Source organism: Dermacentor albipictus, chromosome 1 (assembly GCF_038994185.2).
Source record: "Dermacentor albipictus isolate Rhodes 1998 colony chromosome 1, USDA_Dalb.pri_finalv2, whole genome shotgun sequence".
In the NCBI taxonomy this organism is placed as follows: Eukaryota; Metazoa; Arthropoda; class Arachnida; order Ixodida; family Ixodidae; genus Dermacentor; species Dermacentor albipictus.
In genome coordinates, this window is record NC_091821.1 from 444,605,904 (window position 1) to 444,677,992 (window position 72,089).

Consider the following 72,089-nt stretch of genomic DNA (forward strand, 5'->3'; position numbering starts at 1 on the left):
ACTTACAACATTGATCTTAAAAGCTTCGCATTGTACATCTACGCGTTCTCTTGTGTGAGTGCAAAGCAAAGGTCTGATATTACTCGTGACACTGGCATCTAACTGGCGTTACAGCTTAACAGCCTGCTAAGATATAGTCACGTGCTTGGGATGAAGCCTGCGACTGGGCCCAAACGTGGTGATTTCCTCGACATCCGCGACCCGTGGGCCTCATGGATTGCCCCTTTCTCGACAGCATGCGTATTTCACATATTGCGCGCGCATGTGCTGCGAGCTAATGCACAAAAATATGTGGCTAAAAGTTTACTTTAGTGTACAAGCAGGTTGGTATGTCCTCGTGTCTTTACGAGATAAAAATTCCTTGAGCACCTTTATTCACTGTGCCCTAAAATTTGGCCGAACTTCAGTTGTTCATTTTATTTCTACAGCTCCTGACACAGCTTTCTTTGTATGTGTTGTATTCTACGATGTCTACGGTAAGCAGAAAGATCCCATTCCTAAAAAGCGAACGTTGTTGATACCAGTGTTTGCCAAAAAATGGATTTGAAAAATGCGTGCAAATGCTGCATTACCAGCGCTGTCATCGGCACAGTCTGTTTGCCTTTCCAATATCAGCTCTACTCACTGCCGGCTGCTAATCGCAAGTGGGCTTGTCACACAGGGAAGGAACACTCCCTGGTAATTGCTAATGCTATTTAGCTATCAATGTCGATGAAATTAGCGATGACATTTATACGTATTATTTACCGCCTTCATACGTCATTCAGGCACTCGCCGCGTGCTATTACATTGATAATTAAGTGGCTTCTCTGCAGTGTATGGGTGACCTCGGTGCACATGAAAAACGCCTGCTCTAACGCACAACGATCAATACGCTGCGGTCAAAAAAACATGCAGGAGCCATGTAAGACCGTAGTCTTCGTAAGCGAATAAACAATGAAGAAATTAAATCGACCTAAAAGGAATATTTACAAAGTGAACCACTTATATCGATGCGAGCGTTTTATGATAGTCAGAATAATTACGTTCAAGATGTTTTGCTCGGCGATGCGATATAGTTACCATGAGGAACATCCACGATATCAACAACAACAATCTCGCGTGGCTCTTCGCATTCGTTATTTTATTGTATTACGCTCCAACGTGAAAATGTCGCTAGTTTGGTGCGCATCGCCGCAGAAATCTGCGTCGAATTTCGTAATAATATTTAAAATGCGAAGGAAATTTTGAACATGCGTATGAGAAGAGAGCTACCTTTTTGAGCGACAAAGAGGAGTAATATGACGCTGCAGCGTAACGTCATGAGGAGGGAGAAAATCACAAGCTTAGGATGGAAGAACGCGAAGCGCAATATTGCCTGTGCTGCAGATCGTTCGTTTGAAGAAGTTCTGAGTGCAGCCAAACCATTTGCTCTCACTGAAGCACCTCCTAGAGCGGCAGCCCGGAAAATGGCTAAGAGAGACGTTCAATAGATAGGCCGCATCAGCTGCGGCCAGCAGACCTTGAAATTGTCAAAATTGTGGCGTGCTATCGGGACGTCGCTGCTGCACATGGTATTTTTCTGCTTTTTTACTTCAGGTGCTATGGGGATTTGAAGCAACGTGCAGCCTTGGTGCGCTTTAATAACACGTCGCCGACAACTTCAACAAAATGGTGCCCCTTTGTGGGAATGTGACCTCGTTAGTATTGCCACTTTTTTCCCCACGGCGCTGATCGCTTCTTTACAGATTTGTCGCAACTTTCTGTCGTGTTTTTGAGATCAGAGAACGCAAGTGTGCTCTCTAACTTGGAGGTCGTTCGTTCACGTAGACACTGCCATTGATTCAGCGCTTGAATAAAACGACGTTCAAATTTCGGTCACGGTATGTTATCAGTCGTTCACGTGCCGTCAGTGAATGAACGCCTCACGAACCGCTACGGAGCCCCAGCTGTGTAGTTGAATGTCATTGTCATTGATACGAAGATACGAATGATACGAATGTCAATGTCATTGATACGAAGAAAAAGCCACACATTTTTACGGAGTTTTCAGCGGCAACAACTTTTTGTTTCTACTTTTGCTACTCTAGTCAAAGGCGCTCACATAAATAGGTATCAGCAAAGCGTAAGCTGGATCGTGAAATACGCTAACTTGGTGCTATTGTGTGATTGCATCTAAACTAGTTTGTTGGTAGTTTGTGATTGTAATACAGCACAATTGTCCTCCAACAGAAAGCACGCTGGACTAGCGACTGAATGTTTATTATTCATTTCCTACATTTTTTAAAGCACGAGACTGCGAATGCTTCATTTCTGCGTCATGCCAATTATCTGACTGATTAGGTTGAAATGTGGTCTTTAAATGTAATTTTAATGTGCGCTGGAGTCAACGTTTCGACAAGAGAACGAAATATTGGCACCAGCGATTCTCCTTGTTTTACTGCTTTTCATGATTTCACGTGTCCCTCTTCCTGTGTGTACTTGTCCTTTCAATGTTGTGTCAACGAAATTGCAATAACAGATAATTAGTAAATGTAGCTGACAAGAAATATGGCTTGTGGCTAGATAGCGACGGAGTAACTGCGCAACATTGAGACATGGAGAAAGAAAGCTTGCGTGTGTTGTCTCCCCCAGCTACGTCTCTTCTTTTCGTGATTACTCTGTCTCTATGTAAATGTATTACCCTTTATACAATAACAATAAAATGAATCAAGGCACGAATGAGGGCAGAAAAATTACAGCAAACAGCACCATACTGCTCACGAGATATGCCAACGTTTCTGTCACAATTTGTCTCACACGTAACATAACGTACTGGGTAAGATGGCTACTTCCTGTGACTGCTGCCGCTCTTTTATCACTGGAAAATAAAAACATTTCAAAATTACAAAAATATTCTGGACAACAGCAGTAGAAGTGTAGGTGACACAACAGTGTTTTGTGCAAGAAGGTGAACTCATCTCTCATACACGACAGACAATGTTTTTTACATTAGTAGAATTATAGATCACAATCAAGTATATTTCATGCAACGCTGTCAGAGTTTTTTGCAAAAGGGAAAGTGTGTTTCGGCATGGAATCCGTAGAACAACAAATAACCTTCTACTTTTACAACAGAATATCCTACAACAATTAAGCCAGCTAAAGCTGTATTCACTTAAAATTATTATGCGCACACTACAATAGCCAAAGCAGCTTTAACTTGGGCTCATATGCAACTCACTGTGGGGAACGACCTTGGAATGAACTCTTTTACGCTTGCAATATGTAAGTGCTTACATAAGCATACAAGTGAAAGGACCCTTTCGTTCCATAAAAAACAAGACACAAAATAGGAAATCCAGTAATAACAATATAAATTCACCTATGTTTTGTAAGCCTAGTCGGTTTTACTATATAAAGGGTGCAGCAAATTCATGCCTTTAAATGGTAACAAGAGTTAAAATAAATATTGTGCGAAAAATGATGCAAAATATACCAGCTTCGATTTGTTTGCCAATGTATTTCTGACTTGCAGCCGAATACATATTAAGTATATGATGCTTCATCGCTTAAAGCTTTATGCCTCTTAAGTTTGTGCATGCAGCCACTTTACCGCTGCGAAAATTTCAGTGGTGCCACATCGTCCGACACCCCAAATATTATTGCACTACTTAAAGTTATTCTAGTTAATATACCTAAAGCGCTAGTGACTCTTCAAAATAAACAAGTTGTCTTCAACATTTCCGACGACGTCTGATAAGCAGGAATGTCACACTAGTGCTGCTATTCTCTCTTCGCTTGAAAATAACTGAAGATTTTTCATTGCGACAGGCCGTTCGCCACTAGAATCGGTAGGAACGATGTTTCTCCTCACAGTACAGTTTTTTTTGGCCAAGCAGTATAGTAGCATGCATCCGCATGCCTACAAAATGTCTGTGAAGTGCCAAGAGATACGTCATAAAAAATGTGGCCAAAACCGAAAGTCCTGTACGCGCCGTTGGTAAACTCGAACAAAAGCTCATATGGTCACCTCAGACAAGAAAATATGGCACAAATATGGCATGGCTCTCTGCTGATAGGCTCTCGTATGCATCTGGCTGTCAAAGTACGTTACGATCTATCATACCGCAATGAAAGACGCAATGCAAACGGTGCAAACCGCAACACTTGGGGTGCTTGCCTCGGTCCAGCGAGCAGCACTTGCTCGATGTCGGCAAAGACGAAATCAGCGAAGCACTGCTGTTGGCGGTCCTTTTCATCCCAACAACATATCAGGGAACGATGTTCCCGCTGTAACTTGCCGTAACGTTTATCTGCAGTCTCCCTCAACGGAGCGCTTTTAGAACTATTGAAAACCGACAATGTTGCTGGCGCATGTTGCAACTCTAGATGCAATACAACTGCAAAATAGCGCGGCGCTTTTGATGGCTTCGGCTTTGCATCATATTTGACCTGCATTACGCGTGCCCTAGTTTCGGTTTTCTTTGCACGTGTTGAAAAAAAGTTGTTTTGCTAACTCATAATTTTACGTCAAGTACATAATGTTCCCGAATAAAGCAGCCATAAATTTAAACATGCGTCTTCAGGTGTTCGCTACGTTAACTTTGCAGAAGTAAAATTTGCTCGGCCTAGTCTGCTTACATCTGAAATATCTATCGTTGGGCTACGGAGTGTGCTCCAAGGGTGATAAAGACGCGGCGTATTTGCGCTTAATTTGCGTAATGCTAACGGTGCGCCTGCACTCGATGTGTATCGAGTAGTTTGCACTGATGTAAGGTTGAACTATAGAGGTGCCCATGGTATAGAGCAACCTGGTCCGCGCGAAGCTGCCAGAGCTTCTCCATTCCCTCCACAAGTCCTTTTGTCTGTGTATGCGGGCGTATAGTCATTTGGCAGATATTTAGCCACACATTCTCTAAGGTCACTCACCTCTGGCTCATGGGGTGAAGAACCAACGGGGCTGGTTCTGCATAAAATGTTCGCGTTCATTGCGGTATGAGTTATATGGACAGAACCAGCGAAATTTATCTGTCGACGTTGCCGTGAGCTTCGCGTATAACGTCCAAGTGCGATAAGATTCTATCGCGCGCCATTGGCTTCGCGCGTGAAAAGAACCGTTGAAGGGTGATCCGATATGTATGGTGGATTGATGGCCATCCCATGTATGTGTAGGAGGTCACGTGGTAGAACGCTCGCAAGCCGTAGGAGGGGAGGCGCTGCTTTAGCCCACTTCTCCTCCTCTAGCCTCTTCTCGAACTCGGTCTCGCGCCACCCTCCCCTGTTTTGGAGGTAATCTCCGGTGGATGCAAAGATCGGGTTTGGCGAGGTAGTGTGATTGCATGTTTCGGAGACACGTTGAAGAAAGAGGAAGCAGAGCGTTTGGCCCCTTCTGTATGCACTATTCATCCTGCCAACGTAGTGAGAGCGAGTGGTCGAGATCTGTTCGTGTTTGCACCTGCGCGCTTGACTCCGTCTTTGCTAAATTAATTAGTAATTGATTGTTTACTGCACTTCATGGAGCCGATGAAACTACGCAACTTGCTTTGTGCAGTTGTCTAATACAGTGCTATGGCTGTAATACAGTAAAAGCTCGTTAATTCGAACCGCAAGGGGAAGCCGCTTCAGTTCGAATTAACGAAAGTTCGAACTAACGAAAGTGAAGGAGAGCAACAGTGCACTGCGATTTGGAAGCAGTAGGGCATGTCAGAAATTTGGCGAGTCAGAAAGTGTTGCCGTGTGCCGCGGGCACACGCCATCTTCGAGTCGAAGCTCTGGGTCCGACTGTGCCACACCACCGATGTCCAATGAAACGAACGTTAGCCGGGGCTTAACACCATCACAATGAATCGCGACGGCCGATGCCTCCTAAGCTGAAAACAGAGGCGCACAACCGATGAAGACTGCCGAGACAAAGACGCTGAACATGTGAAGGTGGCGAAGGCCCTGATTAGTTGGTTCTTGATTGCAAGCGCAGCTGCGACGTACTTGATTCGCTGTGTTTTGGCGCTTGCCGTGCCATCTCCGCACAGCATTAGCAGCTGTACAAGATTTGCGAAGCCTCCGAGATTCGCAGCGGGCAAGAAGTCTCGGAGGTTACGTAGAACGGAGAGGCGGCAGCCGCCGCTGCCTTCTGGCTGATCCCGCGTCGGTTAGATTTTTTTTCTGATTTTGCCTTCTCTCGCCGTTCTCTCCGTTTCGGAGGCAATACAGCCTTGTTTGTAGGCAGTAGGCGCGTTTCTCTGGCCGTGGGCCAGGCGAGCGTAGTTCGAATTATCCATGAGGGAACCTTCTCGTGTTCGAATTAACGGACTTCTTTATACATAGACTTCTGTGGAGCTTGGTCGGACCAAATCGTACAGTTCGAATTATCCATAAATTCGAATTATTGAAGTTCGAATTAACGAGCTTTCACTGTACTTCACCTTTAGCGTGAAACTGCGACATTTTTTATGTGTGTCAGGTTGCCCAAAAGCACTGTTGCATTCGCTAACATTTCTTTCTGGTCGCGGAATGCGACGCACCGCGGTAGGCGAGGGGCCATGGCATTGCTTTACAGAGCTCAAGGTCACGGGTTGAATGACAAGCGCAGTGGCCGCTTTTCAGTTGGTGCAGAATAAAAAAAGAAATGCTCGAGTACCGGGCATTCCGTGCACATTAAACAACACAAGCTGGTAAAATTATTCTGCAGTTTCCCATTACCGTGTGCCTCATAACAAGATCTTGGTTTTGGCAAGTGAACGCTTAAAATTAAATTTTGGCTTCGCGCAACTACATTTACAATCGGCACTGTTGAGTGCCTTCACTGAACTTAGCTTGTTGTCTCTTTGCAGTGCTCTGTTTAATGGCCAATATTTTCTTGGATTTTCTTATGAGCAGAATTCAGTCCGACAAATCCTGGTCTTCCGTAGCACAGGAAATCAGCTAAGCCTTACATGATCAAGCAATATCAATATTTAGATGCGAAAGCCATTGCAGAGTATAACAATGACGAAAGCGTGAGACACTGCATTACAACCAGGACCCAAACCCAGAGGGTCTGGCTAAGCCAGAAGCAAGCATAAAGCCAGAATAAATAAGCTGGTTTTTCTTCTACATTTTAATCTTTCTATGGCCAAGACTCATCTCGCATCAGAAAGTAGTCGTCATCTTTCACGAATCTCCACAAGCCATTGCGAGGGAACCAACTCATGCAGAACGGTTGGCCATTATTTTGTGACTCTACTCGCAGAAAAAGTGGTCATAGCAAAGAAAAATAGGGTAATGTTGCTGTGACGCACTTTTGATCCATTTTTTATATAGTATAGTAGTACTGATGGCGTACTGATTCAAGATTGCCCGCTTCTCTCAAGTGCCATGGGTTCTGAAATTTCGCAGGTCAGCTTGTGTTTACATTTTCTTAAAACCTTGATGTGAAATCGGACAATGCAGTGGTGCTGGCAATTATGAAAAACCAAATGCAAAGTCGAGATTCCTTTTAATGACGATGCATACTATCTTGTCCTATCATTGACACACCTACCTCTTTGTCCTAGATATCGTCGGCCACATGATAAAAGCATATCACATATCAGCATTGTCTCGCAGGTAGTGTGCTTCTTCTTGAGGTTTAGTGCACCTTGCTCATTTTGCTGGCTAATATTGACTAGTGCACGCAATGAATACGCCTTGTTTCGTGTTGAGTATACAACCGTGATGCATTCCTTTCCGGCTGTCTTCTTGAGCTTGTGGTTTAGGCCGTGTACATGAGGCGCAAAGGCGGCCTTCTTCCTTTTCTGTAGAATGTCTTCTTGTTGCTGAACGTTACTGTTCAAGAGTCTCGCATTCTTTAACAACCCTTCGGCAACTGCTGTAAGCAGGCCTTTGGAATAGCCAGCGTTGTTAAGCCTGGTTACCTGATGCATGAAGCTCTCTTCCATTACGTGATGAGACGACTTCTTTAGCGCGGCCTGTAGCACCGTGTCCGCGATGGCTCGTTTCACACTTTAGAAATTGACGAAAACCTATGGCAGGAATCCGTTGATAGAGCGGGTTTCATACTGCTAGCATGTGGGCTACATTTTGAAGGTGATGACCAAATCCAGAAAGCTAATTATTCTCATTTTTTGGGATTTCAAAGGCGAAGTTTAAATCCGGACAAGCTTCCTGTGACGTTCTCAGGACACCTTGCCTGCATTTGTTAAAATCTAACTCATCCGCTGTGTTGCATACCACGAGAAAGTGATCCACATAGCGAAATATTGCTAGAATGTGGTTCTCCTTTAAGGCAGGCTCAATTCTTCTGCCCGCTAATTCGAGGCACAGGTCACACAACTACGGAGCACCTGGTGAACCGATGCACATTCCGCCTCTCTGAATGTAGTGGTGTTCTCCACCAAAAATGACAGTTGCATTGAGGTAGGAGGATAGAATTAGGTGTTCATGGAAACACCAGCGTTATTCTGGAATGGTGCAATGTATTTAGACTCTATTGATGCTCGTGCACCGCCAGCGTACCTGAATGGGGGACTAAGTAATACATGTCTTGAATGTGAACAGAACAAGCTTCCGATATCACCTAATCATGAGAATGAAGGTAGTGTATGACAGCTTCCGAATTTCCGAGTCTGTATGGGCCATGGACGTCGAGCCGTGACAATTGCATTGCCAGATACGTTGAAACTTGTGCCTGGCACATGTTTCTTTCAAACACGATGTCCCTGACAGGAATGTTTTCTTCGTGGGTCTCCACGGTAAAAAATGCAGAGGAAGTATTACATTTCGAGTCCTCGACTTGTGTGCGTAGGTGGCAGAGTTTCGCACGGCTTAGAATATCCATTACATTCTTTCTTGCTTCAGTTAGACGTTGAACTTTCACAGAGAGAAAGTCTTGCTTCAAGGCCTCGCTGCCTTTTATGCTGTAGATATCTTCGACTACAAAGCAGGCTCTTTCTTTATCAGCGAGGCACTGGTTTAGGCCTTTGTCTTTAAGTTCCCGCATGCTAGATATGAAGCTGATGCCCTGTTGTGCTGGGTTCCTTACCTTTTCAAGGCAGTCAGTTCCTTCCGCAACTATCCTTACAGCGTGCTCTTCATTGGCTTTGCTCTTGATCCCTCGAAGAAGTGCTACTCTGTCGGCGTCGCTCAGTTTTGGGTGCCCTGCATACTTAGAACGAAATTCCAATATCTGTGTCGTACGAAATGATACGTTGACGTTTCCGAGCATTTAGAGTGGTGCACTTATGGAATAGGTCTTTTCACGGCTGGAAAAGCGCAGTCTGAGGGTAGGAAGGATTATGGGACTCCATAGAAGTTCCGTCGCCAAACTAGTGAACTTCATTTGCTGAAGGAACGCACTAGCAGTGGGGCATCTGAAGTGCAGGAAATATTTTAGTGGACGAATTTGTCTCCGTAATTCCGACACCAAAATTTTCGCTATTCGCTTTGCATGTCATTCCCAAGGGGGAATGACATGCCTCCAAAGATTTGCATGTTTTCAAAGAATTCAAGGAAATGCCTCCAAAGAATTTCACGATTTCATCGGGGATTTGTTCCTCTTGATTCTTCGAGACAACCTTCTCCCTCTATTGTGAGCAGTAGCAATGGTGGGTCTCAAATTGTTGGCGTGAAATGCTTGTAGGAACGCAGAAGGGCTCAGAAAACTAGAAAGGAACTTCAAAATAGTGTTTTCCTCAGCTCGTTGGTTGCAAATAGCACAAGAGTTTCCAGCAGAACCTACTGACATTTATTTATTTATTTATTTTCAATACTGCTGCTCTTCTTCGAGAGCGCGGCAGTTGAGCAGTGCAATAATTCATCTATACAGTAAAAGTTAATCAAAGCATGGGTTATACAAACAGAACGTCATAAACAGTGCAAGGTATACGTCCCATACAAGTAAAGCATGTTGAGATCAAACAGAATAGTAAATAATAGCAAAAAAGAGAAAGAGAAAAAAGCAAGAGGGCTCTATAACAATGGCACAGGTATCACTAGGGGCAAGTATTATAACAGAAGTAACTAAACTGAAACTACGAGTGTTTGAGAATCAATATGGCAAACGAATAAGTTGTAAATGAGAAAGTTATTAAAATTTTCTAACGACTAAAGCAATCTGTGCAGGTTTCCCTGCATGCATAAGTATTGTTATTCTCACAAAGTTTTTTTTTTTTTGTAAGGTAAATTCGGATAATGATTCAATGTTGGTGATTACGAGCGGGAAGAAAGAATACTTAAACGTGTCATTTTTGCATGTGTATCCTGTCAATGTGTGCGCATGTTTGTTGCGTGTAGGTCGAGCCTCAGAGAATAAAATGTATTTGCAGGTAGCTATCCTGTAGTTATTTTATTGTAGTTACGTGTTTACGTGTTTACGTGTTTCGCTGTTGTGGATAGCGTTCGCAAACCGGACTGTGTTAAAAGATTTCTTGGCAAGTCTGTACATTTATATTTGTTATGAATGAACCTCGCAGCTTTCCTTTGTATTCATTCTAGTTTAGTTATGTTAGCCAGTGTATGTGGAAACCAGACTGTGTTAGCGCATTCGAGCACAGGCCTTACAAATGATGTGCAGGCTAGCAGCTTCGTTGTCTTGGTTGCGAGCGCCAAGCTTCTTTTTAAGAAAAATAGTTTAGGCACCGCTTTTGAGATTATATTACTGATATGTGTTTTCCCATTTGAGCTCCGAGGTTAATGTAACGCCTAGATATTTGCGCTCTTCAACTTTGTTAAGTGGAGTGCCGTTGATTGCGTATATAAAGATTGATGATACGGCTTCCTTGGTTACAAACATCATCGCGGACTTTTGCATGTTTATTTACATATGCATTTAGAGCACCAATTAGCTATGTGAGCTAGAGAATAAATTAATTTAATATGATCATTGTAATGAATAATTTCTTTGTATATGACGCAGTCGTCCGCGATTAGTTTTATATTGCCATTGACGTTAGCTGTGATATCGTTAATATAGAGTAAGAAAAGCAATGGCGACCATTGGGGGACTCCGGATATTACTTCGACTATGTTAGAAAGGGTTTTTTAGTAAACCACAAATTGCGAGCGGTTACTTAAGAAACTGCTTATCCAAGTAGAAAGTTCTCCTACACCAGAAACATTTTCAACTTTAGCTATTAATTTGCTGCGACTTACACAGTCGAAAGCCTTGGACAAATCGGGTAGAATCAAGACAGTTTGACCGGGGTTATTACCTGTAACAGTAAGCTCGTGGTCTAGTTCTGTTAATTGAGTTACTGTCGATAGACCACTGCGAAAACCGTGCTGGGTGGGAAAGAAAAAATTAATGCGCCCTAGGAATACTGCCATGTGCTTTAAGATTATGTGTTTGAGAAGTTTACATGATGTGCTAGTTAGTGAAATGGGTCTGAAATTTTAAGGTAATGTTGTGCCGCCTCCCTTGTGAATCTGGATTATATTTGCAATTTTCTAACCAAGAGGTAGTTGTGAAGTCGTAAGTGATTTCCGGAAAACTAGGCTGAGATATTTACTACACAACTCTGCATATCTTTTGAGAAAAGTATTAGGTACGTCGTCGGGGCCACTAGCTTTCTTTGTGTCAAGTTTAAGCAGTAGATCAAAAATACCGGCGTCCATAATGTCTACTTTAGCGATTTTCGCGTGATGTTGCGGTGCAAATGTGGGAATAATATTGTCATCTATAGTAAATACTCAATGAAAAAAATGGTTATATGCGTTAGCCTTAGCAGTTTTTTCTTCGGGAAGAGAATGTGATGTAGCATTTGTGTCACCACGAAAGTAATTCCAGAACCTCTGGGGGTTAATAAAAAGAAAACTAGGCCGTAGTTCATCAAGGTTGTACTGTTTAGCATGTTTCGCTTTAAGTTTGAGATCCGCGATAGCGTCCAGTTATTTCTGAATTCTGGATTCTCCCCCGCCTTTTGTTTTTATTGCCCTTCGTAACCTATTCAAACGCCGCTTTGCTTGAATTCCTTCTCGTGGGATCCATTAATTATATTTTGGAGGGCGCTTTGTTGTTGTGGGTACGTAGTGAGCAAGACAGTAAAGTACAACCAATTAGAAGTGAAACCAAAGGGAATTTACATCTACAGAAGCATCAGAGCCAATTCATGAGCGAGGTGCATTTGTACGCTATGGTCGTCAGCGTTTTCGAAGTCTGTTACTACAGATACAGACGAATGAGTGGTTATGCAGTCACCAAGAGGTACAATGCACACTGGTACGTCGTGGTCTGATATATCATGGATTACATCAGTTTGTATGCGGTTTATGTCGAAGTGATTACTGAAAAAGATTGGATCTAGCATGTTCTGAGTATTTCCCTGTGAGCGGATGGGGTGGGAAACAATCTGATGAAGATGGAAGGGTAACATGCGGTTAAACAATGCATCTGATGCTCATGAAAAATAGGCCATACTATTCCAGTTAATGTCTGACAGATTAAAGTCACCCATGAGGATAACGCGCGAACCAAACACGTGACGTTCTATATAGTCATCAATGACACTCATGAAAGCATCACCAGAGTTTGGGCTCCGATAAACACAACCTATGAATGTGCTCGTACCGTCACAAAGTAGGTTGCAAAAAATGATCTCTGCGCTTTGTACCTCTGGAAGGGCCACAAAGGAAAGGCCTTTTCTATCAATAACGTCACTCCACCACCACGTGTCGGGGGTCTTTCTGGACCACAGAATAGTTGGGCGGTGCGAGCTCGTTATAAAAAATGTCAGGCGTGAGCCATGTTTCCGTTATGGCTGCCAGGTTAGGTTCACAATCAATGAACATATTTGCAAGTGATTCAGGCTTGTTGATGACGCTTCCTGCATTCACCATGGGGAGTGTTAGTTTGCTGATTTTGCAGTGTAACGAGTAGTAGCTCCCTTTCTTGCTTGGTCGCTGGGTACGCGCACCACCTTTCGGCTCTTGCAGTAGCTACATCCACGCGTTTTTCATTAAGTAGGACCTTGTCCTCTTTCTCATTGCTCCAAACATATGCTCAGCTATTCATGTATGACTTATCAAAAACAAAAGAAACTTTCTCATTTCTTTGTCGGTTTGCTTTCGCACTGTTGCAAAGTTTCCTTCGGATATCGTGTATGCGTTTTCGAACAGTGCTCTCCAATGATTATTCCTGTATCTTTAAGCTTTTGTCCCCATTTTAGTATTGAAGATTTGTCTCGTGAGTTAAGTAGCTTAAGAATTACAAGCCTAACCTTGTTCGGCGCTCCTCTACCAATCCGGTGTATACGTTCGATTGCTACTGGTTTTAATTCTAGTGTATCTACAATTATGTTTTTGTTCACCGCACTTTCAAGTATCGAGAGTGTCTCTCCCTCTACCTCCGGTAAGCCATCTATTAACAGATTAGTGCGTCTGCTTCGATTCTCTGGATCATAGATTTTTTCTTGCATGTATTTGATGAGAATATTCATATTTGCTATTTGTTCTTGACCACAGTCGACTTTTTCTTAATTTGTTTTATATCCGCCGCTATTTCTTTTACTTGTTGGCTGAATGCAGGCCCTGCATTCATCTGAATGTCTCCGACAAGCAATAAAAGTTCATGTATATGCATCGCATGCTCAATCACAACAGCACATAGCCGTGGGCACGGCAGCACAAGTTATATGAGTTCATTCGAGCAGGTACACTTTTCATATCTTTTCTGCTAAACTTTTCATATCGCCTCATCACCTGCAGGATAAATATAGGCGGATTGTTAGCTGACCGCATTCCGTGAGTGCCGCAGTGCGCAATGACCCGGCCTTGCTTGAGGTAGTCGTTTATAGCTGGGTTGAGTGGTGGTGCTGGGCACAGGCCATGCGCCCAGCCCATGCCGCCAGCGTCCGCGCAGGTAGATGACGAGTGATGCAGCACGGAATCCCCATGAATTGAACGGCGCGGAATCTCATCATAGGCTGATACTGGTGGCATTGACCACGCATGTTGTTCCGGCTTGTCAAGGTGGCTCGAAACTCGGACCGGCATAGAGCAGCAGTCCCAGTGCAAGCTGTAGGATGAAGATAATAGGATTGTTAGCTGACCGCGTTCTATGAGTGCCGCAGTGCGCAATGGGCAAAAAGAGACGACGACACACACTATAATAGCAATTAAATGTGTATTATTGATTTCCTACACGTTTTACAGAGGAAGACAGCCAATGCTTCGGAAGTCAGCCACGCCTGAAAAGGAAGCCAATGAGCGCATGCCCTTCCTCGACGACCTCGTAGCGAGACCTTCAAGCAGCTTTAGGACTAATGCGTACAGAATGCCAGTGGACATGGGCTTCGGCTCGATGCACTCAACTGGGCAAAAGCCATCCGCCACAGCGGCACTCTTTTTCCACGTGTTCCGCGTCTGCTCCAGCCCCACTAAACGTAGGCAGGAGCTGGAAGTTGTGAAAAGGGGCCTGTTAAACGAAGGTTACGTTTCGCAACTGCTCAGAATGCAGGAGCACAAATAAGTGAAGCCCCGCCGTGAAACGGCGAAACAAAGAGTGAATCGCGCGGCGATACCATATACAATGGTAACAAGAGAATAACTTGCAAGAATTTTTAAGGGCTATGGTGTGCAAATCGTCCACGATAACTTGGCCATTAGCTGATTCCCGCATAAGACCCTTTGAAGTACACGGACTACCCGGGAGTGACTTAAAAGATATCATGCAAGGAGTGTGACGTGCCGTCCATCGGCGAGAGGGGAATTTTTTTTAACGGCGCTTCAAGCAGCAGATGAGTGACATCACCAAAAGCCACACAGCCGCGAGTGCCCTGGCGGAACATTATGAACAGGACACAGCACTGACTGGAACTCAGCACCCACCACCGTAACCGAGAAACACTTATCTTCCCGTTTGCATTTACAATCATACTACATTTTATCAACTAGATGCACGATGACGGGACACAGGGTAACCTTCCCGAGGTATACACCCGGTACGCTGCGCCACCTTACTCATAAATAGTGGTGCGCCCATGCTTACGTCTTTATTGTGAACAAAAGACCCACACAGGGTGCGAAACGTCATGTTCTTTGTTTTTCTTTTATTCTTGGCTAGTGCATGTTCCTTGCCATCGGTATGTTTCATCGCCAAAAGATTTTTCGTCGAAAACTTGACTATAAGCTGCAGGTATTGTTACCGCCATATCATTATCTTGAAAAAATAGTTTGGTTGTAGCGTTTAAGAAGCTTTACCTTCTATAGTACAGTTGGGGGACTTTAAACAAAGAAGTACGTATAGATATGGCAAAGACTTTCATAGTAACCTTCATCTTCACTATCTCAGTACCACCTATAGCACTATTCATTCTGTCTGTATAAACGTTTACTCTCACCCATGCAGGTAGCATTGCCTTTTAAAGCACAAAGCTTTCGTGGCTCTTTCGCTCGTCTTCGTCGTTGGCGGTCTGACTTTCACCGCTAATACAACCTTCACGTGTTGTCATGCGTTCGAGTGGCTGGGCGCGTTCGATGCCCCCAGTAAATATATCAAAATAAAACGTTGTTTTCGCGAAGTTATCACTTCTATATAAGACATTTTCAACGGTACAATAAGCATAGTTGTAAACTCTATTAAAATTCCATAGTGACTTAGCGGTAAATGCGAGAGGAATATATTAGTGTTACGTCGCACCTATTGCAGATCCCAGATCCATGAGTTGTGCATCCTCAAGGGGCCACGTGCAACTGATGGCTGTGCCGAGCAGGCCAAGGTCTTGCACACACTATATATATATATATATATATATATATATATATATATATATATATATATATATATATATATATATATATATATATATATATATATATATATATATATATATATATATATATATATATATATATATATATATATATATATATATATGTGTGTGTGTATACCACAATGAGCCAGCCAAGGCACCAGGTACTACATAGGGGACATTACTTGTATTTACTAATTGCACTAACCAAATGAAAAACTAATGGAAATGAAAGTGCATGAAGCAACGACTTACCGCAGGTGGCGAACGATCCCACGTCTTCGCATTACGCGTGCGATGCTCTAACCAATTGAGCTACCGAAGTGGCGTTCGCCCATCCACTTTCTTGGGTATTTATGGTTTACTACTACAACTAACCTTGAGAGTGTTCGCCAGTGCCACCACTCACAAAGCTTGGCGGCGGATGTGGAGTATCCTTTCTGCCACGGGCGTCAGGAGTACGTGATCTTTTTGGGTGAAAGTAACTGGTCAATAAACCTACATATACTACCTGAAGGCATCAATGTTGCCGGATTCGAGACTTTGGTTGTGTAATGAACGAGAAGAAAGGGGGTAACTGAGGGCTCGATTTTTATTAATCCTACTATGAAAAGCCAGCAAACCAAGACGCGCCGGCGCACTTTCCTCCGAGTTCGATCGTGAAACTTTTATCTCCTTGCAGCCACGCCAGGCTTTCAGAGAACTTGTGGTCACGTCTGCCCGTGATGACTACTTACAACAGACTGACGTGACCTACGAACTTGTCCCCACCAGTCCTTCCACGCGATCGTCAGTATCAAGGGAGGTTGGCCATGCAGCCGCGCATGAAGCATGAAGCCCTCGTTCAAGCACAAGTGTTAAATATGCACAGGGACTTCTACTGTTGAGGGTCGTAACCCGGAACGACAGCAGATGAAGGCGGCTTCAAACTGGGTGCTGCGAAGACAATGGACAAAACAGGCTTCTACAGATTTCTGTCGATCGGCATTTCGGCTGTTTTCGTACAAGCCTTGTCAATACACCTCGCAAAAATGTTTCGCTTGGGGTATCTTATGCCTAAATCAAAGAGCACTGTGTTCTCTTGCTACGAAACTAATTGATGAAAACTAACACTTTGCACGCTATATACAGTAGTGGTTTACTATTTGCAATAAATATGTATTATAATTTCTGTTATATGGAATTGTGATTAAAATAAAATATCTTGGGCCATGTAGCGTTATCACAATGACGAACCACATATAAAACGTGGTAAGTAAGTGTTGTTGCACCTGGCATTTCTACTACCCCAAGTTCATCTTCCTGATGCAATATTATATGCCGATATCTTGTTATCTTAATTTATCAGAACAAAACAAACAATTCAGTCTTCATTCATCAGAGGGACTTATCTTTATTTTATGGTTATTCTATCTTAACTCATGTAACAATAAGGTGGACTGCTTACGTAGAAAATACATCTGCATGTTTGCAACACAGTTGATCCAGTGTGCTAGCAAAATAATGAACAGCCATGGTCGCCTTCAATAATTCACATAGCTTGGTTCACTGCTTCCGTTATTGGCCAAACCACGCGCCCTATACAGCAGACTACCCGGGACGCAGCGAACTAAATAGTGAAATTTAGACTGCATGGTCTATTATATATAAGAAAGTTCCTTGTATTGAAGCCTTGGCTAGCCTTTCTAAGGCACCTTATCCCTGTTTATAACCCTGTGGTATTCCGTCTTTCGGTCCAAATGTTTTATTTTGGACTACATTTTGTAAGAATAAATGACAAAAATTACTTTACGGTTCCTTGGAAAAAATATGATTTGATTCTTCTGTACGACTCGTAACTTCCATTTGCACACATACTTTCTTTATTAAAGACATAATCAACATTCGCACTGCTTACCTAAGCGTACGTATTGCATTGTGATTTATAATGTATTCCATGCATAGTGCGCTATTTGCAGCTGCATTTCCCGCTGCTGGAGCTACACCAGACGTAAGCGCTGCAACTCGCAATGCAATATGTCATGCGCAAGAAAGCTTCTGATTACAAATAACGTACGATTCTAGTTGCATCCATGAATAACGTTTCTTGCTTTTTTACATTGCATACTCTAACTAGGGAGCAGCTTTTCTCTTCCTTTTAGTTTTTTTTATGTGTGCTGCTACTGCTAATTTAGCAGCTGGGTCCAACGAGCAAGATGCTAGACACTGTGGCAGCCTGGGCTTGTCAGCACATACTTGACACGCGAACAGCATGAACAGACCAAGGACAAGGATAACACATGCCAGCGCTAGTGTGTTACCAGTCTTTTCCTTCGTATTTCCCGTTGTTCCCCAGTCATGTATAACTCACTTATGCCATGAAACAAGGAATTAAAGCGATAAAATTTTGTTTCGGTGGCGTGAAAGCAGGACGGCCTTATGTATAAGCGATACGGTAATAAGGATAAAAAGAACTCGCACAAGCAAGTTACTGTAATGGTGGTCATATATAGAATGCCAAAGCGAGCTGTAATATTAGAGCTGTCGAAGTGGGTAGAGGAAAATGATATACTGAGGGTTCAGCAGAGATTCTTACACAATAATACATTGCTGCTAAATCAGTCCACATAAATTTCAATAGGTCAAGGAGGAAGAGGATGAGGAGGTGGAAAGAACTTTATTCATGTCCTGTACAAGGCTTTGCCACCTGCTTGGCTAGTGCTATGTTGGGACCGAGATGTCAAGCCCTCTGGCCCTATCACGGGCGTACTTGACAGCCAGGACTAGAGGGATATGATCGTGGGAAACAATCATTCTTGAAGCGGATTCCGGGGAATGCCAGGGCCGAGTGACCCACACTCCGAGAGCGTATGTTCAAGCGTTCATATCTCCTTGCCAATATAACTCACGGAGCAGCGACGAATCTAGGTATTAGGTTTAACACAGGGAAATAGAGAAATATCATACATAAGAGACGCGTAATGACATGGTATCAGTTCCGCAGGAGGTCGTACCCATTTTCAAGCAATATACATACCTGTGTGCATACATTAACGAAAGAACCACATTGGTGAATTGCGTTGCAGATATGCACAAGCACAGAAGAAATGACACGACATACGAGCGCTAAATTCCAGTATAATAGCGTTATTTTCGGTGACCAGTGTTTATACACATCACTCACCATACTGCACATGCACAATTCAAACACGTTTGTTGGTAGTCCACTCTCGTTTGTCATCTCGTTCCATCTGTCCTAGTGTATATTTGCGCTGTAATTGACCAATACCTTGTGCCAACAAGCTAATAGCGACATTACTGAAGGATACATTTATTCAAGTTACCACGCAGGTAATTTAAATGTGAAAGGGAAGCAGAATACAGCAGTTGTGAAAGACAGCTTACTTTGAGCCTACATTAAATGCGAGGTGCTGGGAGGTACTTGGAAAAGTGCAATGACACCAGTGCTAACGTTCACAAAAGCAATCATTTCTTATAAATCACAAATCGTGTCAGGAGTGGAGATTAACGAGGAGGCAATAGGCCGGCTGGCTTTTGGGTCCATGGTAAAAGTACAAATAAGCAGTACAAGGTGACATAGGTTGGGCTCCTTTTAAAATTTCAGAAGCAGAGAAAGATTGCGCTTAAAGAAATACTAAGAAACATGAATGAAAAGACAGGATCGGTTTAAGTGCACATATATTCTGAAAAGTGAACAAAAGCATACAGACGAAATAGAGGACAAGATCAAGAAAGTTGGTGACCAAGAACAGGGCTATTGAAGGTGTTCATAGACAACCAGGTGTCAAAAAAATAACATGACAGAAACAAAGACGTTAAATTCAATAAAAAGGATGGAAACGAAAAAGAGCTGGAACATTTACAAATCGGTAAGTAAGAAATAGGATAGAAAGTCAGTATGACACGTAAAGTGGAGTGCCTTGCTATTTGAGGCGCGAGCTGGCTGCCTGAGAACAAAAACATAACGGAGCAAATATGCGCCACCGGATCAGGCATGTCAGCGTAGCGGCGACATTTATAGTATGTAACACCGTATATTGAATATGGCACGCGGCTACATTTTTATCGCTATTGGACTTTATGCGGAACCTCACGGCGATGGCGACTGTGACACCGGTGACATATATGCGCCTGGAGTGTCCTTATAATTGCTATCATAATAAAATACGATGTGCGGCTCAGGCGCATCAGATTTTGTACGTGGTGAACTGAAGGCCCGGCGTAATCGCTGGTGTTCGCGGGCCTTCCAGAAGGCGCAAAACTATTCGCGTTGCGCATACAGTGTGATTACAGAAGGTACGGTGAGGATACAGGCCATAGATAGAATGAACAATAATTTTCGAGTAAGTTCCAGATCACGCAGCGGCCACTTGCACTGAGCGGTAACATTAAGCTGTTAGCGGGTGAAAAAAAGTATAAATGTGTAAAGTAGAAACAAGTACGCCTGTGAAATATTTACACAGTGAGACCTGAAGGTTTCGTCCGCCATCAAGAATCATTGGGATTCAAATAAGCTGGAACGATTAGCTGATAGGCAGTAGAGAAAACTAAGAGGCGATTAGATTATTGGTGGGAAAAGACCAAGGAAGAAATTGATAGAACCGAAGTCATTGCAAATGTAAAGTTTGCAAATAAAAGTTTTAAATAACAACTTTAAGATCTAGATCAGGTAGGGAAAAGATAGACAGCGATACACGTAGTGAAAGGCGATTAAATCAAGCAGGATAGGAGACTATTTCTCCCCAGACCTTCACGAATAAAAATGCCAATTAACGTCATCATCATCTTCACTGGCAGCATACAGAACTTCAAAACCATTCCTTGGTATATCCAAATCTCTATTCAGTCAGTATTCGCTAAACAGCCACGCCGTGTAGCTAGGACCACGAGCTTAGACTAGATGTTATCTTCACCAGACAATGCTTTCGTGGCACCAACTTGCGCAAACTCAGCCAACGGTGATGTGTCAAATGGACATGGGACAGTGGAACACCGACTTTCCGGTCACAAATATGAGCGTGAGCAACAGGCATTAACCCCTTCCTTAGTGCCAGTTAACAACAGGTTATTGAGCGAAAACGAGCTACTTGCCCTTGGCCGGGCATGCCAAGAAAACAGGCAATGAAAGCTGTCTTCAACTTTCTTATTAACAGACGCCCAGATTGTAGAACTGTGAACGGGACCTTCGGACGGAAACCTAATTGTATATAATCCCATTTTACTGTCTATGATCAATATCACTCCTCGTGCTGCTGTATTACTCCTCTTTCCCTTTATCTTGTGAAAACTGTCAGGATAGACGATACTTTTCTCTGGATAACCTCTAGTTTCTGATTTGGCTCAAACATATATGTTTCCTTATTTGTATGTTAGCGTGTAGTCAGGCCTTGAGCAAGGGTGTTTTACAGAATACAATACAGTTGATTACAATAAAATAGAGTATAAATTGCAAAGATACATAATAGTGCCCAGAGGTATACAAATTGTAGGATGCAATTAACCTTTCTCTCTTTCTTCCGAGTAAAATACGCAGCAATGAAAGTGTCTCATAAGGCTGTAGCCGCGTTTGCGATGCGACCACATTATGCTTAACGGCTTTTGTAGTTGTCGACCCTGGAATGACATTAGCACTTTTTTAATTGGGGGATGGTTAACAGCTATCCTCCTTTCCATCAACCCACACCCTTGCACTTAAGCAAAAGAAAACATACCAATGAATGCACAAAGAGACGAGACAATTGTTCATATTTTTTGATCGGGGTAGGAGGGGGGGGGGGGGCGTTAGCTACACAACAATGGTAAAAGTGCACAAGATCGCTTATAGCAAGGCAATAGTCACATGCACATAGGTTACGACCAATGTCCAAGGCGAAAATGCTAAATATGCGCCAAAATATTGATGTTGCTGGAGAATAAGAGGCATGTAAGATTGCAATATTTTTTTCATATTCATCGAGATCATTCGCGAAGGTTTGCCTCCAGCATATGGTTATGATGTCGAGCTTTCAGCCTGGTGGAATGATAATCGGCTTGAATGTAAATACCTTGGATATGCTCCTCTCTGGCCTCTACACAGCAAGCTTGCCCATTGCCTAGATAACAAAAGCAATGCACATTCGGAGACTCCATCATATATTGTGAGGCTTAATTCGATCAGAAATCTCGAATGGTTTGTAGGTTGGCCTGGTGAACAAAAGCAACGTGTATTTTAAGGTTAATCTAAGGTCACACATTAATTTAGCTGAAACTTATAAAATATCTCACAACCCTGCTTCCATTATTTTGCAGCAGGCGGTTGATTACTAGGATATACACCAACCATGATTCGGCTAGAATTTGATTAGTGATCGGGCATGGTCGCAAAGCTTGCCGAAAGTTTTGCGTTCCAATAAGTTAATCTTGTTTCGGTTGATTGATGGTCAATCTTTCCCAAGCAAATACAGCACTTTTTTCTATTCTGAAGAAAATGATGTAATGAATCCTGTTATTCCGGGACAACTACCATTGTTCTTTTTTTCAAAACAGAAAGCTCCCTATACAGTTTACTCTAATTCCACGCAGTTAGAGATGTCACTATATATTCTATGCTTTGTGCTCACTGATGTAACTTCATTATTCTCACTTAGAAGTGATAAAAAAATATCGAAGATTCTTTGGATTTATTTCGTTCCGGGGTTCGGGAGGGGAAGATCGTATTATTAGTAACGAAGATCCCTAGAACGTTACTTGAACCTTAATGGCTGCTTGAATGACTGTTTGAATATTAAACAAATATACTTGAACTACTAATACGAGCCTAATTCATTATTTGCAGAAACTACTGGGACGAATGATTTAACGTTTTACCCCTCTCTACATATAATTACCTCGTCACTCCCGCATGTTTTAAGGGAGCCTTGTGGTTTTAGGATGATAAAACCATGACCAGTGTGTGCCCTACATGAACGAACATTGCCATCGCGTTACTAACAAAGGGCATGAAATAATGGTTTAATGGCAGCCGGGACATTGTCGCATCGTTGGTAAGCACCTCGTTGCTGATGTTGCTCAGTTAGCCTACGCTGTAGCGTCTGCTCTTTGTACAGTAATCTTGAGCGTACACTACAACATCTTCGTGATTTGGCGCGTGTAATAACGTGGAGCCCTCCGCATAACATCAAACTTCGTTTATCAGACTTGTTCCTTCATTAGAGTTCCTGTTATGAACAAACATTTCAGTACAGGACGCAACGCTACTGCGTTGCCTGTGGGCTGATGTAAGCTTCATGAACTCACACAGCTACGGCATTGGATTGGCTAACTCACCTCGAGCTAAGTGCAGGTGTGAAAATACTATTGATCACGTCTTCTGGTAGTGTTCCTGGTTCCACAAACAGAGCCAAATTGTCCAGTGTGCCTTGAGTAGACTGGATAATAGGCATTTTACTAAACAAGGGTCCTGCGAATCATGCATAAGCGTTCATCAGTCCACAAAGCCACACGAACTCTTCTGCATTGCATCAAGGTGACACATGAGTGCCCGACCTGTAAGTACGCTGCAACCTGCATACTGTGCGTCAATGACCTGTACTAACATCTCCTCTTTCCTTCTCTCTTTCACTCCCCCATCGTCCTCCCCTCGTAGCAAATTGGACAAAGTCTAGTGAACCTCCCAGCCTTGCTTTCATTTCCTCTATCTCCCAAGTACTTGGGAGTTTTAATTTTTCATCCCCTTCTGTACGCGTTGCTGCCCAGGACGGTAATGGGTTCAAAATGACTCGTTTCCCCGGGGTTTCATTACGCGCCGTCGACCAAATTAGCCGGCGCAAAGCGTGTCGTGTTTACAACTTGCAGTACCGCCAACCTGGGAGCTCTTTTCTCTACTTTATTCTGTATTTTTTCACTCTCTTGGGAATAACAAATCTAACGTGGCACTTAATGATGCTTAAAACTACTTTGCTCGCAAACACAAGCCATTTTTCTTACTTGCTTCTTAGCCGTCGTATAAGTGCGCCTTTCGATAAGGTTATTTAATTACCTGATCTGTTGTCCTTTGTTTCATAATTCTTATATCGCTCGTTAAGCGCGCTAATTGTCCGTTTCCCAAGTTGTTCAGACAAAGTTAGTATCAGAAGTTCCCGGAAATCTCACGGCGGGATTAATTCGTTGCCGCTATAAATGCTTCCTTTCTTGAATGCGAGGGTTAATGCCTTAAGGCTAACAGGGGTATGGGTTGCGGGTGAGTAAGGACGAATAAATTAATTGAAAAAGATTTGCGGATCTAATAAAGTCCAGGAGAGATCAATAATGTTGTCTCTGCGTCCATATCCGACGTCCCCTGTAAGTTTGTGATCTGACTATCCCTTACCCAGTTGACGTACCCCGTGTTTTACTATGCCAGCAAACGTGTGTAGATGTAGCTCTATAATGTTACAAATGAATTAATAAATTATACACGCAGAGGTCAGCTGCATAAGCCTGCCTTTTACCAGATACTCAACACTGGGGCAAATTGAAAAGGTAGAGAGAGGAAAGTAGCGGTGAATGAGGAATGTTGATGAAAGAAACCAATAATCATAACAGATACTGTCGAATTCCGTACATAGGACATGTACTAGACAAGTGAACAAGTAGAAATCTGAACGCCCACACACTTTCAAAGTGTACAAAGCAGCAAACTGCCTACAGAATTTTTTGAGCGCGCAACAGACTCAATGAGTGTCTGAAACTCGCGACTCAAGGAACCCAGCGAACGACCTGACAACAGGGTATGCACAACGCTTAACCATAAAGAGACTATCAAAGCTTCTTTCTATTGGCGGACCATGTCGCGGACGCCAGGCGCAAAACCAAAGGAACGAAAAAAAAGAATAATCGCGGAATGTTTTTCCAGCATGTCACCTTTGCGAGCCATTAACTTAGTAAGGCGCGGACAAAGGAGTACTACAGAATGAACCAAAACAAATTTGTCAGGTATTATTAATGTTTTTGGTTGCATCCTTCTTATGTTATCAAGTCAATTACAGTTTCAATGAAATTTCCTCAACCTTCTTTTTTTCTAGAAAACAGAGACAAACACAAACGCGTTAATCAACTCTGAATTCTCTTTCTTTTACTTCTCCATCTTCCTTCTCAGGTCTACGATAACGAACAGTATAGTTAAGCGTCCTGCCTTTCGTTTCTTGCCACGTGTTATATAGTCATTTCTTTATTACATTAGGTAGAACTGCGCATTTTAGCAGCTTCTGTAGGTCGACATGCAGAAGCAATATTAGCCAGCTTGGCGGTCCTTGCATTCAGCGCACTTATAAACTTCATATATACATATATATATATATATATATATAGTCTATAATGAGAAGCCAACAAACACTGACACAAAGTACAACATAGGGGAAATTGCATGTGCTTAATAAATGAAATAAAGTAATGATAAATTAATGCAAATTGAAGTGGATGAAAAAACAACTTGCCGTGGGTTCGGTTCCCACCTGCGGCAAGTTGTATTTTCATCCACTTTAATTTCCATTAATTTATCATTACTTTATTTCATTTATTAAGCACATGCAATTTCCCCTATGTTGTACTTGGTGTCAGTGTTTGTTTGCTTCTCATTATAGACTAATAAATATCGGGTCCCTCGGTTAACCCCCTTTCTTCTCGTTTATATATATATATATATATATATATATATATATATATATATATATATATATATATATATATATATATATATATATATGTTATTTCTTTAATGAACCGCAAATAAGCCACTGCAGGATATTACATGAGGAGGTCGGCGAACAAGACTTACTGGAAGAAATGGGTGATGCTGTCCTTGAATTTGCTGGACGCAGTAGTGTGCTCAGCGTCGGTTGCCAGACCCTTCCAATCTCACGCTGGGCATCTTCGATTTGCGGAAGTCGTCGCAGCACGCTGGCAGCCAGACGGCAGCCAGCGAGTTCCGGTCCTGAAAGAAAGTCACGTGTTCTGGGATCCCGAGAAAATCTCAAGCAGTCCGAAGTTTGCAAAATGATACATCGGAATAGCTGGCCGTGGGTTAAGAGAAAGAGAGAGAGAGAGGAAAGGGGAAAGGCAGGGAGGTTAACCAGAGAAAAAAAATCCGGTTGGCTACCCTACGCTGGGGTGAGAGGGGAGGGGGAGGTAAAGTGGAAACAAAGTAGAGATAAGGAAAGGAAGGAGCATAGACACACAATCACAATCGGTCACTGTCACCGAACACTGTCATCGCACAGCACACTGACACTTGTAGCACTATCAACATCTGTTCAGGCTACAGTCGCCTGTCCAGTTCTGTCGCCCTCAAGAACCGCAACAGTGCCCTCGTCGCCCTCTGCTGCGATGGCTTATGATGGCGGTATCTGAAAATGAGTTCCTCTGTGAGAGGTCTTTGGTCAAAACGCGCTATCGCGGTTGCAAGTGATTGTCTCTGTAAATTATATCGAGGACAGTCACAAAGAAGGTGTTGAAAAGTCTCCTCGTTACCGCAGTCCTCACACGAGGCGTCGTCGGCCCATCCAATTCGGTAAGCGAAAGACTTGGTGAAAGCCACCCCTAGCCATAGGCGACAAAGCAGGGTAGCTTCGCGACGACAGAGCCCAGCTGGAATACAAAGGCGTAGGGAGGAGTCAAGATGGTGGAGTCGGTAGTTGTGAAAACTTCCAGCGTTCCACAAGGATAACGTGATGTGACGGCTGATCATGCGAAGTTTTCGAGCGGCATCGGTCCTTGATAACGGTATCGGCTCCTCTTCGTCCCCTTGAAGAGCCGACCGAGCAGCGTTATCAGCGTGTTCGTTCCCTATGACTCCGCAGTGACTTGGAAGCCACTGAAATGTCACGTGGTGTCCTTTCTCAGTTAATGTATGAATGAGTTCTCTAATCTCAAATACCAGTTGTTCGTGTGGTCCGCGCCGCAGGGCCGATAGCAAAGATTGCAGTGCAGCCTTGGAGTCGCTAAATATTGACCACCTTCGAGGTTGTTCTTGGTTGACGAGACGAAGTGCAGCGCGAAGGGCTGCAAGTTCCGCGGCCATCGGTGTCGTTGGCCGTGGGTTAACGTAAACATGCATCCAGTATGGCCGAGCGCGCGTGCTAACGCCGGCGCGTGCTCGGCGTAGTTTGCCCATTTATGCATTGCCAGCTTGAAGATGTGTAGTTGCATACGGGAATACGATAACTTTCGCAAGATTTCGCGCATTGGGCACCTCCTTTGCCCAGCGCAACAAACTGCCACCTACGCGTCCGATCTGAAGAAGCTAAATCGCGTGTAAGTGATCCTATCTGCGAAAGCGATCGCTCGAGGATGCCTACTCACAGATATCACGTAGCCCGCCGGATACGATGATGAAATGACCGTTTGTCATCACTTCACAAGACACTTAAACGCAGGATAAACGGTATGCCTTATACGCCAAAAATTAGTTTCTGCAAACCAGTTTAGGCTTTGATTTCAGAAATTTTCTATCGGCTGTGGTGCTTCTCTTCTAACCCTGTGCTGAAGGAGCTGGGCTGCGGCTGGCGCATGAAAAATGCACACCACGTTTGACCAGCGAAATGTATCACGCGAAAAGTAATGTTGGTTGATAATGAGCGCCGTAAGGTCATGCTCGTGTGGCCATTGCACAACAGGGGCATTCTTTCAACATCGAAGGCCTAGTTAAAACACAATGGCTTTGAGCCACCACCAAAACATGGACCTAGAGATGGAGCGAACATTACGAGGTCGTGGTATCGAATTCTGGCCGCGGTGGCTGCATTTGGATGGGGCGAAATGCGAAAACGCTCTTGTTCTGTACATTGGGGGCAAGTTAAAGATCCCTTGGTGATCAAAATTAATCCGGAATGCCCCACTACGGTGCACCTCATAATAAAATCGCTGTTTTTTGCCTCTTAGAAATCCCTTAATTTAGACGTAGCGAACACTTACTAGTTGCGATGACTTCGCTAACTACAGAAACGGATGTATCACCACATGTACGCGAGAAATGTGAAAGGGCACACTGCCAGAGAAAGAAGATCGGAAAGGTCCCGCACCTCAATATAAGTTTCGCGGCACACGATGCTGATACCATGCATGCGTGAGAGCGCATCGCACTTGCTTGCTCGCAAGCCTTTATTGAAAACAAAACGAGAGGTGGAGCTCTTAGGGGGTTCCGCAATGGGTGGAGTCCCTATTCCGGGACCCGATCGGTTCGAGCTGCTAGCTCAGCCCTCCGGGCCCAGGCCTTCTGGGCCTGCAGGTCCAAGCAGCCGAGCAGCGTCGCCTCTCACTCCTCTCGGGTTGCGCTTGGAGTTGGAGGAGAGAGCTGAAGTGAGCTGAAAAGCCCAAACCATGTGGTAAGTGTCAGTTACATCCCCATAGTATCGGCACTTGCCAGTGAAGGAACAATCGAAATATTTCAAGATTGCCGGGCACATTAAGGTGTTAGCCGGATCAAGATGCGTTCATTAGCCTTGCCAAGCCCCTTTCCTTGAGTTGGATATTGTTGATGACATCTTTGTAATTGATCATGATATATTTGAATGCAAGAAAATAGTTGACTTTGGGTTCCAGGTACTCATGGTCTAACTGGGACGCCAGGCGGATGAGTACTCGAGCCACCGGGTTCGCGGCTTCATTCCGTACTAGGCCCTAGTGGCTCGGAGTCCAGACTAGGCAACGGCGGGAAGGATCGATTCCCCCATTGCTATAGTTATGCAATATTCGTTTCGCTATTGGGGTGACCCAACCAGCATCATAATTTCGACAAGCTCCATGCCAATCGGTTATGATATATATAGACCGAGGTTGGAGACAGCTAGGGAAATAGTTACTTGTTCTGCACGTGTTGAGTCCGAGGCTTTGAAAGGGAGCCCATCTTCTTGCTTTTCCTTGTGGATGACCGCTGCCGTATACCACCCCCCGCGACATGGACCGGTCACATCCACGTAGAAGACTCCACGTTTGTTGCCATGCTGGCGTTGCAAGGCATCCGCCCTTGCCTGGCGACGATCACTGTGGTCTTCCCTGTCCATCATTGGAGGGAGCCGAAATGTGAAAGCCGTGTTTCAAATGGAGCCGATCCAGCAAATGCCATCCCAACTTTGTCTGAGCTAGACGTGTGCATTGGCTGATAAAGTAGGCGTCCTTGAGCTCCTCAAGTATGTTCGCTACTCTCAAAGCGAGAAGTCTTGCGTTCGAAGTTGGGACAGGAAGGTCAAGTACCCTCGTCATCACTTTGCGGAGGATAACCTTGAGTTTGGCTTCATCATGCTTCTGCAGATGGAGATAGGGGACCGAATATAGAATTCGACTGGTTGCGACTGCATGAGCTTTGCGCACAGCGTCCATACTTCATAATCCGCTTCTCTTGTTGGAGACATGCCAGATTATTCGGCCAAATTGGCCCCCAACCTAGCGGACCTTTTCTAGTGTTGTGTCGACTCTTCTTTGATTGTGAATAAAAAGTACGGGCATTCGGAGCTCCTTGGTCTTGTGTATGGGACCACTAGCCAAACAAGGACATATTTGTGTAGTGTCCTTAGGTAATGGTCTAAGATGCAAAAATTCTGATTTGTTTGGTGCACCCTCGAGTCCACAGCGCTCTGCGTAGCTACCCACTAGGTGGGCGGCTGCTTGCAGGCTTCCTTCCATATGCCATCTGTTTCCCTCTGTGGCCCAGACGATGATATCGCCGGCGTACAGCGCGTACCGCACGCCTTCAATACCGTTTAGCCGGGCCAGGAGATGCACCATCGCAAGGTTAAATAGTAGCCGGGAAAGCACAGCGCCTTGTGGCGTCCCCTTGGACCCCATTTCGTAAGGTCCATATTCAGTGTCTTGAGTTCTGACGAGTGCGGCTCGATTAATCGAGAAATCCTTGATATACTGGAATGTGTTTGCGCCACAGTGGGCGGAAATTAGGTGTGCTAGGATAGTGCTTTGTTTATATTGCTGAACGCTCAATTTAGATATAAGGTCAGGACAAATTTGTCATTGTGGGGGTGTTCCGTTGGCTGTACTGTTGAAACATTACGTCTTGTGCCGACTTGTGTGTGGAAGCCGAACATGGTGTCTGCAAAAGTGTTACACGTTTCCTAATATTTGGAGAGCCTATCTCGCACCATCGTCTCCATTAGTTTACCCACACACGATGTGAGCGTAGTCTCAGGTTGTCCGTATTACATTCCTTTCCTGCTTTAAGAATGAATGTGACAAGTGACCTTTTCCAATCAAGGGGGATGAGAGTCTCGCCTTTCCATATGACACAAATGTAGTCAAGAAGGGCTTCATATGCGCGAGCCGGGAGATTGGCCAGCAGTTTCGCCATGGCCATGTCATCTGTGATCGTCCCCTTGCCGTGCGCCTCCCTGTTGTATGTTTTTTTCTGCCATCTGAATTTTTTCCCGTCACTGAATGGTCCCCCCACCATTTTCTGTGCTTGATTTCCGTGCTAGAGCCACTTCCATGTGTGGTTCTAGCCCGACATCACTCCCGCTTCATTTGCTACGCCACGAGTCCCTCGGGCGTGCTGAGCCGGTGCACTTACTTTTAAACACGTATGGAGACCAAAGTGCCGTTAAGGCCGCCGCTGTGGAAATTGTGCCTTGGTGCTATTCACCGCATCCCTTTACTGCATCGGTCCACCGCAATTTTACTCTGATGCAGCATGACGATCTCCTTCGCCTCCTTCATCAATGAAACGCTTCATATCAGTGCCACATTGCTCCTTCGGGTAGGTAGAGCTACAGATATCTCTTGCGCCATCGACTCTGTCTCTCATGCAGCTCTGCGGCAGTGACCTTACCGAGTTTCGGCCCCAGAGAGGCGTGTTATTGACGAGCAGGTGAGCGACATGCTTCGCTAGCTGCTTCGCATTGCTATCACGATCGCCTTATCAATAATGATGTGGTTCGGATGCCTTCTTTTAGCTTTGTCTGAATTGAAACGTATGCTGATCTGCATGTTATAAACATGATTCGAAAAAAATTATGCATCGTTCGCTTCATTTTGCTGATTGTTTGGAGCCTCTGCCTTACGGGGGTATGAGCCAAAAATGATGATTATTATTTTTGAGGACAGAGAACAAAAATACACGGAACCAAGGCCATATACAGCTTCACTGTAAAACTCCCGATACATCTGTCTGTTGCTTATTACATGCTCCTTAAAAGGGCTTTTTGCGAGCATGAAAGCTGCTGGCGAATACACGCAAAATACCGCTAGCGGCCATTCGAGCGGTTTTTTGAGTGTATTCGTGGCTTTGTGTGTATATCCGGAGTTTTTCAGGCTGCTCTATAATTTTCTCACTGACACTTTTCATATAATAAATTGTACGAGAAGTTGACTAAATTATTAGCACTAATAGGATATTCAGAGTATCTCCAGCGCCAGCAAACAGCATTACCTTTGTTCTGGCCAGCTAGATGACATTTGGATGTTTCAATATCTTGGTGCATGATAGTTGGGACACCCTGTATGTGTTTCGTGTAGTGTATTGGTCCCATTTAGCCCTATTGAAACTATTACGCTTCTTACTATTGATAATTAGGACGTTATCACGTGTAACATGTCAATAGGTCAACCCGTGATGACTTTTCTCTTCACCTTTTTTCTCCTCCTGCTAACCTTTATTACTCTTTTCGGTGTTTTACAATAGATTCCTGATGTAACTACGGCTTGACGAGAAACAGTTAAGTGGATAACAGTACATGAAGGCCATGCTTGTGTCGACTGTCCAATTTTAACTGTTTAAAGGTTGCGCATAAGGTAAATTCCTACAATGTAGGACCATATCCAATGATGTCTAAGGAAAGAATGTTGCAGCACTGGAAGCTTGTGACGTTTAGGTTACTCCCGCACATTAAGTAATCCAGTAGCATAGACATATCGCGAGTACGTAGTTTTATGCGTGCTTCACTTGCTACTTCCTTTCACAGAGTAGAGCGTATATATTTTAGGGACGGTGACTGCATGGCTGCGGCACTGTGCCACCATCACCAACACTTGGGCCCGGCTCATTCGTCTGTGCTACCCGCAGCCAGCCTGGGCTGGCTGCGGGTAGCGGGCTCTTTAACGCAATAGCATTCGAGCTATCCAAAAATTTGACACTGCAGCAGTTCCTTCATTTAGAGCGTTAGAACTGTACAGAATATTATTTCTTGAGCGCCTGCAATATAGCATGCCAATCCTGTGCAATCTTGGCGAAACTATGACGTACAATCTAAAGCGTTCAAGTGCAGGTGATCGACATTTGGCTGAAATTCCCCGGGTATACGCTAACAGCGCAAAACAAGCTTTCAAGCCAATCCAGTCATACTGTTACGTAGGTCGCTACGCTGTTGCGACCTACGTCGCTACGTTGTTGCAAACGAGCAAGTTGAAGGCGTCATCGTCAATGCCTTTGAGGATGTGGGCGACCTTGTCGGACTCAGTCAGGTGGGTGTCAACATTGCGGCACAGAGCCAAGACATCCTGCATGTACGTGACATAGGGCTCTGTTGACGTCTGCACACGGCCGGAAAGCGCCTTCTGCACGGCAAGTTGGTGACCGTAGGGGTAGCCGAACAGGTCTCGAAGCTGTGCCTTAAGTGAATCCCAACTGGTGAGCTCATCTTCGTGCGTGCGATACCAAACTCTAGGTGTGCCACCGAGGTAAAAGACAACGTTGGCGAGCATAATAGTAGGGTCCCACCAGTTATTGCGGCTGACGTGTACATACAGGCTGATCGAGTCATCGACGTCTTCCCCATCTTTGCCCGATAATACGCCAGGATCATGGGGAGTGGGGAGAGTGATGTAGGTTGTCGAGATGGCAGCAGGTGTCGGAGCCGGCGGAGTCGGGTTGTCGTCGCCGGCAGCCATGAAGGAAGGCGCGACATACCATCCACTGCGAAGCTCCGTGACGAGGTACAGGGAACGTTCACCTCCACCAGATGTGTTACATAGGAAGACGCAGACGAAAACCTAAGTACAAGTGTATTTACAAGAAAATACGCGGTGCTTGGCAAAGAGGCAACAGCCCGCGCTAGCTTCTACACGTCGTCGTCCTCTTCTTACTGTTCGGCTCTTCGTCAGTGGAAATACTATCCCGTAGCACTACCTTCAATGGTTTTTGAACTGCTGAGACCCCACATCAGTCACCTTGGCATCGATACTTCCCACCAGATCGTATCATTTCCAGACGCACTTCTGTCAAATGCTCCTGGCCTATCGCGTCTTTCATTCTGCAAGTATATATAGCTCCGTAGAAGCATCTGTTTATATCAGCCACCACTTTGCCTTTCAGCATCAGAAATTCAGGCGAAAATTAGCATCGATATCGCAAGGTCAAAAGTAGCCTTGTCCATTCATGAAAAGTGAGGCCTAAAAAGAAAGTTTACTCTGATGTTTGGAGAGCAGTGGGTGCATCTGAAGGATCTCTGAAGTTGCAAATGCAACTGTCATCATACAATGTTGAAGACCTCTCATCCGTGTATACCTGCAACTAAAGAATTTGCTGCTCTTCATAGCCTTTTTTTGCGTGATTCGTCAAGATCTGTCATTGCCATCAAGCACCATGAGGTATACAACAGCGGAACCATAAAGCCCTTGCTATACGGACTGTGACACGTAGCAAATCACCAACTGTACCCACGCATATTGCCCCATGGTAAGGAAGGCAAAGCTAAAGCAGTCGTACATCTACATATGTATTTCGGTGCCAAGTAGTCGTGCTGTGTTTGACAGCTCCTTGTTTCGGTTTCCCGCAACAGGTACTGATTCAGCGTAAGCTGCCTCACAATGGTTGCGCTTTCGCCAAAGCATGGAAAACTAAACGAAAAGAAAAAAAATTAAAATAAGCACTGTGTGGTGTATTTTATGTCCTCTTTTTATGTACCACTGCAGTGTCTAAGGTGTTTGATATTAATTTTTTAGGTTTACACAATTGGTTTTTAAGACTTTAGGACAATTTTCAGGAGTGCTGTCACAAGGGTCCTTAAACTGTGTTGTTTTTTTTTTTACTATCACAGAAATATGCTTGCGAGTATACTGCAAGAAATGTATTCTTAATTATTTCACCAGTCAAGAGTACGTCTTAACTCTTCGATGGCTTGCAGAAGCTGTGGTATCATGGGTAACAAACCTGCCGATGACGCTCCTCGCTCTGCTTATGAAAACTACTTGCAGCATTCCAAAAAAGGTGCCTGTAGCAGCATAACATGCGCTTGTGAAGCGAGGTGCCCATTTGTCCATGAAGAAAACAATACGTTTTGAGCACACACGCCTATATAGCGCGGACGCCCGTCCCCGCCTTCGTGTTACGTGTGTACTACACCAACAGGAACGGCTCTTTGCTGGCAGTCTTTGGTGTCTCCCTATAAGAAATCATTTTCTTTAACTCATCGAAATAGCTTACAGTTTTGCTGAGCAAAGATTCCTGTTTGCACTGCCCGTTAAAATGAAAGAGAAAAAAACAACAAGGGTTGCAGCATTCATGTATTCAACGCGAGAGGTAAGCTTCTTGATAAATAAAAACTACTCCCGAAGTTTTATTGCAATCGAATATATATCAGATCAGTTACGGAATCCCACTTGGCAAGATAGCTCGCACAAACAACAACCCAATACCACCGTCCCTCTTATACGTCTGTCTCCCTTTTAGAACGCGCGCAAAAATGATGTTCACAAACACACTGCGCCACTTCCAGACATTCGAGCCTCTTTTTCAACTGCATCGCAATGCAAAACATAAGTGACCATGCCGAACAACAAAAGTTTCGCTGCACGGATACGGAAATGGCCGGGTTTTTTTCGTTTTCTAGCTGCTGAGGGCAATCCTAATAAAAGAAGTGTACAAGAATACCGCAGCAATAGCTGCTTCCCCCAAAAGTTATCAAGGAAGCTGAAAGGGTACAAGATATCACAGACTATACAAGATACCCGAGACTCTATGAATCACAGTCAGCATGCCAGCGTGTAATGGAAACCTACTAGTGAAAAAAACAATCACGCGCACAAGCAAAATCTTGAACAAGGATGGAGAGTGAAACGTGACAGAAGCAAGCAAATGCATGGGCGCCAAAACACCGGATCGTGGAGGCATGGCATTAGTCCAGCCGTATAGCCTGTGTGAACGACGGGAACCTAACGTCTATGTTGCTTTGTTTATCAGCCCTTTCGTGGCGTCCCCGCTGCAGCCCTGCGTTCCAGAAGTCCCGCATCCGTGATGTCCCTTAGCCATTGTGTAGCGCGAGTTCGCAAGAGCAAACTTAAGGAATGCACGCTGGCCGACAAAGGATGTTCATACTAAGAATGCGGAAATGCTTTCCGCATTCTACCCCAACCTCTCCACCCAGAAACCGTGGAACGTCGAGATGCGTGTGCACTCTGAGCCACTGCCTCGCTGACATCTCGCCCCTCCAAATATTGCACTTCTTAGATGGCTCCCATATTTTTTCTCAGAAACTGTGGCTGCCTGACTCAATTTGTCAGACTCAAGCAGGCGTATCGGTGGAAAGAGCTTCTCGGACATCCTTGGTGCAGCCATCTCCGTGCACTTCCTTGCGTAATATTGCAACGTTTTTAAATGTTCCATTTTTTATTATTTCTTAGGTGGCGCTCGCAGTATGGGGCTTCGGGCTTCCTGCGTCTCCGTAAGATTTAGGGTGAACATTTTTACGACCAGTGGGAAGTACCAAGAGACAGAGGAAAGGCTAGGATTTACTGAAGAAGCTCGTCCTCGGTCAGTCGAATAGTTTAGCAAAAATTTAACGCGTCCAGTCGAGCAGATGTCTTTATAAAATCAGTAATAAAGAAGTAAGTTATGTAAATGAGCGCAGTTGAACAACATTTGAGAGAATCATACAGATTGCCCTGAAGTTAAAACAATCCCTTAAGGAATGACATGGTGCCTTAATTTACTCATGGAAAAGGGGTGCAAATTTGAAGGACATACTCCTCATTTGAAATAGGCAATAATGGTTAATGATGCACATGAACGTTAAATATTTTGCGCAGAAATCAGTGTTGAATATCAGTATTGGGTGTTTCACAAAATTTTTCAACTCCCTTGAGGTATGTGGTGCCTTATCTCTTTTTGCGAAATAAATATATGCTTACACTTCGCCAAATCATCCCACTACATATTGCCTTATACGTAGCTATTGAGAAACAAATATACTTATCAGTAACAAATTTCTGTATATTAAAACGCTAGCTAGTACACTTTTTCTGGCAAGTACAAGGCAGTGGCAGGCACATCGTTCTTCTCCTCATGGGCTGGTTACAACCGGAGCTTTCGCCATTAAATTAGCAAACAAAATGTGACGTCTAAATTCGCCTTTTACCCAGCGGGAGCTTTGATATGTCTTTCGGTTCCCACACAAGCACTCGGCTCCCACACAAGCATTCTTTTCCGCTGTTGACATATGTGTGAGGGCAGGATTTACATGCCAACCTTTGCCAAATATCCGAGAACACCGATGCACTGTTCACCGAAAAACGCTGACTGACAAGATTCCAAAAATGTGAGCAGACTCTAAACATCTCTACTGAAGTTCACGCTTAATGGTATTGTGTCAGCGGATCCCTCACCAGATAGGGTTCTACTCAACTTTCTTCATTATATTAGGAAATAAAAACACTGCATGTTTTTGCACCCTCTGTAATGAATTCACCCTGCTCCATTGTTGGGAGAATATTATGTTCTTATTCCACTGCAGGATGCTTTACCTCTAACGTTTCATTTACCAACTGATGACGTAACAGGAAAGGATATGTTCATTCACTGTTGATATCGCTATGTATGTGCTTTTTTATGTATAAGTACGACCAATCACAGAAATAAAATTTCGTTGTTGATAGTTAGCGCTTGTCTGTGTCCGTTCGTTTCTTTTTGTATTAGTGTGTTGCTGAGCTGTCCAGACACCATACTGTGATGACCGACCAACAAGCCCATATTACCACCAACGTTGTTGTAGCCGCCCCTCTAACAGCAACTTGCCCTAGTGTCTGTTGGAATTTTCAATTTAGAAAGTGGTGTGATTCTCGCTGGGGATTTCAATATTGATATGTCCGAAATGCGAAAAAGAAGATTTACGTATTACCTTGACCTATTTAAATTTCTTCGAATGGTGTCGAACATGTAGTATAGTTTTACTCGCATACATACATCTGGTGCTAGGGTCTCAGAGACGTGCATTGATCATATAGATATCAGCTGCTTCCTTTTTTAAAAAGCAAGATAAATTTTCACAAAAAAAGAAAGTTGCAAAAGACGTTGCAGATAATTATTCGACCTCGCAATGGGTTTTCGAGATGACCACCAGGAAGATAAATGTACAGCCCGAACTGTGTTAATAAGAAATTACAAGACCATTCACTGCTTGATGAATATTTCTCTGGGATGCTCTAGTAAGAGACCATTACATCGTGACCTACGAAGTTTTTCTAAGAAAACCTAATTCTTTAACGCTGCTTCCGGAAATACATTTAAGGTAAAGCTTAGAAATCAGGATAAACAGTGCATCAGTATCAATATTTTGCAACCGTCTTATAAAAAGAATAACTATGGAATCCCGGTAAGTCCAATACTTTTTTAACTTCGTTCTAAAATGGTAGTACCGCATAATATGCAAAAACCTTACAGCAATGTTACGGCTGAGAAAAGAATTTTTCTGCGTAGTTTAAGAAGTGGAATGTCAGTATGAAAAAGAAATGCGGCCTCTCGACCTAACTACTGGGAAGGCCTGAAAAATTAATCCACATTACCGGATATGATCGACATTTACAAGTGAAAGTTCCTTGCCTACCGCGAATCCTTTAACGGGAATGTTGTGTTATGAATCGCAGATCTAAAACAGCATTATCGGTTTACTCCGGTAGCGTACCATCGAAGAACGTTTCGCAAATTCTTGTTTTCTGTCATCACCTGATGATTAGAATTATGGAGCATCATTATTTATTTATTTATTTATTTATTTATTTATTTATTTATTTATTTATTTATTTATTTATTTATTTCAACATACTGTCAACTCTTTGACATGATTATTACAGGAGTGGGGTACAGAAACAAACAGTAACAATAGTAATTGTCAGGGGTAGATTGCTAAAGTACATACAAGAAGAAAATTATCTCACTACCGCTAAGCAAGATAACTACGAGAAAATTAAAATGAAGTATTTAATGAATAATCTTCCAAACTAAAAATATCTACTTTTGCACATTTTTATGACGATTTAGGAACACGTAACATACTCAAGATTAGAATATACCCCTAATTAAACCAATATGGGATCCATATTGGTCTAATAACGAAAATTGAGACATTCTCAATAATAAATGGTGCCTCAGTATGGCCTCTGCTGGTGTCTTGGAACGACTAACCTCCCAAAGCATTCCTTTGTCTGGATCAGTGAGCATATAGATGAAAATCAGGTAGTGATTTGCATATTCATAGATGCAAAAACAGTTTGTGATGCTTTGAAGCATACTTTAATGCTACAGAAACTGTGTTTGGTATGCATGTACGTGTGTGCATATGTATGTATGTATGTATGTATGTACGTATGTATGTATGTATGTATGTATGTATGTATGTATTTATGTATGTATGTATGCATGTATGTATGTATGTATGTATGTATGTATGTATGTATGTATGTATGTATGTATGTATGTATGTATGTATGTATGTATGTATGTATGTACGTACGTACGTACGTACGTATGTATGTATGTATGTATGTATGTATGTATGTATGTATGTATGCATGCATGTATGTATGTACGTATGTATGTATGCATGCATGCATGTATGTATGTATGTATGTATGTATGTATGTATGTATGTATGTATGTATGTATGTATGTATGTATGTATGTATGTATGTATGTATGTATGTATGTATGTATGTATGTATGTATGTATGTATGTATGTATGTATGTATGTATGTTCAAATCGATGCCCCCAAATAATGCGTAAAGTGGAACCTATCTACATGTCTCATCGTGCTTTGGAGGGCAACTCGTTATCTTCAAAGCATGAATGGTCATGCAGTAGGTGCTACGTTGGCCAGGTCCAGCAATACCATACATTGCCTCTTCAACCATTTGTTGAACTTCACCGAAATGCACCACGGTAACTTATCAGGCTGCATTTACGAAAAAAGATACATTCAGGAAGATGGTACGAATTTCAAGAGCTTTTAGCTAGAAACGTCAAGGGGGTACTCCCTTCTAAAATATCCACACTTATAGTCCTTGACCATCCTTCTCTGTTACTCCTTGTATTGGTCATGGATAAAACACTGTCATAAGGTAGCCCGGGTGTTATGAATCAGTGCCGTAAAAGCAGTAAGCTATTAAAAGGGAGTAACCACTCGGTTGTGTTAACCGAGTGGTTTAATGTTGGTGCATCATTTGTATTATGATTTTTTAAAGCGGCCCATTAGGATTCCATGGTGCGTTGCAGTGAAATTTAGCGACGGCCAGAGGGGCAGTTTCCAAAGATCCTTTGCATGTGAGCGAATTAGTTCGTAAGAAATCCACACGGTGAAGGGAGTTTTATTTATACTTCGGTACTACTTACAGGTACAGAACAATGCTTCCTTCTTGTCGTTCTGAAGTGGTTCGCGACCGAATATGTTGCACTTAATCCTATCGATCACTCAAATAAAATGCTATAAAGGACAAACAAGCCTACATAAAAGCTACACCCAGATGTTAGTGATAGAGCAGATTTGCTTCACATTTGGGAAAGCCTAGTAACACGTGCAGCTGCAACGGGGTGGTGAGTGAAATTACGGGAACGCCATTAACCGAAAGCTATATCAGGTGTGCACTTTTACAGATACCAAGCGCTGTTTGTTCTGGACTAAGAAAATATTTCACATTCCGCTCCTTTATATACTCTGCGGAGAGTTTCCCAATCACCAGTGAACTACGGAACCAGGACACTGCGTAGAATACCTATGCATTGATGCGCGTCATATATTTTGAATACAAGTTCTTCGAAAGAATTCCAACAAAAAGTCAACAAAATACATCGCAGGACAGTTTTTGACCGCGAACCATAAAACATCCATTAGTTGTCTGTTGATCGACATAAACAAGCGCTGACTGAGCTCCTAACTAGTTGAAGCCAATCGCGTAGACAGGAGCTCCCGAAGCCGGCCAGCATGTCATTCTGTCTGACAGTAAGGCATAGTAGAAAACAGTGTAATACAACAGAAGGTAGAATCACCCGGTGATATAAAGAAAACAGTGCTTCGAACGCTCGCGAAAAAAGGCGCAAGAAAAGACCGGAAGCGAATTGTACCTCCGTTAGGAAAGATGCCGCTAACGGATCCAATTGTAGCCGCAGTAGCCCGAGGAGATGGGCAAGGAACACAGTGCAAGATGGCAAAGACGAAGACATCGCTGCGGTTCCGCATTTCTTTGAACGCGCACACAGGACTTCCTTCCCTTCTGGCTCACCTCTGGCAAGGCACGCTAAATCGACCTCATTCAGAAAGTTTCTGTTTGACAGTGCTCCAAGAGCCTTGGGGTTTTGGGTCACCTACAAAAGAAAGCAGCTCTATCACAACATTGAGACAGGCGATGGAAGAGGAAAAATCAGGGTGTTTCTGAGTATCCCTCGCAGAATTCCCAAATAGAGATGTGCCTTGTAATTATGGTCTACGTGGGGAAGTTGTGCTGCGAAAACTTGTGCTGCCGTGCTTTATATGGCGGGCTTTTGTACTTCCGAGACAGTGAAATGGTGAAAAAAAAACAACGAAGTGTCAGGATGGTCAGGATGGAGAAGGGCGAGCTTGCTGAGGATACAGCACAACTTTTCAAACAAATTATTTAAACAATGTTAACGTTACAGTGGCACTTCACATTTCTTTCAACTACATGTGGACATTGGCCTGGAGCCGATCACGGCTGGTAATTGTTTCTGGCATGAAGTCCACAGAGAAGACACCATCACTCATATACAAATTGAGTCTCCCTCTCAACTAGAAATGCCGTCATGGAGTGTGAAACGTAGGTATTACGAGTGAATTTTACAATGTAGACATGAAATAACGCCTGGTAGAATTCAAGCTCTCTTTTAAATGCCATGTCATATTCTTTGCTTTTGTTCTGCCAACTAACATCTGCGCCAAAGTTATATAAAAATAAAGGTCGCAGTTCCAAAATCAAGGCGAAGCATCAATTGCGATAGCAAACTAGCCATACGAAGTAAGGATATCACATTTATCGGCCGTATCAATATGTAAACATTCGTTTGCTGACTAAATTATTGAGCATGGTGTCAACGCGCCCAGCAAACATGAACTCGTCACATTTCATGACGACGGACACTCGCTGTCGAAATCCTGGCGCCAGGAAGTGCGCCAGCAGCAATGAGCGAAGCGGCCTTCGTGCTGTCTATCGCTTCAACCAAACAGGGTGCCGAGAACACACAGCACCCATAAAGCCACGAGCCGTCGACGCACTAAGGCCTTGTTCCGAACGAAGATCCTCGAGACCACGCGCACCCGTCACATACGCTGTTTCAGCCGGAGTATAATGTCCCCGCCCCGCTCCCACTTCTCCACCCGGTGCCTCGTAAGTTTCGGTGCCTCGCGCATTTTTGAAGGCCAGCGCGCTTCCTACCCACTCTCCTTCCTTTCACGCGAGCGAGATGGAGACGCGATCGTCGGCTCCCCTAGCACGCTTCAACTTGCGCATACAGCGTAGGGCACGCGCCGACGCTGTTATCGCCCTTGGACTTTATACGGAGCAGCACGGCGATGGCGACGACATAAATGTGCCTTAAATATCTTAATATTTGCCATCGCAATAATACCAAAGTAACGGAATGTTTCACGTCAACGTATCTTCCAACGGGTTCTTAAGTGTGATGCAAATAAATACTTAACCAGGTATTTGATTGAGAACCTATTTGAATTTATGGCAGCGGGTGAACATGATTATGGTCACATGCATCTTTATGCTAACACTAGTCATCGATAACTTTCGCAAGAAATCCGTATTTTTTTCTTCAAGAATTTTACTTCATTTTCATTATCATCATCGTCTCTGCCAGTGATGCCCAAGTAATATGCCTTGCACCAGCTGACTCTCTGCTGGAAGGGAGCTTCTGTAGCGTCGCTACATAAATAAATGAAATGAAAGATAAATAAATAAACAAATAAATGAGAGTGAAATATCACACGACTACGCTGCAGGAACAAAAAGGCTGAGAGCTAAAAGTTCATTTATGTCCTGACAACTGACGATAAACATATGCGAGGATTCACAGCGTCGATTTACAATGTATGATGTGAGCCATTACAACAAAGAATATGCATTATTTGCAGTGAAGTGTGGTAGTCAAGATCATGCTATTAGAACTGTGCTGTGCGCGGGGCTCATTTCAGGAGGGCGGCACTGGCTATGGCGTGCGGGTCTAGGTAGTGGTACGGTTTAGCACGGTCCGCTTTCAGGGAGAGACAAGTCGTTTGATGATCTCAACAGCAGCGCAGTGGTAACAGCACTGCACCTAGCTCGAGAGAGGCTGTGTACGTGCTTGTGCAACACCGGTGCGCGTCTAAGTCAAGTGTGAAAAGTGTAGAACGCGGGTGGTATTGAGATGCACGTGTGTTACGCGCGGTGACGGGCGAAATGTGGTCTGTGTGGTGTTGGCGTCGTCGATGCTGGTGTTCTCGCATTTTTGTGGGTGCAGGGGATTAACAAGGTGCAGCCAGCCAGCATTGCACAGTGGGGGTTTATTGCGTATTTTGCAGCCGCAGCATGTGCTAACATAGTGTTTGAAGTGACGGGGCAGGTTAACCCAAAAATACTTGTACTCTATGCATGTGAGCGTTTGTGCGAGGCTTTAATGTCCTTAGCTGGCTCGTCGTAAGAAGCGTGCAGGTTAGAGTTACGAAGTATAAACAGTATCACAAGCAAGTTGGCATTTGGGTTCGACTCGAAACTCAATAGGTGGAGTCCGCTGTGGCGGAGAACAAGATTGCATTATACAGATGAACGTCCAGGAGAGGCTAAAGTTCGCGGCCCCGAAGATAGTGGAAGAGTGCTGCAGTTCGCAAAGGTCGCACTGTTGCTGTGCCAAATCAGGCGTCCTGTTGCCGCATATAGGAAGATACGATCTCCATGGACATCAAGAGGCGGCGCCTTTAGTGACCGCAGCGACAAGCATTCATTGTCGATGTGCTTACACGCGGACTTGGACACAATGGTCCTATCGAGTCCATGTAAGCGAAGACTCCAGCGTGCGATGCGGCGAGATCGGTCCATAAGTCTTTCTAACAAGCATGGAGAATGGTGATCGGTACAGACTCTAAATGTACGGTCGAAAAAAACATGGGCATAACTTGGCGATTGCCCACAGACCCACCAATCTTTCTTTCCCTGTCGCCAAATATTTTCTTTCGGTTGGTGACAAAAGGAGCCTAACATAGAAAGTCCTTCGCTCGGCTCCCTCCTGCCACTGAACGAGGACAGCGCCGAGGCCAATGTTGATGGCATTCATGTGAAGCTGAGTAGCACTTTCTTCGTCAAAGTGGCTTCTTTTTTACGTCTTGTTGGTTGTACTTCCAAACAAATGAGGCTTAGTTCTATGTGCGCCGGTTTAAGTGTTCGGCAATCTTAGAAAAGCTAGCCACGAGGCACCTACAAAACGCGAAAATTTTCGACAATATGCGCAAGTCGCATTTGTTTATCGGCATCATAAATGCGCCAACATATATGCTTTCTTTTGGTTCTGGTTGAATGTGTCACAAGTGGCGCATGGCCTAAAATGTTAGTTCATCAGATCTGAACGGGAATTTTTCATTCTTTAAGGACAATCCGGAATTACATCATGGATTGTATGCAGGGGCTGCGAAAAGGTTGCAGAAAACATGACTATATCGTCTAAATGCACAAAAAATTATTGCTGCTTGAAACCTGAGAAAAGAGTGTCCATCGTGCTCTGAAATGTAAGAAGCACAAAGCATTATTCGAAAGGAGGGGCCTTAATTTCATAGAGTCCGCTTGTGTGTAATACACGGTTTTCCCTCAGTCACGGCAATCATCCTCTGTATCCATTGAGATCCATTGAGGAGAAGAATCGGGTCTGACCGAGCCTGTTTAAGGAGTCGTTAATTCGGGGATGGACATAAACAATTTTGCTTGTGAGGATGTTCAGCATGGGATAGTCAACGCGCAGCCGCAGTATGCAGTCATTCTCAAGTCATCAGCAGGCATTTGTTGGCCTTAATGCTGAATGGTTTCTTGCTCCTTGCGAGAAACGCGGTACATACGCTGTAGCACGGGTCTTTTTTGTGGGGTCTCTAATAAGTCTGTGTTTCGTAATCGACACCTGTCGCACCTTCGACGTCGAGGCGAATCAGTTAGCAAAAGAAAACAAAAGATTGCGACTGCTCTTAATGTGGGTTGCCGATGTTTTAGCCTTCACACCGATTTCGCTAGTCGTTGGAGGGTCACGGTGAAAATTTTTAGAGGTTAGTCTAATTGAGAAACAAGCAGTAAAATCACTGATGAACTTAAAATAGGCATTTGCTGTTCGTCGCGCGAAGCGCGGGTATTTGCAAGCTGAAAGTTGGCGCCATGACTTCTGGTTTTCGTGATGGGGGCTGCAAGACACGACAGGCAATGCTGACCTGCTGAGACAACAGGAGTGATAGATTGGACTCCCTTCAACGGTTCTGACATAGGGGGGGGGGGTGGCATTGCTTTTTGCACTTTATAAGGTAGTTGTCCGTGGTGGTATAGTAATACAATGGTCCACGATAAGTGACACCATGGCGCGTGCGCGGCGGTTGTCTGGATCCGTTGCTGGTTTACCGCAGAAAGTCACGAACCGATCGTATTGGATGATGATAGCGCGGCAATCTCGAAAGAAGTTAATGGTGAGGATAAGCTGCCTGAAATACTCGGTCAAATTGATGAACCAGCCAATGAAGGTGGAGTCGTGGATGCTTCCAATACGTAAATCAAAGATGACCACCTGCAGTATGGAGCTGAGGTTCTTGTCATGGTGTCGTTACTATGCGCAGTTTGGTAACCAGCTTTCTGCTCGTAACAGGGTAGTGAGCCCCAGTATCGACAAGAGCGGCAACCGGATGGTCGTCAACAGAAACAAGCATGTCGGCAGAAACATTTTTTCACGGTCACCGAAAGGCGTTGCCGCTAAGTCGTCGCCATCATGTACTGCGGAGTATGTCTGAAATATTTATCGACAGCGCAGTGACAGAATCGAAGAAGCAACCGAAGTAGTATGTAGTAGTGTGTGGCGCTTTTGCGTAGTAGCCTACAGTTGGTTATCTTGATAAAGAAGCTTCCTTCCTCGTTTAGACGAATATAAAGAGAAACAGTAATTAACACATGGACAGACCGATGTGCCTAGAAACGTAATTCAACAGTACTTGGGATGCAAGGACCGCTTGCAAATTCCGTCCCCGTTAGGTGCAAGTTCCACTTGAAATGAACGATAATCAAATAAGATCACTAAAGCGCTAAAATGGCATCAGTGATCAAGCATACCTTCTACCACGACCCGAATGCGAGATATTTTGTCTTCTTATAACAATTTCACATGTTTTTTGGTGAAATGTCTTGCTGTCTCTTCAAAAATAACTATACAAAATCAGCAACAGTGACCTCCAATGAACCCCACCCCCCTTTGTGCATGTAACAAACCTGCCTTCTAACGCAGCTCGCCGTACCGGTTTATTGAAGGTTTTTCCGTGCTGCTGTACAGATATTTATTGCCTGCAGAGGCTGGGGCATAGTTGCTATCGCCTACGACGCCGTGTCTCATACTGCCTGGAAACAACTTTCTACGCTTAGCCGTGCAACATCAACAATAGAGCATTGAACTTGTTTTCGCTGCTAGCATCCCGCAATCCGTTTTTCTTTTTCTTTTTTGCAGGATAAACAAGCATATACGTTCACCGCGAACGTATATGAGCACTTTCTTCATTGTTCTCCAAGGCCGTTCATCAATCGTCGAGATTTCCGTTTGGACAATTTTTCCAGGAAACTGTTGTGTTCAGACTCAAGATGAAACAGCGATTGCGACTATTGCTTTTCGTATTCTTACTTTGACATAACGGCCTCGGTCCAAAGGAAATGCCGTGCCACATGGGACACCGCCATATTGAAACTCGCCGACAGATGGCGATGTAACACTGTGTCCTAGCAAACCCCACCCTGTAAACGTGGACAAAGCAACTATTCACTTTGTGTGGAGCCGAGAGCAGAAAATGGTTTGAGCGGGTTTTGTGTTTTCTCTCAGCGGGCGGCGTCCTTTCTTAGTTTTTCGGGCTGCCATTAGTTTCACCTCCTCACTGCACGACTGTTTTTGTGGCGCTCTGGTCCTTTCACTTTACGCTCTGCCCTATACACTCAGATGTTACCTCGCGGTGACTGACTGACAGTACAGTCGCATTACCGTCTGAGCGATCTGTGACCCCCTTTGCAAGGTCGTTTTCTGTTCTTTTTGCCAAGCGCTTATATTCTGTCCCTCACCATTCAGACTGGTGCCTTCCAGTTTGAATCATTGCTTCATACATCGTTGTCCAATCACGCGAAAGCGACAGTCACATCGAAAGTGTGCAGTAGAGTATCTTCTGTTGTCGATGCGTCTATATTACCCTTGTGATAACCTTGTTACCGTGGTGGCAGATGTTTGTAGTAACATTGTGAGTTAGAGTTGATAATGAAATACGGCGTATTTCGGGGGGTCAACGTAAAGCGTGAGATTTGAGTGCTTCCGTTAGGGAATGTTGCACTGAATGTGCGTTGCGAAGTGGGCTACGTGTTGCAGGTACCGTACTATTACACTTACCCATAGAAACCAAAGAGACTTCTTTCTAGGAAAGCTTTTTCTTGGTTTTCACCGTTGTGGCTCGTGCCTATTCAAGGAAGCATTCCGTTGAGATGTCGTTTCGATTCATGAACACACTTTCTTTTAGAAAAGAGAATTACAGACGAATACCACGGGCAACAAATAGTGTAAAGTGCCACTGTCGTGCTCAATAATCACTCATCGAAATAAAATTACATAAACCTAATCTAGTTTTCGCCGCAACAGCGGTTTGCATGAAAATGTAATTGGCAATGTGGCAGTGCGTTCTTCCGGTAAAAAAAATTGTGATAAGGTGTTTGCATGCAAAAAAAAATGTTCGTACTGAAAAATCGAGTTAAAGATACTGTTCCACAATGAGTTTTCTGTATGCAGGTGCTCCCGACATAGCATCTCGATTCTTGCTGAAATTCACGGCTGTATGTGCGACAGTTAAATTGTTTTCCTTAAATTTCATTTATTAGCGGCACTTGAAGCACTATTCTGTTAAATCAGCAATTTTAGGCACTCCTCACTGCATTGGCTTAGGTGTCAGCGTTTTCGCGAAGCTTGTCACAACAGATTCTTCAGAGCGAGGAAATTATGTTTTTTTTTATCGGCTGCACTTGCACGAAATCAAACTAACGTCGCTAACTTAGCACTAGAGGGTCTATTTTTATAGCTGTCAGATCACATCCAGTCCTAACGGTAGATGAAGTTCTGCGCTGTGTAAAGTTCGTTAGAGGCTTGCCATACGCAATGAGTAAGTGTTTCGCTAAAGTTTGCGGCACCACCATACACACGCGTGTATAAATATCAGTAAGCAAACATATATATATATATATATATATATATATATATATATATATATATATATATATATATATATATATATATATATATATATATATACATATATATATATATATATATATATATATATATATATATATATATATATATATATATATATATATATATATATATATATATATATATATATATATATATATATATATATATGTTTGCTTACTGATATTTATACACGCGTGTGTATGGTGGTGCCGCAAACTTTAGCGAAACACTTACTCATTGCGTATGGCAAGCCTCTAACGAACTTTACACAGCGCAGAACTTCATCTACCGTTAGGACTGGATGTGATCTGACAGCTATAAAAATAGAGCCTCTAGTGCTAAGTTAGCGACGTTAGTTTGATTTCGTGCAAGTGCAGCCGATAAAAAAAAACATAATTTCCTCGCTCTGAAGAATCTGTTGTGACAAGCTGATATATATATATATATATATATATATATATATATATATATATATATAGGTCTATATTTGAAAGTCACTGCCAATTCTGTTTACTCGCATAACCGATAGAATACTTAGGCCTCGAATTATGGCTCACTCGTCGTAACAGACAGCTCAAGACTCTTCAATTTATCATCCAATCAAAAAAATGCAAGTAGGTTGTTTAGCTATGATCCCTGCAAGCAAATTATGTTTGTTTTCCGGGACAGAACTCCCAAGTGAGGTGTCAAAGTTTGAAGATAACTTTTTGGTTACGTTAGAAATCTATGGTGGGTTTCCTCGCTGTCCCACCATCAATACGTTTTTTTTTCTATAACATTTTAAATCGATTTCTCGTTCTTCATCTTCGCACTTTCATTAAATCGCTGCGTCAACGCCACGGAGGGCTAGTTCTTTGGGGCCAGGTAGAGTGAAACTCTTGCGGCAATTCCATCGTCTTGAAAGTATTGGGGTAGACTTGGGGTTCTCTATGGCGGCGACTCTGCGCAATCCCACACACTCGTGGCAAGATACACATAGGGTCCAAGAACGGGAATTCTTCGTTCTACGAGGACAGCCTGGCTTCATACTATTAACACACTTACCAACGGCGCCAGCATCAGAGAAGACAGCACTACGGAAGGAGTTTCGCAACGGTGACACACAATCATCGAGATCCTAACGACTTCGCAGAAATAAATAAAATATACAAGTAAAGAGAACGGAAGAAAGAAAAAAAAAACGAAAAGCCAGGCGCTGACGTCCAAGCATGACAGCGAGAAGAGATGAATGAGGGCGAAGGAGTGTGTTGTCTAGTTGTGAGTGCCAGGAAAAAAAAAGCGACAAAAAAAAAGAAAGAGATTGAGCTGTCTCGCTGGTGGAGCTGCAAGTGCCGCCGAAGCTTGTAATTTTTCTAAATCACTTCTGAAGTGAGGCGGCGCGGAAATTCCGCCACGATAGATTTGAAATGGACGGTTCCCATTAGCAGCCACTAAAAGTTACAATAAATCTGACAATTTCAACATAACAGCGTGACACGCAAAACGCCTATATAAGTTCTTCCTCTTGCGCATTTGGAGGCACTACGTTTTTTTTTTCACTTCCAACCATTCATCTGTGCGTGCAAGATGCTGTGAAGAAGTCTCTCCATAATCAAGACGTCGACAATGCTTCAAAGATATTGCTGCCTGCATGGTGCACTTTGGCATTTTTACATTTTTTTACCACATTATGTAACGAGCTGCCATCGCCAAGACGTGCTGTCTAACTTTTCTGTGCTTTTGGCATAATCATTCCATTTCTTTTTAGCTTTGAATATCTGTACCCACGTTGACATTTTATTGCGATAGCAATTATATGGACACTCTTGGCGCATTTCTGCTGTCGGCGTCAACGTCACCGCCGGCGTGAGGTTTCGTATGCGTGAAAGCGTGTGAGGGTGACCCGGGGAACGCGGTTCAATCTCGCGTGCACGAGCGAGGAAGGCGGCACGGATGCGTGCCCTTCCCTCTGGTGCGCGAGGGAGTGGATGAGGCGGGGGAGGAGTCGCGTTATTCTCCGGCGACGGCGACGGCGCCTCGATGGGGTCCTCGCCCGCCGCTCCGTACAGTGGAGCCAAGCGCGGCGTCTACCACGGCGTTGGCCAAGCGAATCGCCGACGCCGTAGGGACGCGTTGCCTGCGCACGTGTGCCTTGAAAGCTGTCTGCGACGTCTCATCTTTAAAGCGATCTGCGATGTTCGCATAGTGCAAGTAGTGCCGGCAGCTTCGTATGCGCTGTGCTTTCCACGCTTTGTAAAGGTTGAAGCGACAGATACGCGGCGCTCAATTGGCTCGCGGCTGCTACCGCCATTCCAAACTTCAGCGTTTTCACAGACGAGTTCCGCTGTTATCGAGTGATGTGTGTTCGCGTTTACCTGTGCGTGCGTTAGACCGTGATAGTTATTATAGTTAAAACACGTTTACGTGCTACTTGGTTTAAATCCATGATAGAGTGGTTATGCGTGATAGAGTGGTTACGCCGTCTTTGTGTGTCTGCTTGAAGCAGACACACAAAGACGGCGCTGTTTCCTTGTGTCTGTTTCTTTCTATGTCATCGATCAGTTAGCTTACATATTGTATCCGGGTTAATTTAGTTAGTGAGCGAAGTTTGCAACTTAATACGGCCGATAAAACTACCATCTTTACTTCTTACAGCTAACTGGTAATTTGCTATCGCTATCGGTATGTCGCCTTTCGGCCGGAACTGCGAATACTTATCTATGCGACAGCTTATTCTACCGTGTTCTTTTTTTTTCAGAATGGCGCAAATGGTGCCATAGTGAATCAGCAGGCTTTGGCATTGTATGCCTCTCGAACGCTATAGGGTTATGAATAACGTCAAACATATGACGCTTAATACAAGAGGCTGTCTTCTTTTTCCTGTTACCGTGTGAAAATACTGCTGAATGTGTATTGACTTTTTTAAGGTGAAGTCTCATTTTATTGGGTATTTCTGAATATGTAGCACTGATTATAGATGTCCGATTCTTGCAGCTGTGCTTGGAAAGAATGCCAGTTAAGAAATATCATTACAACGTTACTGTGAAAATATATGCATTGTTTTTGCGAGGGTGGCAGAAACAAGGTGCTATCATTTTTGCAATACACTACCAGCAAGTGCAGGCAAATGGCAGGAGCTATCGGTGCGGTACTCAAATCGAGTGCTAGTAACACGCATTTGTATATAATGCTGTGGACGCGGGCATAGTCGTCGTTGTTGTTGGCGAAGAAATTTCGCGACCAGTTCGAGCGCGCGCACTACTTTTGCAAGGTTCATTGTGCACTTTAGGCCTGCATTTGTGTTGTGCAAGGGGCTTCAAGCAAGCACGACTCACATCCCTGCGCCGTAACCTGCCTTCACGTGAAGAAAACTGATACCGCTGCAACGTAAATATACTAGAGCACAGGCTTGGCAGCAATGTTGTTCTCAAAATAGACGCAGCTAAATCTTAGCAACAATTTTATTAAAAAACAACTAAAATCTAGGTGCTTTGCATGAATGTTTGATCCATTTTGTGGTTATTGGTGGTAGCCAGACTTTCATTGCTGATAAACAAGCTGCCCGTGCAAAGAGCGCATCGTCTCGCAGACCCGAGCTGCAGTGGTCTTTCATGGCGGAACTCCAACTATCACAACTTTTTCAGGCGCTCGTGCTATTTAGCGAAAGGTCCAAAATGTCCGAAGATGTGCACGCTGTGGCGTAGTGCTCAGAAGGACCGTCTCCCTCTTCACCCGTCGCACTCTGTCGCTTTGTCAGCGACGGGACAGGCCGGCTGGAACCCTCCTTTCACGCCGGTAGTCGCGTTGCTAGAGACGGTCCATCTATGACATATCGGCCTGTAGGAATATGCATATCGATCTACACTACCGCCTAGGCTCTCTACTGCCCCCCTCTGTGCTGTACGCAATTGTGCAACAAAACGACATACGCTGCCCACATCACGTCTGTGCAACACATATACGCTTTCAACCAAATCATTCGTTTAAAAAAGCAATCAGCTTTCTAGAATCGTTCGCCGATTAGCTTACTTTGACAATCATCATGTTTGATTTCTGCGCAGTTTTTCTGCACGCATGCACCCGCAAATTTCGTGCGCACCAGGCACAGTGTAAATCCACCATTGCTCGTAGAGCGAAAGAAAATCCCGCCGACATTACAGCAGCGTTGGGGCCACCGCATCTTAAAAGGAAGGTATTCTGTGGGGGTTCTGACAGGGCTGTTACCTGCCAAAATAATGATCTGATTATATGAGGCATGCAGTAGCGGGGACACTGAATTTTAAGGCGGAAGCCTTTCTAGGCTCATGGTGAAGTTTGTGTCAGCAGACCTGACCGGCGGAGTGTCCGCCGAAGAGTCATCACGCCTTATGAAGACAGATTAAAGACAGATTAAAGAATGAAAAATGATTGAAAGTGGCAGTTAGTGAATGATAACGTTAATATAGGGATTGGTAGAGGTTAATAATGTCTAGTAATGACTAATAATGACTTGTGATGACTATAATGACTCCGAAACGACCAATATGTCTAAAGACCGCTTGTACTTGCTAAAATTGATATGAAACGACTAGAAATGTCTAGTAATGAGTAGTAATGACTAAAATGACTGCTAATGACTTGTAATGACCACTAATGACTATGAAATGACAAACGTGTCTAACAACGGCTTGTAACGACCACAATTGATTACAAATGACTAAAAACACTTAGTAGTGAGCAGTAATGACTAAAAGAAAGAAGAGAAAGCCAAGAGGCAAAGAGAAAGAGGCGAATGATAAGAGGAGGAAGAGTGGGCTTTCGCCGTTCATCTCTTAAGAGAGTTATAAAGAGACCCTGTAGTGTTTTCTCACTAGACCTGATGTTCTTCAACCTGCACCAAACGCACTGCACATATGTGTTTGTTTTGCATTCCGCGTGCATATAAATGCATCCGCCTCGGGAAGCGTTTGATCCCGCGACCTGCTGCTTAGCGGAGCCACGTCGCAGCCGCTAAGTCAGCGTGGGCGCTGGCATGGCGTCTTCATACACGTTGCGCCAGGGTGCGTGGGATGAGCTCTACGGAAAAAGCGTCCTTGTTTCTCAGCCTCCAGTGGGTAGTGTCTATTAGAACTGTATTGCGCAGCGTCTATGTCGCAGTTGATGGCATACGTAGAGCTTCGGAGACAAATTACTACGGCAAACTCTGGTGCTTGTTTATGCTAGAGCGCCGAGTGTCGACATTCAGCCAACGTGGCAATGATACGATTGGCCCATTGTCCTTCTGGCTTCAACAGGCATTGTGGCAACAAATAGTTCATTTGAATATCACAAATATAGGTTTGTGGTAAATTAGAAAAATAAAACTTAATAATTAACGTCGGAAGAACGTTTGATGCGGCAAGCAGGAAGGTTAGGTAAATCTATGTAAGAAGTTCTATAATATGGAGCATTAGGCAAAATACCTATTTCTTCCTTTGGTTCCTGTCACGCCTATTCTATAGGCATAAAATAGACTGTTTTGGGTAATTTATGCTTCGACTATTTGTGACTAAATGTGCATATTTCAGCGTCTCCACCCAATGTAATTTTTGAGGAACTGCGCATACCCTTTCTCGAATTTAGGGGCTTAAAATGCGTCTTCCGCTGGCAACACTAACGCCTATACCTGTGCTCTGAATCAGCAACGCCTCCTGAAAATGTTTATGAGCCTACGAGTTCCTTCCCCATATTGCGAAGTGACTGTAGTTGCTTTCACGCTGTATTATTCACTTTGTTTAGTGTCTCGCTAATCGTTATTTATCGCTGCATGAAGCACACGAAAGAAAAAAAATGTGCTACTCTGGCAATTTACCTTGTGAATCTCAGTGTTACTCCGTGGACGCAGCGACCGTGTACTTTCGCCTATGGGGGTTGCAGGCGGGAACATCTGCATTCACTGTAATGCTCGTTTCTCTGTGCAATGAAAGTGAATGGTGTAGGTAAATTGCACGCTGTCTAAATACCATTCACACAGAGCAGAGAGGGCTCGCCCCATGAAATTATTAATTTCCCGGCTAACGTTAGCCCAGCTCTACCACGAGAAAAAAATAGATTAAAAAAACACTGTGCAAGATATCAATTTAAGACAAATAGTTTAGGTTGGTAGACGTCTGGTGACCAAACCTCATTAGTTTTATACATAGTCATATCATGAGAAGCCAACGGACAAAGACACCAGTGCGGCAATAGGAAAATTGTACGTAGTCAATCAATTAAAGAAATGATTCATTCAAATAAATGAAAGTTGATTAAAAAAAAACAACTGGCCGCAGGTGGGGCGTGCACACACATCTTCGCATTGCGTGTGCGATGCTCTTACCAGTTGAGCTCCCAAGGCACCATTTTCTCATCTACTTTCTGCGGCATTTATGTTATATTCTAGCACTAGGCGTCATTTGTACGTAGGCGTGCGTGTGTGCGTGCATGTGTGTGTGTGTGTGTGTGTGTGTGTGCGTGTGTGTGTGTGTGTGAGTGTGTGTGTGTGTGTGTGTGTGTGTGTGTGTGTGAGCAAAGGGGAAATTCTTCAGACGGAAACCTGAGCGATGCTTCAAGGTAAACAGGACAAATGTTAATTTCAACAGTTGCGACCAGTGGACCAATCCTTATCAGGGGTATACAAAAAAGGTAGATGGCGCTTCACTTTGTGAACGCGGGTGACGCGAATCCATATAGGTTCTACAGCGCATGCGAAGCTATTGGCCATCGGTGCACCTAGACGCTTCCACTGTCCGCATCGCAGAGCGTATTGAAGACAGGGCTCGCGTGGAGTAAAACACTCCCTCCCCCCCCCCCCCTCCACCCATCACCATTGGTATAGCAATAGCAAAAGAGCCCCGAAGGGAGACAGAAATGCAGCAATGGAAAGGACCGCACTGTCACAATTCACAAATACAAAGCACAAACCGTTCGGGCGATTTGTGATCCAGCTGAGTGCGGGAAAGAAAAGAAAAAAATATATACTGGGGTTGCAAAGCGAGTACGTCAGTGGGCTTACAGTTTTAGTCAATGGACAATTTATGCGGCAATATATTCCGGGACAAACGAGGCCCTTCTTGAATGATAGGTTAAACACGAGAATCAAATATTTCCAACGCCATCAGTGAACATCTTGTTAGACGTTGTTGGCGTAGTTGAAAGCCGGTGTTTCCACAATGTTCTGTCATTAGCAAAAAAATTGCAAGAACGAGGAGAGAAATGTGTCTTCATTTCGCTCTAGCGAAGATGCCTTCTCGTCGCAATTCTTGGTATTGTCTTTCAAGGTGTCGATTTGTTACGCCTAGTTTTTTTTGCATATTACTGCGCAAATTGGAAGGACTGATAATGGAAAAACGGGTTTCAACCGTTGCTCACCCTAATTTTAACAGCATGAAACAAAATATCACAGGTCTGCGTGGCACACGCCAAAGGGTATCAGCGTAAGCAGGAGTAGCGGCTCCATGGGAGTTGCATTTTCACACCATGCACTACAGGGCCTTCGTGGTGAAGTCCCTTTGCGTTGCTTTCGCACGAAAGATATGAACTGTCCGGCTGGCGTCGACTTCGAGTTGCAGTTTGTGCTGTTCTCTGCACAACGGTTTGCTGAGCCCGATGTCTGGTTGTAGCCACACGCGAAGCTCTACGATTCGCTTCTACAGCAGTGGTTGGTTCCTTGCGAGAAGGTGTCACAAAGTGTACTGAAGATTATACACAGGTATCAGGACTAGATGGCGCACTTGTCAATTCCCTTGGCCCGTAGCACGCTGCTTTGATGTTGCTGCTGCTGCTGATAATATTGATTGTTTATTGGCCTCCCCTCGAAACGCGGCGGTGAGAAATAGTAACCTCGGCCCGCGTGAGTTAACCAGGTCCTGCTACATGCAGCATGCAACTGCTATAAACAACTGCTACATGTCGGGACACCTGGTAGAATGTAACTGAAGTGCAATGTAAACTTTGTACGTATCGGCGCTACGCGATGCGCATGCCACATCGCGTGTCAAATGGCACGATACGATGCTGATGATCTTAATGACAATTTCATGACATTTGCTTTGAAACGGGACGGTGGCAAACAGTAACCTAGCCTTTTTCAATTATTCAGGTATGCCATACACATTTTTTCAGTGCGTCGATATTTATACATCTTGATAATCATATATTTTCCCTCAAGACTTTTCTGTCTACTTTCTAATGCTACCTATGCTGGATAGATGGATGTTATGAGCGTCCCCTTTGGAGCGGGGCGATGGGTTGTGGCACGAAGCTCTTGCTATTATACTGCCTAATGTCCTACCTAGGTTCAAAAGAAATACAGAAAAAAAGAGCAATATGAACTCCCACAACCAAATTTTCTGACCACCTATTGCGAAAATTGCTTTCGGACGTCTCCGTTTTTTGTTACTTCCCTACTTTCCTTCCACCAATCTTCCAATCGCCTCTTGCTAATCTCTATTGCGGACATGTTTACTTTTCCCCTGCTCTTGCTGAGCCCAAGGGCTTCAAGGAGACCAGTGGTGCTTAAATCACCCGCTGAGCAGATATCTTACCGCAGCAAGCACATGCTTGCTGCGGTAAGACATTCCTTCTTATATCTCGCTTTATAGGTTCGTGTTCCAAGGTATCCCGATCTCGCTTCGAAAAGTACTAAGCTTCCGTTTGATTTATCATAAATTGTTTCTTTCCTGATTTCGTTTTTTTCCTCTTAAGTAGTTACTCATGGCCGGTTTGTTTTCTATTGTCGCCATCCATGAGATTATTTCAGCCCCTCTGACTTTGCTGCAACTGCTGCACGGCATGCCACCGGGTGCAATAGTATGTCACTTCAATGCACAAGGTGCACATAATGACGCTACGCAGCGCGTCTCAGATCGTAAGGCAGGTGGTACGATACGATGCTAATGATGGTGATGATAACTTCATACCATTACCTTTGAAACAGGGTAGTGAGACAATCATTTAGGCAGCTTGGTTAAATCATGTACACAATAGATATTTTAACAGCGGAGTTAGCTGTTTAAGCATTAGTTCCTCCTTGGAGCGTTACCAAAAAACTGAGTCCAGCTGTGCGCCACCTCGCATTGCCTGGTAACCACCTGTGAGAGCGCCGAGCCACGTAATCTCCTCGCACCCCACGCACGTAGGGCGGAGTCTTGACGTCACAATCAAGTAAAAGCTTGAAACAGCTGGCCCGGCGACACATCTCTCACCTCCTCAACTCCGTGCGTACGTGCTGCTGCCATGGAAAGCCCGAACAAAGTCTGGACGTCCGAAAAAGAACCGGCTTACCAGGAAGAGCGCAGTACTGCCAAATGAGAAGTCATGTGTCGCCGCTTAGCTGATCCGGTACACCGCGCCGAAGCTGCGGCTTAGAAGTGACGCCTAATCGAGGATACCGAGTTTCATTCCCGGGAAAGCGAGAGTTGGTGCCTAAATGTTCGACGTCACCACGAGAGCAAACCCGGCCTGCGACTGCTGGAAAATTTGTAGCGTCAAGCCCGCAGACGACAATTTAGCAAAACCTAGAAACAACTTAGTCAAGCCTACAATAACCACGCAAAACCTAGAAACGACATAGCCAAGCCTATCAACAACTTAGCAAAGCCTAGCATAACCTCGTAAAACCTACAAACAACTTAGACAAGCCACGTAAAAGCTAGGTGATCACAAGCTCCGCTGTTGACTTCAGCTTTACGCCACTAGTGCAAGCTGCGCCCGTTTTCTTTTTCTATCATTCTTGTATACATCCCCCTAGGCTTCTTTTAACGCGACAGCGTTAAGGAGCTCGTGTCGCAGAAAAGCCGGTGTCGTCGGTGTCGGCGACGTTGGCCGTGAGCGACAAATCTCGGGAGGCACTTCATAACTAAAAAACAACTTGCAAGATGGGCTGCGTGGGAATCAAACCAGGGTCTCCGGAGTGTGAGGCGGGGCGCTACCACTCCGCCGCGAGTTCGATGGTTCAAAGCGGTACAAAAGCGCCTCTATTGAATGCGGTGTTGCCTTAGATACGTGCCGTAGAAAGTTATACTGCGGTGTATATCGGTAATTATGAGCATGTACATTACAGAAGTTGCCGTTACACGAGTAGCGAAGTACGTTTCCGCTACATTTCGTCTGAGCTCTGGGCACACGGAGAGCCATCTTGCGGCAAACGCAGAAGACCCCCTCCTCGCAATGGGCGGTGCTGCCCCGACACATGGCACGCCATTCGCCCCTTCTCCCCTTTGGGCCGTGCGGGGACAAAGGCTTTGGGATGCCCCACAACCCTTGCGTTTAATGTTTGCTTGCTCTCTCCCCTTCCAACTTTCAGCGTGCGTCACTCTTACCCTTGTGTTTAGGCGACGCGACTGCTCTTTCTGCTCCCAGCGCGTTTCCTAGGTGCAGCGTCCAATGTGGGACGCCTCTGACGTGATCGCTGCGCCGTAACGCATCTGGTGGGAAAGCGTCCCCTGCGATGTGTGCCGAGCTGCTTCCGAGGAATCATGCGTCTGCGTAGTGCTCCCAAGCGAGATAGAGCACGATCCCATCGAGGCGACAGCCCCATAATCCCATCGGCCTTCATGGCGCGTCATGGCCCGGCTGTCCATGCCGATCACGACGTTTGGCTCGCGTAGATTGTTTCTCCCTCCGAGACACCGAGCTTTTTGGTACGTTCCGCTTGCTCAGGCGCACGTTTCGTTGCCACGCCGAACGCTGCGTTTCTCGGCGCTCGCCGCATAATTGGTGGGAGCAAAGTCCGGTGCGGGGCGCCGCATAAGTGATCGCTGCGCCGTAGTGCATTAGACAGTTAGTTTTAGCAGAGCGTTTGCTTGCGCTCCGCTCCGCACACGTTCCACGCGCGCCGGTGGCTGCATAGAATGCATTGATTTCGCTTATCTAACAAGCGCGTCTCCCAGAGATGCCACTGACGTGCTCTCAGCTCCGCGGTAAAACGATTACGAAAGCAACTACACGCCTCCTGACGCACCGCTAAATCAGGTTCCTAGCGGAACGTGGTCAGCGTCCCACGTTCCGCTGCCGCTGTGTGTGCTGTGCGCACGCGCGTCAGCGTTCCCGGTAGCGTTTTGCTGAGCGTCTGCGGGTCAATTGTTGCGGTAGGCAAGTCTGAGCGGGGCGGACCGTAAACGCTCTGCTAAAGCTCTCTATTGTCTGACACCCCATGGCGGGTCCATGGGAACGCAATCGCGTTGCACTCTTGAAGGCGAAGCTTAAGCATCCTCCAATTGTTTTCTTCATCAAACCTTCTTTAACTATCCTTGTACCGCCATTTATGTAACGCACGTATCCACGCTACGTGGCGCGCTTGTCACATCGCGTGTCTTATCACGCGCTAGGACGCTTTTACAGGGCATTTTGCCACTGCATGCAAGCAAGCACTGGCGTGGCTCAACCTCCATTGTCTTGTCAGGTGGCGCTTTACATTTAAGCTACAGTTTATGCATTTCGGAAGTTAATGTTATCGCATCCGAAGAGGGAAAGCTGCCTATTGTTTATTTTCTTCTTGTTTCTTTTTCGGCTTGTTTGTTGTATGTGTGCTCCAAATAATGAAAGTTAGCTTATTGCGTCCTTTGAAAAGGTTCATGGCTACCTAAAGTGTGAAAAACATTTTTTTAGGAGACTTCAAGTATGTATGTATGCTGGGAGATAGATAAACAACCGTTTGTGTTCGGGATAAGAATCCGATATATTTAGATGGTTTAATTGAGGATTGCCAATTAGATGATCTTAGCTGGTTGTTACGGCGAGGAGGTAGCCCTATCTTTACATATTTCCAGCGCGGTAGCAGTGCTAGGACAGACAAAATATATGCTAGTTTAGAGTTTGTGGTAGCATGCAATTCTAGTCAAACATGTGTCTTTTAGTGTCCATATCCTAGTGATGATTACACTTGCGAGTAAGCAAAATAAGACGTGACCTAACTGAGATCTTTGGAATGTCAATGTAAAGCTCTTACTAGACAACATATTTGTTGATAAAATTAGAAAAAAATCATAGGGATTGCCACTAATAATTAGTGAAGTCGCAGAAATAAGCGGGAAAACATTAACCAAGCGATCAATATGATCGGGATAAAAAGGGGAACAGTACTCAGTTACACAAAAAAGAAGAAAGCTACTGAACTGCAGTGCCTACTTGATTTTTTGATGTGCAATAAAACTGCGATGCCTGGGTCGAGTGCAAACGACATACGTGAAGTAAAATACAGCTGGAAGCGCTGCAAACACAAAACTACAGGACAGCGATGCGGAAAAACTGTGGATAGGTGAATCACCGAAGAAATACGCTTTGAGTGACGAAAGGAAATCCGCAGCTCAAAATGAAACACGCCCACTCCGGTCTCAAAATTAAATAACGGCCGAAGGCAATAAAATCGAACAGACTTTTGTTGACCGTTACCGAGACATACTCGGAAGTGAAAAAGAAAAAAATCCGAAAAGTGATTGCCGTCCCTTACTTGGCCGCTGGGAATCCCTGTTGTCAACCGGTGGCGTACGCCTGATAACCAGTCAACATGCTATTACTGCCATTTTTCAGGCCACGTAGCACGATTCTCCCACCGTCGCAGCCCCCGCTTGCCTGACAGCCTCAAGCTACAGGCCTGCTTGACTTCCGCGTCAGGACCAATCTAACCCACCTCCGGACTCGTCTTGCGGTCGGCACACATTCGATTCATGCCGGTCGCCTTCCCCCCCGTCGCCGAACCATTTTCCCGGTGGTTCGCCGACCCAGCCCAGCCCGAGAGGAAAACTAACAGTCCAAGTTCCAGAGGCAAGAACTGCATTTACGTCGAACATTTGAAGGCCTCATTCTGCACCGGCGAACGAAATTGAACTGTCCGTAGACGGCGTCACCGTACATGCACTTAACGACACAGGAGCGGACGTTTCTATTATTAGTGAGAAGCTCTGCCGCAATTTGAACAACGTGACCATTCCCCTTACCTCTCTTTCTCTGCGTGCGGCAGCCTCGCATCGCATTCAGCCTTCAGTGCCGTGCACAGCCCGGGTCGTCATTCAAAGACTTATTCATGTTATCGAATTTGTCGTCCTACCTCGTTCCTAGCGTGACGTTATTCTTGGATGGAATTTCCTATCTGTCAATCCAGCTCTTATCGACTGCGCTTGTGCCGAACTAACGTTATCAGTGCCGTGTTTTGACCCTGACGACCATTATTCTCCTAAAGTTGTTGCCGCCTCTGACATCGATATCGCACCTTTCTCCGCCGCCCTGGTTTCTGTGTCCTGTAACTCTGCTGCGAACTCGTCTGTTCTGTTTACGCCGTCGGCCACTTGTGCGCGCCGCCGGAACTTTTTGCTTCCGTTTGCTGTCGTCCCTTTTTGCGACGGTTCTGCTGCCCTTTACGTGTGCAATCCGTCAGCCTGCCCATCATCCCTACTCCGCGGCGAGTGCCTGGGTACCTCCGAAGCTTTCGATTGCGTTCTCCCGGCCACCATTTTTGGTGATACGGCATCACTTCCTATTTGTGCCATCACTCCTCCCGCTTCGACCGATGCCCCTGTAGGCGTCTTCGCTCGTGCCGTCGACGCAGAACTCGCATCTGCGCAGCACACAGAAATCATCAAGCTCCTCCAGCGTTTTCGTGCCTCATTTGACATTGGCCAACCATCCTTGGGCCGAGCGTCCGCAGCCGTTAACCGTATCGACACTGGTCAACAAACACCACTGCGCCAGCGTCCGTGTCGTGTTTCGCCTGCTGAACGCCACGTCATCGACCAGCACGCTGACGACATGCTGGAGCGTGGCATCATCCAGCCCTCTAACAGTCCCTGGGCATCTCCAGTTGTCCTCGTTAAAAAAAGGATGGCTCCATTCGGGTCTGCGTCGACTATCACCGCCATAACCGAATAACGCGCAACGATGTCTATTCTCTGCCGCGGAACGACGATGACGTGGACAGTCTGCCGGGAGGAGAATTATTTTCCTCGCTGGATCTACGGTCCGGGTACTGGCAAGTGCCAGTGGCAGAGGCCGATCGCCAAAGGACAACCTATGTAACTCCTGATGGGCTATATGAATTCACCGTCATGCCGTTCGGCCTCTGCAACGCGCCTGCCAATTTCGAATGAATGATGGACACCATTCTTCGAGGGCTGAAGTGGAAAACGTGCCCCTGTTATTTAGATGACATTGTGGTTTTTTTTCCACTGACTTTGCGTCGCACCTCAGCCGCCTCGAGCAAGTTCTTCCGTGCCTCTCCATTGCAGGACTGCAACTAAACTTGAAGAAATGTCACTTCGGTGCTCGCACGCTTACTATTCTCGGCCATGTAGTTTCATAAGACGATATCCTCCTGGACCTCACAAAACTTAGCGCCGTATCCGAGTTCCCTAAACCAACCACCATGACAGAGCTTCGCAGCTTCATCGGCCTGTCCTCATATTTCCGACGCTTCATCCATAACTTTGCCTCTATCATCGCCCCTTTGACGCAGCATCTCACCGGCAGTTCTGGCCTATCAGGCTGGCCGCGGACATGCGACGACGCATTCCAAGAACTGCGACGCGTTCTCACCTTTTGCCCAGTACTGCGATACTTCGATCGCTCTGCTTCAACTGAGATCGATACGGATGCTAGTGGTGTCAGACTCGGCGCTGTTCCTGCACAACGCAAGGATGGCTTCGAAGAGTACGTCGTCGCGTATGGCAACCGCACGCTTACCAAAGCCGAGGTGAACTACTCGGTTACTGAGAACGAATGTGTGGCCATCATTTGGGCTATCGGAAAATTTCGTCCTGATGTGTACTGGCATCCATTTGACATCATGACCGACCATCATGCCTTATGCTGGTTATCCTCACTAAAAAATCCAACTGGTCGGCTCGCCCGCTGGGCATTGCGCCTGCAAGAGTACAACATCCGCGTTGTCTATCGCTAAGGTCGAAAGCATTCAGACGCAGACGCTCTATCCCGGTCACCCCTTCCCTCTGGTCCTGTCCACTCTTCTATTTCCACTTGTGTACTTGTGTAAAAGTGTGTACTTTGCAATTGTATACATTCATTGTGTTCAATAAACTTTCATACTTTCAAACTTTCAAACTTACGGATCCTTCGCCCTCAACATTTCCGACATGCCATCAAAGCAGCGCAAAGACCCATGGATCTCTTCGCTTATTGATTTCCTGTCTGGCCAGTCGCCAGCGCCGATTTCTCGGACGCTCCGTCGTCAAGCCGCGCACTTCATCATTAAGGATAACCTGTTGTACCGCCGCCACTAGAATTCGAGTGGCCGCTAGTGGTTGCTTGTTATACCCCGACACCTTCGCTCTGACACCTGCGCCACGTTCCACGACGACTCCCAATGCGGCCACGCTGGTGTATTAAAGACACTCTCGCCTCCAGCTTCGGTACTACTGGCGCGGTATGTACCGTTTCGTTCACCAGTATGTGTGGTCATGCCTCATATGCCAACGATAGAAGACACCTCAACATGGCACCGGCAATGGCAACCTTTACCATGCCCGCGCGTGCGTTCGACCGCGTTGGCATTGACCTATATGGTCCGCTTCCCAACACTCCAAGCGGCAACTGCTGGGTTAGTGTTGCTATCGACCACCTCACCCGGTACGCTGAAACTTCAGGCCTAGCATCTGCCACACCAAAAGACGTTGCCGGTTTTATCCTCCAAAACCTGATTTTATGTCATGAAGCACCTCGAGAATTACTGATCGACCGCGGTCGCGTTTACCTCTCAGACATCATTGCAGCATTGCTAAAGGAGTGTAGCATCATTCACCGCACTACCACGGCTATTCATCTTCACAATAATGGGATGACAGAATGTTTCAACCACACCCTTGACGATGTGTTGGCCATGTATGTTTCATCTGAGCACTCGAATTGGGATCGCATTCTGGCTTTCGTCACCAACGCTTACTATACCGCCATGCAAAGCACGACTGGGTTCTCCCCTTTCTTTCTCCTTTGCGGACAATTTTACGGTTCATGCACTACGGACACGATTCTACCTTACCGACCAGATGCTTCGGAGTGCACAACTGTTTCTAGAGTGGCTGCTAACGCCGAAGAATGTCGTCAGCTCGCTCGTTCGTTCACATCCCAGGACCAGTGGCGCCAAAATCGTCGCCACGATTCATCTATTACGGCTACGTGCTTTGCTCCGGGCTCGCAGGTCTGGTTGTGGAAGCCCTCTACTCTTCCAGGCCTTTCCTCTAAGCTGCTCTCCAAGTACCACGGTCCTTATCGGGTGCTGCAACAAACCTCATCTACCTCATCGAGCCAATGGAAGCGCCTTCCGACCAGCATCTTCATAGCCAGGAAATTATGCACATCTCCCAGCTCAAGCAGTGTCATGACTTCCCTGCGTTTTCCTGTCCTTATGTCGCCAGGATGGCTACTCCTTCGGTGGGGAGTGATTGTACTGAAGGCACTGGGCAGTGGGCATGGTGCTAGTGAATGAGAACAAGACGAGCACTGCTTCCTTCCCCGTTTCGATAGAGCGCCGACCTGTTTAAGCCTACCGCTGCGACCTAGAACTAGTGCTGCTTGGCGAACACCCCCGTTGCAATGCGCATACCGGGAAAAAAATGATAGCGCTACACAAAGCAACGTTTTGAGTTATGAGTTACCAAAACTTATAAAAGGACCAAATAGAAAGCGTATCATGCACTCGGCTAAGCAACCTCGCAGGGACCAAACCTCGCCTATCTTGGAATTCAATACAGATTCTTCAGGTTGCGCAATGAAAGATTTGATCGTATGTTCGAAAAGCTCTTTCATATTGCACCATCGCTTCGTTTTTGTGAGTGATGGATTCCTAGCTCTGTATAAGTGAATAAGAAAATAAAGCCATGCAGCACATCATTCAAACCTGCCTAGTTCAAACAAACTTACCCGGCTTAACGAACTTCGCAAACGTAGCAAAGCAACAACTTGATGTCTAGGGAAATAAAATTGAGTATATATGAGTAAGCTGTTCAATTCCACACCGCCTATGTTTTATTAATAAAATTTTCGCAAAACGTATGATCGTTTAGCCTTTCATAATTGAGGTATCCCTTTTGACTAAACGTGACACGGCTGTTTAGGCCTGGGCGCTGAAACAAATCACGCTGCATCGTGCAATGGTTCTGGGCATCGGCATAAAACACAGCAAGTAAATGAGCACTCCTCAAATACCCTCCTTTTAATAACCGGCAGTCTGGTCAGAGGCTCAAAATCGATTTTATCACACTGCGCTCGAAGTCGCGACAACGCGCGTAAGATGAGAAAACAGTAAAACAGTCATCTACCCTCCCGTAATGGCACCTCTGACGTAAGCATAGAGCGCACGTCTTCGTTGAGCGTCTATTTTGGGTACGCGGGAGAGTGTCGCCCAGAGCTTGAGATAGGGGAACATAGAAGGAGTACGCGCACATGTGTGTTTTATTTGAAAGAAAGACATAAGACTCTAGCGGGTAATATGAAAGGCTGGCCACGATGCTCCTATACACAACCGCGAGGGAATCTACGAGGTCATGTGTGGAATGCAGAACTTATCTTCGGACACTTTCGTTGCTTTCACTGTAGTGGCTTCCTGGAAAGGAATATCAAAGCCCGTTTCCGGCTATGGCAGGATTGCTTTCCTATAAAAGAAGACGCTTCATGACATAAACACAAAGAGGAGAACGTCGCCGCCACCTGTTTATGAAGGTCCGTGCCACGGCCTTTTCCATTGCGGTTGTTGTTTTGTTTCAGACTCGGGGGACACTGCCCGCACGACCTATTATATCACTTCACTGAGCTGTCCCATCCAGCCTACAAAAGTGAGGTCCCTTAGGAGACTATATCCGATAGAAACAGACATGCCTGGTGACCCAGAATAAGTAGAGGTTAGAGGAGGCAGTAACAGTAAGGCAGTTCTGGGGCTGTGTTCCGAACTAGTTAGCAGATATTGACAGAAAAAAAAACTTGATGAACCAAGCAACTGAACATTTAGGAAGACGTACGACCATGGCCAGTGTCATAAAATGTGGAGGGTTATAGATGCGAGGCAATTTTAACGGAGGTTGCTGTTGTTTTTTCCTTATGATGGTACACTAGCTCTCGGAAATTGTGCAGATTGCCTCCGATAAGGGCATATATTCTACTGTTACCTGTATTTAGGAAGCTGTCGTTACTAGCGTAACTCGAATGTCCTAGTATTCATATTAGCTTTCTCATAAAAGCTTAGTCGAGTTCCATTGCTTTCTTGATCGCCCGATAGACATATAGTTGTGACAACCTAAGACAGTAAGGCCACCACTCTTGCTAAAAGATAGAAATATATAGCGATTGCACAGCCGAATCGGAGGTGTATAGGGAGTCCCAACTTTTATGCGCCAATATTAAAAATATATGTGCAAATGACACGTAGCTTAACAGAAGCGAGGTAATATTGTTTGCCGTCACTAGGAGATAGTCAGAATACTTTTTGCATTCCGCGTAAGAGCGCTCGTAGTGTTCGTATGTGTCTGGTTCCTATCGAAATTCGCCTAGATATATACTTAGTCTTAATAAATTATTCATCTTCTGGCATATTATAATTAGATCAAAAGTGTGAATGGGAAAATTGTAGCGCAACGGGAGAAATGTCGATACAGCTTTCTGTTGCTCAATACGTGCTATATAAAGGTGTCTTTCCGATCGTGGAGAAAGCCCACAAATATGCGCAAAATTGCCGCGCGACTGGCCACTCGAGGCACTTTGCGGGCATTCGTAGGCTTCTAATGCTACCTAATAACATCAACGCTGTCAGATTCGAGGCTCTCGTTATGAAGAAACGAGAGAATAAGGGAAACTCAGTGGTTTAAGTTTGTTAAGTACGACCACATAAAGTCAACACACAACGAAATCAAGGAAAGCATCGGGAAAATCAGCTGTGGTATAAATTGAACTGTAGAAAATGATACAGGAAGTGGCCAAAAAGATAACCTCTAACTCGAGGGAACCGAACCCACAACCTCTGCATTACGGGTGCATTGCGCTACCAATTGTTCTATGGCGACGGCTATCAATCCGTCCACTAACTTCTCTATTTAAGTTTACTAGATATAGCCTTAGGAGTGCTAAGCAGCGCCACTCACAGCCATGGTGGGCGGATGAGGAACATCTTTTGCCAAAGGTGTCAGCTAACATGCGGTCCTAATCGTGTTACGCAAATCCAGCTGGCCGCGGTAGCTAGAAATAAATGCCTGTCAGCGTAACCCGACACATGATAGCCGCCCTCACGCTCATAAGCCACATGAACAGAGATGCCGCAACGTTTTGTGTCGACGCATTGTGTTTTCAATACATTACACAGCTGCATCTCGTCTTCTCGCAGAACGGTTGCGTTCGAGGCCATTCGATATTCATCGTAAACAAAAGCAGCCTTCACTCTGCTGATGAGCGCGCTATGTCAAGCTTTGGTAGCATTGAAGGGTTTTCCCAGGATTTGTCAAAGCACCTTTCAGCGCATGCGTGCCTCCTAATCGACCTGCCATGTGGTAATGGACAGGACAAAACAACGGCGTGGTAGAGTAGGAACACAGTGTGTGCCGCAGTAATTTGGCATTTGTGATTATGCTTGTTCATCTGTGCGTAGGTCGGTGTGTGCATCTAGCAGCAGTGGTCTCGTGCCAGTTGTCAACTCAGGAACGGTGGCAGATTAGTTTGAATTGCTTTCTCTTTCCCTGTCTCTAACTCTCCTTGACACTTAGAGATGAGCATACCCTAATAGGTGGCAGCGGCATCCGTTCAAAACTACTATGCTTATCAGCTCACCTCTACGCCGACGATATTACGGTGTGGACGGCCTGAGCCGGATCCGATGCCTTGATGGACGAAGTCTTGTAGCGGGCGGCAACGACCGTGCATGAGTACGCAAAGTCGTGCGGACTGAGCTGCGCTCCCCAGAAATCAGAGCTGCTCATGATCCAACCGGGAAAATCCAAGAAGGAGCTGCCGCCGAACGTGACTATCACCATCGCCGGAACTACCATCAAGCCAACACAGCAGATTAGGATTCTTGGCCTACTACTTCAGAGCGACGGGAAGGCACAGGCCGCCATCACAAAGATCAAGACTTCAACCGAACAGATACTTGGTATGATTCGGACGGTATCTAATAGAAACCGAGGCCTTAAAGAGGACGATGCCATGCGCCTGGTACGCGCGTTCGTCGTGTCGCGGGTTACCTACGCCGCACCGTATCTCCAGCTGACGAAGGCGAATAGGGACACCCTAAACACGATGCTTCGTAAGGCAACGAAACAAGCACTGGGCATGCCTATTTACTCGTCCACTCAAAAACTGCTAGACATGGGCGCCCACAACACGGTGGGGGAGCTCATCGAAGCCCACCTCTCTAATCAGAGAATCCGGCTCAGTCAGACGGAACACGGACGAGCCGTCCTACGCAAAATAGGATGGCAGATCGAGCCAGTACCCATCAAGACGGCCCTTCCGCAAGACTGGAAAACGATCATTCAGACGAAACCCCTTCCCCGGAACATGACGCCGGGCAAGGACGACGAGAGGCGCACCGCGCGAGCTAAAGCACTAGCCCGGAAGCTGGAAGAGAACCCCAGGGTCCTCTACGCGGACGCCTCGCTCCGAAAACACAGTGACCGTGCAGCGGTGGTAGTTACATCAAAAGACAGGCTGATCGTCAGCGCGTCCCTGAAGACAACAGACCCCGCAGTAGCCGAAGAAGCGGCCGTGGCCCTCGCATTCGCATTGCCGAGCTTGAACACCGTAGTCACAGACTCAAAGACTGCTTACAGAAGCTTCCGCAGGGGGGTAATCTCCTCCGCAGCCCGAGCCATTCTAGCCAAGCACAAGCCTCCGGGAAGAGCCATAGAGCTCATGTGGGTCCCGGCTCACTCGCAGGTAGCAGGCAACACCATCGCCGACTACCATGCCCGAGAAATGTCAATCCGCGCCGAGCACGAGCCGGAAGAGCTACCGCACCCGGTTACCAGCTTTCGGGACATTACCCGGATATACCGAGAGGAAAGGTGCAGACTGCCAGAACCGCACCCCAAACTCATTAGGCAACAACAGACGATCCTGCGTCGAGCGCAGGCGGGATCGCTTGCGCATCCCGTACTGATGAACCACATGTACATGAATACGATATGTTCTGTCCTTTTTGAAGAAGAGAAAAGGGCACCCTGCCGCACATCTTGGCAGAGTGCACAGAACTCGAGACCACCCTCCTCCCCTTCCCACCAACGCCCCCAATCCCCAACCCCTTGAGCGATGGGAGACCCTGTTATCCAGCCCCACCCTACCGATTCAGCTCGCACTGACGGACAGGGGCCAGGTGCTGCTGGAAACATATGGGTCCCGTAACTAGGGAACCACCCCGTCTGGTGCCTGCGTGCACCACCGATTTATTTCGGGCCCAGCAAATGTTGCTTCATGATCATCATCTACAAACGGTAAAATAGACGATGATTGTATGGTACATGGAATAGTCATCCACCGTTGTCGAGTGCTTTCGTGTCCGCATTCATCTACGTCCTACTGCACACGCGCATTGATTGTAGTATGGATACAGCCATTTCAGTGCGTTCTGTTTTTATGCGAAGCATATTACTAGAGCTCAACCCAGCTCCTCAGGCGCGGCGGTGTCGCCTTAAATACCACGTGACACCGTGACGTCACGACAGAGGAGAAACGGGGCTCCAACTCGCGCCGTCGTTCGCGGCGTCACCTTCAAGGCTGACCACGTGACACCTTGACGTCACGACAGAGGAGAGACGGGGCTCCAACTCGCGCCGTCGCTCGCGGCGTCAGGGTGGTATATAAGCAGCTGCGCTTGCCTCTGCTAGACACTCACGAGGTGAGATGCCTCCTGGAGACAGAGCTGCTCGTTGGAATGAGAAGCGAAGCTTGCGGCGTGCTACAGAGACTGTTGAGCTTTGGCTCAACTCTTGCAAGATGGGCTGGGTGGGAATCGAACCAGGGTCTCCGGAGTGTGAGACGGAGATGCTACCACTGAGCCACGAGTACGATGCTTCAAAGCGGTACACAAGCGCCTCTAGTGAATGCGGTGTTGCCTTAGAAACGAGCTGTTTCTAAGGCTCAGGCGTGCGCTGCTTGCTCAGGCGCACATTTCGTTGCGGCGCCGAACGCTGCGTTGCTCGACGCTCACCGCGTCCAATGCGGGGCGCGTAGTCGCTGCGCCGTAGCCCATTGTCTTACACCCCTTGGCGGGTCGACGGGAACGCTGTCGCGTTCCACTCTTGAAGGCGAAGCAGAGTAATGCGTGAGTTGTTTCTTCGTCTAGCCGAACCAAATATAGCCAAGCAACAGTAGTTCACCAGGCTAAACAGTGGTTCAACAACTAAAATAAAGGCTAGTATGCTTCGCATCCTGGGTTTAACCTTAGCTAAGCCACAGCCATTTTTTTTGTTACCACGTACGGAATATATAATCCATTTGTTAACTCAGTACTGCAAGCTGTCTTTTGGTGGCTAATGTGGGGCTGGAAATTTCATTCAGGAGGATCACAGTCGATTTTATTACAACGCTAATAAAAGATTGTGCTAATAAAAGCGCGCAAGTCCACCACAAAGCAGTAGACAACGCGGAAAGTTGCACCGTAGGAAAAGAAGTCAGTCGGTAGCAAACAGTCTGCACATTAATATGTTAACACACTCAGTGCGAACTCGGAAGATTCACAAATCCCGTACTTTAAAAATAAATTGTATTATTAGAGGAGTCATAGGGTGTACTTTGATCAGACAGAAATGTGTCTTCCGAACTTGCTATAGTAAACCTCAGAATAGTTTTTTTTTTCATGTCATGTGATTTAACTTTTTATTCATGTGTGTGTGTTTGTGCGTGTGTGTGTGTGTGTTTGTGCGTGTGTGTGTGTGTTTGTGCGCGCGTGTGTGTGTGTTTGTGCGCGCGCGTGTGTGTGTGTGTGTGTGTTTGTGTGTGTGTGTGTGTGTGTGTGTGTGTGTGCTAATAAATTGAGGTACTCGTATCTGCTCTAGAGAATAGAAAAGCGAGTGGCTGTGCAGTGAAGCAAGTATTCTCTCTCATCGTGAAAAACTGCGAACGTGTTGTTCGAAATTGGAGTCTCATTGACTGAAACTCAAATTCTAGAAACCAAGTTTTTATTCGCAAAGTGATTGAATCAAACACTAAATGGTTGACAGTATCGCAAGGCACTATTTTTTAAGAAAAACCATAGAATTTTTAGTGCGCGCGCGTATTGATGGGCCCTTTAGCACGCTCACAACATATCTAGGTGTATCAATGTGTACGTATTTATGTTAAAGGCAGCTATCTTACTACAGGCCCGGTATTTTACTGAACATCTCATCGGCCTTTTTTAAGCCTTGATGTTTTTCAATACACGCGTGCATGCATCCATGTCATTGTAGCGGAAGCCATTTCCTGTAAAGATTATACTGATTGCGCCGGGCTGTCACAGATACCGAAGCTTCTAGCCCTAAAGTAGCTTCCAAATGCGTTTCCGTGTAATGTGTTAACGAGGCACGTTTTGTGGAGCTCCTATAAAATTCGCGTAAGAAATGACTCCTTCGCAGTGAATTCACTTCGACATTTGATCAACAATGGATCTGCTCAAAGGATTACTATGTAGCAGAAAAACAGGGAAATACATGTGCACAGCAATCTTTTGCATATTTGTTTTTCGTTCGGCTTAGCAACATAGCGTTTCATCGCGAGTCATTGGGAGCCTCAGCAATAATGATAATCTTATACGTTCGAAAAAAAAAGACGAAGAAAACAATGAGCTTCCGGACGTCTACTAGAGAGAACGCACACTCGAGACAGTTTCTTTTTTCGGCTTAGGAAGGAGCCACCTGGTGGATGACGGCCTACATTCTTTATTTGTATGTGCATTTATATAATATTCTTATGCTTGCTTTGTCAATACTTGACATTTCTCGCTCTTCATTTTTTGATAGGCATTTCTGAAAGCCGCACGCACTATGTCCTTAGCTTTACGCCGCCGGAAAGAATGGGTGTCACGTGCAGGTAAAATCAATGCAGCGCATGGTGTAGGCTCAAGTTTATTTCTTACGCAACGAAATACAAAAGAAAAACGTCAATGCAGCTCGCCAGAGAGCAAGTTGTTTTGACTTGCCGTAGCAAATCGTGGGAGAAAGCTATTTTTCTCTGTGCCCGCGTTTTCAGTTCAGAGTATTGCATAGCTTTCAAACTTTTCCAGGAAAGTAAACCTCCTGGCTTTTCGTTTGTCTGTAGAAGGCTGATATTTCCTCTACTAGTCCCAGCAGTGACGCTGCGCTAGTTCTGTGCTTCGAGACTACGTGAATGTATCCATGCATGCGTTGCATACATTGGTGTTGTCCTCCCGCGAGTAAAAAAAAAATCGTGTATACGGGACCCAGCTTGTCGTTGTTGGGCCGATGGCGCGGTTTAAAAACTGTACTAGTTGAAGTGAAGGTTCCGTTTCCTGTGGAAGCTATTCTTTCCGCGTGCTGAGCTGAAGTAGGAAGAAAGACAACAACACATAGAACCAGCCAAGCAGCTTGAAATATGACGAAACTTTTTGAAAACGTTCTGACAGCACACTTTTCTATGTGCAGTTTTCAACTGTGCGGTTGAGTGCCTAGGTAGTTTCTGTTTACAACAGCTTTCAAACTTTCAAGTACAATCGTTTCCAAAGAGATCTTGCCATACAAATGAGCATGAACGCTTACGAGAAGCGATGATATTGTGAGATAAACAGATTGGTTGTAGGAGCCATGCCCGTGATGCCTTGTCGTTGAAATTTCATTCTTGCAC

At 45.1% G+C, this 72,089-nt stretch overlaps 1 long non-coding RNA gene across 1 annotated transcript; it reads right to left on the reverse strand.

The window, feature by feature from the left end:
• Nucleotides 1-13,837: 13,837 nt before the first annotated feature.
• Nucleotides 13,838-60,314, reverse strand: LOC139059175 (uncharacterized). Its single transcript, XR_011513974.1, has 3 exons — nt 60,263-60,314; nt 25,477-25,632; nt 13,838-13,948 (listed from the first exon to the last, which is right to left on the reverse strand). It is a non-coding gene; the product is annotated as an uncharacterized lncRNA (long non-coding RNA).
• Nucleotides 60,315-72,089: the final 11,775 nt, after the last annotated feature.